At 39.5% G+C, this 72,089-nt stretch overlaps 1 protein-coding gene across 4 annotated transcripts; it reads left to right on the forward strand.

Annotated features, from left to right (window-relative positions):
• Positions 1-281: 281 nt before the first annotated feature.
• Positions 282-46,239, forward strand: tgfb1a (transforming growth factor, beta 1a). 4 transcript variants are annotated; one of them, XM_079885615.1, is made up of 9 exons: positions 282-708; positions 1,574-1,647; positions 1,785-2,195; positions 15,379-15,645; positions 17,794-17,880; positions 17,991-18,138; positions 26,191-26,341; positions 39,648-39,758; positions 45,627-46,239. In XM_079885615.1, the coding sequence occupies exons 3-9, from the start codon at positions 1,871-1,873 to the stop codon at positions 45,672-45,674; spliced, it is 1,137 nt and encodes a 378-aa protein (XP_079741741.1). In that variant the 5' UTR covers positions 282-708; positions 1,574-1,647; positions 1,785-1,870; the 3' UTR covers positions 45,675-46,239. The 4 variants fall into 4 exon arrangements, with proteins under 4 accessions (XP_079741741.1, XP_079741739.1, XP_079741738.1 ...); XM_079885613.1 differs by having other exon boundaries at positions 282-665; XM_079885612.1 differs by having other exon boundaries at positions 1,574-2,195.
• The last annotated feature ends 25,850 nt before the right edge of the window (positions 46,240-72,089 follow it).

A 72,089-nucleotide genomic window follows, 5' to 3' on the forward strand; every position in this document is an offset into this window, starting at 1 on the left:
TTTGTATAATAGAGAGCATTCCAGTGTGCCTGTCATCATCTTACCTTGGCACTCATTTAATAAGGTGTGTGGTTAGTTTGGCCAGACATTAGTGTCATGCCTATGTTATTTAACTGTCTGTCCTTTCACTGTGTATTTTTGTGTATGTGTGTCCCCCAAAAGCTGCAAAGGGCTTCCTGGCCAGTATAAGAGAAGTGCTGTGTGAGGAGCAGATTTCAGAGAGTCTGTTAGCCTCATTTCCTGGGCGGAGAGTTCTCGGCTCTATAGTGAAGCAACAGCAACCCGAAAACAGAGTGAGTGAGTGAGTGAGTGAGCATGAGTGGGAGAGAGAAGTTATTGGAACGTAAAGCTCTCACAATTAATTTTGTCACCAGCAAGCTCTGACAAGCGAAGAGAGGGAGTGTGTTAAAAGAGGGAGATGATAAAAAGAGTGCTGTACGAGAGAGAAGGAGTGTCTGAAGGACTTTTTTACTGAAGCCAAAAGACATTAAAGTGGACAAACAGAAGAAAAGAAGGTCGAGAAGAGAAGGAACATTTGCACTACATTTACTGCTGTCACTGCTGTGGTTCACGTGCTTTTACTGCCTGGGCACCCATGGACGGTTCATTTGTTTCGCTCTTTTTGTTTACTCCATCTGTCACTCGAAGCTCGTGGGTTGGACGTGGTTAGTTTGATTTTCCTGACATCATCAGAGCCAAAACGTCAGGGTATTTTCCAAGAGGATCTGTTTTCCTTTCATTTCCTCTCAGTGAAATGAGATGTGTATGAGAGCAGTGTGTTTGGTTAGCCATGTAAATGAATCTTTCCACTCGCCTTTGTAGTGGGAAAATCTTGTTTGGAGAGAAAACGTGGTTGTAGTCTTTAAAGAGCCATGTTAAACATCTAAAAAACACTGTTACTTATTTTTACTGATGGATTGTGAAGCCTTTGCTCTGCATAGAGTAATTAAACTTGCTTAAACTTCTTTACTATGTTTTGAATGGTTTACAGCCAGAGCTCTAAAAGCAGCTTTTTTCCTAACATGATGTTTGCATGTTAAATGAATTACTGTTATCTGATTATCTGGATGCTTCCCGAAAATCAATCTAAGATTTCTTAAGTGGACACAGCCTTTTGTCTTGTTACGAATGCAGGATGCAACAAGATGAGGTTGTCTGGTTTAATGAAATAGTTAAACAAGACTTATTTAGAGGTTTTTGTGTGAGATGACAAAACATCAACTAAAGCATCAAGACCAGAGAAGCTTGGAGAGGTAAAAATAAAACTGAGTAAAGAGGAAAGTTAGTGAGAAAACAAGGTTACAGACGTGCCATTATATCCGGACCTCTTCATGTTTTCACAGTGGGAAACTAGAAGAGAGACTAGAGGAGAGAAAAATAGTCAGTCCAGACACATGGATTTGAACAAGCATTTCTGTGTTGCACTGCTAGCAGTGAGTCTGTGATAAAGTTGTGCCGAAAGGAAAAACGTTTCTGTTTATGTGTGTATATGTTTTCTTTGTTTTTACAGATTTATGCTTACATATGTTCATTGTGTAGCCTACTAATTGCATGGTCTTTGTGTGTCTCTAAGTTTGTTTATATGGGAGAGCGGTTGCTCCAGTTGGCTAAACTGCACTGTGCTGTCTGGATGGAGCTCTGAAACAGGTGATGTGTCAGGAATTTCCCATATTAGACAGACATCAGCTGTTCTGTTGGCTATTATTCAAGGTGCTTTCCAGAATCATCATCAGGTAGCATCACCTCCATAACCTGCAACACTACTGTGTTTGTTTGATCCAAAGGCTCTACGTCAATAACAGATTCTTGGTGAGCCTCTCTCCTTACTTAAAACTGTTCCAATAGACAGTTTGGGCACAGATTTGGCACCATGAGGTTCGTTTGCTTGGTACTGACGGCCCTGTGCATGGTGGCTGGAACGGGCAGTATGTCCACCTGCAAGACTCTGGACCTGGAGGTGGTGAAGAAGAAACGCATAGAGGCTATCCGTGGTCAGATCCTCAGCAAACTGCGCATGGCCAAAGAGCCAGAATCTGAGATAGACGACGATGGACAGAAGATCCCAGATTCCTTGCTTTCTTTGTACAACAGCACTGTTGAACTGAGCGAAGAAATTAAGCTGAACACTATCCCTCTGCAGGCTGAAGATGAGGACTACTTTGGCAAAGAGGTGCACAAGTTCGTCATCAGGCAAGGTAAGAACTTGGAGGTGTCCTCTTTCTGACTTCTTTAAAGAATAATCTAAAATCATGTCCTATTCATTCATGACAGTGTAGAATGATTTTTTTTTTTTTTTTTTTGTTGCACAATAATCACTGTCTAACTGTATAATTCCTACATAATGACTGTCCACAACAGTATAATCTATTTCCCTTGCAACCGATTTTTGGTAGTCTCACTTTTTTTGTGTTCAAAATTGACTAAATTTATATAATAAGCGAGTACATCATGAATTCATTTTTCAAACCATGTTTTTGTCTTATCCTGAATCACTACGGTTCACCTATAATAAGTGTTTATATTGGGACTATTTTAGACTGGTTCAGGTCGTACCACTGCGGAATAGCCCAGTACCTGCGTTACTCGTCATAGACATAAACAAAGAGAAGTAGCTCCAGCTACATTGCTCATCCTCAAGACAAATATAGTTCTGTTTATTAACTAGAGTGCCAAACATTTAAAATCAGCTTTAAACTCACACTAATATAAAATGTCTATTTATTTACTCAAAACAAAAACATTCTTTATACCAGACCTGTACAGTGTATGTAAACACTCACAAAAAATGGTTTCATCATGCAGTTGTAACTTTTAACTTTAATGTGCCATTTCTATGTTATTTGACCCTTGATGTAACTTAGTGGTATTAAATCGTATTTTTGAAAACAAGCAATTAAGTTAATTAAGAAGTCACTAAATGAAGCACATTTTAGGTTACCAGAGAATTTTATACCAGATTCGAGTACCAGTCTTTACCAAGAAATTCTATTAAAAAATCATTTACAAAATCTCCTGCTGGGCAGTTCAATTCTTTACGTAATATAATATAGTATGACAAAAAATTAAGCAATTACACTCACATGGTTTGGGACAACAATTAAGTGTTTTGTACAGTAAATTATAGGCTACTTGCAGCATTAAACCAAATTAAATGATTGTAAATTGCTTATGAATTTCCAATATTTTCTTTATCAGGGGTTTTCAAACTTTTTACTGGCAAGGAGCCTTAAACAATCCCCTTGTGACATCAATTCTGTATTAGGCTAATAATATAGGCCAAATAAAATATAATTTTAGAGAAGTATTTAAAGTGATATATCAGTTTACATGCTTCATTTTGTTTTAATATTATATTATTTAAATAGACCTAATAGCTAAATATTTCCAATAAAATTTCCAATATTTTCCAATAAAAAAATTAAATTTCCAATGAAAAATTAATATGTGAGCTCTCTTTTATAGTAATCTAAACATCCCTGAAACCCCTGCTACACCTGTGGTGGATGTGTAATTGTAAATATCTCAGAGATTTGTTACCGTTCTGTGCCCGTCACCCGTTATTTCCACCACTTAATCAAGCCAATCTTCTTATCACATGCCTTTCGCATTTTTCTTTGTTGATCCTGGAACAACATTCCAGGCCGAAAATGTAGTCCTAACCCTATCCCTATCCCTAACCCTAACCCTAACCCTAACCCTAACCCTAACCCTACCCATAAGTTATCCCTAAATGACAACACTGATGTAGAAGCATCTAACCCTGATTGTAAACCTAAACTTGACAAACTGTAATCTTGTCCCTCAAATCTGATTCGTTGATTGGAATGTTGTTCCAGGATCAACACAGATGTTGATCCAGGAACATGTTGCACTTGGTGAAATCAGTTTCTGTGGTATTTTTATAGCCTAGTTGTTATTGCTGTTGGCTTCATCCATTAGATTGTTAAACTCAAAGTTTTAACAAGAAGTTCTTGCTGGGGGGTTGAACATTTTGAGGATACTTTTTGGTCTGTTTGTTCTGAACAGTTAGGTTGTTTGAACACTCTGACAGCTGTTTGTTCACTTTTTTGTCTTAGACCTGTTGTTAATTCAAATTATTTGCCATTTGATCACTCACTTGCTTTCATCCCCCATCATCTCCACCCGCTGTTCCTCTTTTACTCCTTTAACCACTTCAAACTCGTCAGACATAAACATCAGGCCTATGATCTTATGCACACGTCATGAATAAAGCTCTAAAAAAAAGATGGGGCTTTTTTGAAGATGAAAACCAAGGACAAAGAAACAGAAATACATGAGAGAAAATGGTGATAAGGATAGACGAGTCAGATTCGCTGTCCTACTCACTAATTCTGTTTTCTTTTTGTGTGTTCTTCTGGAGTTAGGGGCTTTCCTGTAACTTGAGCTTTCTCTCTCTGTTCTGTGTTTTGTATTTTCTCTCATTTCTTTCCCTCCTTTATCAGTCTGACAGTCCCATTTGACAGGAAAGAGGGTTGCTTGTTTCTGAGGTGTGATTGCGAGGAAATATTCCTCTATAGCAACCTTGAATTCCTGCTCTTACAATTCTCCGTGTGGTACAAAACTTTTTCTTATGTTTTGTGTTTGCATAAAGCTTTTTACATTTGTTTAAGGTGGAATACACTGATGCAATTGGAAGGCCTCCCACGCACAGTATTTACAACCATCACTACTGTAGTAATTGCTTCCTTTTGCAAGGCAACATTACATTTGTTAGAGCCACAATTGTTAGTGAATAACTAGGTTTTTACATTTACTGAAGAAAATTGTGCTTGAACCAACGAAAAGTCACTGCCACACTTCTAGGTGGTTGCCAGGGTGTTGCACTGCAGTTGCTAAGATTTTGATAAGTGTTTTAATAGCATTGCCATGTGGTTGCTAGGATATTCTGCGATGTTGCTGGGTGGTTACAAGCAACACTGCATAATTTGAGGTATAATACACATCTGTTGTGTAAACAGTGTGGGGTGAGTTATGTAGAAATTTAATTTTATTTAGGGTTAGAGGTTGTTCTGATAGCAGAAATAGTGTGCTTGCCTTACAAAAAACAATAATAATTTATATTGTTTCAATACATTTAAATACATTCAAGAAAGCAGTGAAATCTTTTTGACCTTTTGAACATGAATAGAAAAACATCTTGTTGTCCATTTTAAAATAGGTCTTTCCATTTTTTCACTCCTGACTTAAACACTAACCTTAGCAATTAATATATGTTAACATATTTCTTTAGGATTACAGATTTGCTTTTACAGGAATACCGATTGCTGTCATCAAATTATGTTCATATACTTCTCCATTAAGATTATTATTTTTTTTTTTTTCAGTATCATAGCTGTTTGGCTTGACAAAGAGCTACATTGTAGATTTTGTCACATACCCAGGTCAGACCAAAAACTGGTTGCCGTTTTGTTGTTGGCAAAAACATGTTACCAACAAGTGTGTATGTCTTGAGTGTACAGTCCATGGCTAAAACAGAATAAAAAAGTACTTTTGAAACTTATAGTTTCATAGAAACTGTAGTTTCATTTGGAACCTTTATTTTTCCTTATGGATTGCTACACTTGATATCTTTTAGTTGAAGGTATAAATGTTTTGTCCGAAGTATACAGACCATACAATTGTGTAATCATAAATTATGCTGTCACATAGAGAGCACTCAATTTACACCCATGTCCTGCAGGCGTGCTTAATGTTCCATTTCTTTTTATTTTTTATAATAATTATTATTGTGCTGCATGTATCATAGCATAGCATCTCATGTTATCACATGTCAAAGATTGTGCTGACTGCACAGCTCATCTGCCAGTAAAGTGTGCCATGGCTTAATGTGATGGGAACAGGATAGTTGGGGAAAGAGAGAGTTGTGATTCTTTGGAAGGCGACAGTAAGAGGACAGGAAGGGTTAAACATGTGTTGGAGAGGCAGATTTTTAAGTCTGCTGGAATCTGGTTGCACCCACTACTAATGATAGGTCTGTCTCAGTGCCTGTTAGGACAGCTGTCCTGAGCTTACCTGAGCACCAGCCTATGTAAACACACACACACAAATCCCACTCCACCCTCATCTTATCCACCATACACCGTCAACAAAGAGCAGTTCATTTAGTCATGGACACTTTTTATGCGTGACCACAGGTGTTGATACATGGGACCCATTCTGAATATTCAATACATGAAATCCCTTAACAGTTGATGGTGAATAGTACATGCCCTTAATGTGTTGTACCAAGCATATTAGAAATGATTAATTGTATTTCCCATTGCTTTAGAGACAGATCTAAACATCATATGAAAGCATGTACAGGTCACATTTCACCCCAAAGCCAAAAGAAAACAAAATAAATTATATTAAGGCATATACTGGCTTATCAGCCAATTAAAGGCCTTTTAAACCATTCAAGAGCGATAAGACCTAAAAGAGAACTCAATTTGGTATTGGTGCACTGTCTGTGAAGCGGCTGTCTGTGAAGCGGCTGTCTATGCACACACCCAAAATGCGCGCACAGAAAGCAGCTTCACAGACAGCGTGGCAGTACCAAATTGAGATCTCTTTTCTAGCATCTTGAACAGATAAAAACATACAAAATAATGGCAAAATGCCCAGTCTTAAATGAGTTAAAAAATCTTAAATGAACGTAAACAGCTGAGAGAAAATCGGATATGATATGCATTGTGTGCATAAGGTCTTTTAAATTGACAGCAGCCTAACATACCAGATGCATTCTGAGTAATTAATGTTAATCAAAGAACAAAAGACAAAGAGAAAATCACTAACTGCTCTTGACTGAATAACTTTGCAGCTTTAAAGGGCACCTATTATGCCCCTTTTTAGAAGATGTAATATTGGTCTTGGGTGTCCCCAGAATGCATTTGTGAAGTTTCAGCACAAAATACCCCACAGTTCATTTATTATAAGCATTTGAAAATGTCATTTTTGGGGCCTGTTTTAAAAAGAGCTGTTTTGGTCTGTACCACCTTAAATGTAAATGAGCTGCATATCCCCGCCCTGCTGCTGGACCCAGATAATGAAGAGACTCCGGCACAGAATAAACACGAATGAGAATGGACTAAACGTCTCGGAATGGTTATTTGATACATTTATACAAAGTTTTAATCGCGTCCCCTTTGCCATTATGGATGTGCAACACACACACACACACACACGAACTGTGATAACGTTCGCGCAATTTTTTGAAACTACACACACACACACACACACACACACTACTGTGAAGTACAAACGAATTTTTTTTTTTTTTTTCTTAAGGGGAGGGAGATAGACGTTTATATAGCCTACTGTCTATGGAGATAGAGCAGACGCAGACGCAGACCTTAATTTATTTACATTTGTAAATGCTGCAAAAATGCCTATGTGACATAAAACTGTCTGACGTTGTTTGTTGAGACATCCTATGACGACGACAATAAATAGCTTTAGACGCATTTGTTGTTGAACTGGCTGACATCGATTGAAATGACTATTTGCTCATAAATCATAAAATACACTTACTTCTTCTGGAGGTGACGTTGGATCGCAAATTAGGCAACGATCCACACTTGAGGATTAACTTTAACCCTCGTTCACTATAAACAGTCAGTCAGAAAATGAATCTCGTATTTAGGAAGTTTAAGTGGTGCCTTTTCTTCATAAATAAAATCCATCCGCTGCGTTTTCAGTGGCTCTGATGTCAGTGAAGACTAGTATGTCCATTCTTACATCCCACAACAGAACACCTACACTTCTTAGGAGACATTACCGGCTGTCGTTGAAACAATGGAGGATGCAGATCACCGAGGGCGGGGTCTATGCCAAAACCAGATGTCAATCAAACCACGTCGGTGGGGCTTAGCTCATTTCTACGTCACAGTGAGGAAAATCTAGAACAGGGTGTTCTGAGACAGTGCTTATGATTTATTGAGATAGTAAAAAAACTACTGGGTGAATTTTTATCATTCTAGGGTGGTTTTGCTCACACACTGCCAACACACATTTATGTTCAAACACCATGTAAAAGTGAATTTTGCATAATAGGTGCCCTTTAATAATTATTAATCTATATACTTTATACAGTGAAGACAATGGAGTGTTACTTTAAGTCAAGTCAAGTCAAGTCAAGTCAAGTATATTTGTATAGCGCTTTTCACAATACAGATTGTATCAAAGCAGCTTCACAGTATTAAATTAAAATAATACAACAAGGTTTGTTTCTAGTGGAATTTATTGATTGATAAAATAAAATTAAATATCCCCAAAATATCCCCAACTGAGCAAGCCAAAGGCAACAGTGGCAAGGAACCGAAAAACTCCATCAAGTGACCTAATGGTGTCCTTAAACTCCATCAGGTGACCTAATGGAGAAAAAAAAACCTTGGGAGAACCCAGGCTCAGTCGGGGGCCAGTTCTCCTCTGGCATTTATGAACTAGAGGCCGGATTGTAGTTTGAACTGTAAGATTAAAAATATTATATGAATGCCTGGCCGAAAAGATGCGTCTTTAATCTAGTTTTAAACTGGGAGAGCGAGTCTGAGCAACGAACAGTATCAGGAAGGCTATTCCAGAGTTTTGGAGCTAAATGTGAAAATGCTCTCCCTCCTTTGGTTGATCTGGATATCCTACATGTGACTTTACATGTACTTTACATGTGATTACTTAAATTAAATTTCTGAGATCTTTCTTACCTGAATACTAATGTTCGGCCTACCTGAAAATCTGAAAGCGCTGTTTATTAAATTTGCATCTTTGTGCATAAATAAACAACCAGTTAAACATCCAGACACAGTGTCTGGATGTTTTACTGTTTTTTTTTTGTTTTTTTTTTAAAGCAGTACAACAAATACTTCATTGACTTTTTTTTAATCAGTATTATTATTAGTAATATAATTTTATCATCTGTCAAGGTTTGACATGGATAGAGGAATTGACCACTGCGAGTATTCCACCCCCCATCCTCCTATCCTCATAGCAGATGACCAGCATTCTCTGATGGATCTCAATCATGTCAGCATCTGCTCTCAGAGTGACAACACTGAGCTTTCAGCAAAGGAAGTCCCCTATCTGACAAACAAGTCCTGCCTTTAAAGTGGACCTATTATGCAAAATTCACTTTTACATGGTGTTTGAACATAAATGTATTGGCAGTGTGTGTACACAACCATCCTATAATGATATAAAATCCACCCACTCCTTTTTTAAATATCCATAAATCATAAGCAGTGCCTCGGAGTTGGAAGTTGGAATAAACCGTTCGCAGATTCTGGGCAAAGTGACGTGACCTTTGTGAATGAGGGTCAATACAAAGGGACAATACAAAACACAGGTTTTGTTAAAAAGTTGTTACTTAAGGATGGATCAGTACTGTACCACCTATCGTGATCCAGCTAAGTCTCCAGAGTGATACTGGCGACAGCAGTAATGGAAGGGAGACCACGCACTTTATTACAGTTCATCTGAGTTGTTTTACAGCAGGGGTGTCAAACTCAGTTCCTGGAGGGCCACAGCCCTGCAGAGTTTAGCTTCATCCCTAATTAAACACACCGGATCAGCTAATCAAGTCCTTCAGGCTTATTTGAAAACTGCAGGTGTGCGTGTGTTGAAGAAGGGTTGGAACAAAACTCTGTAGGGCTGTGGCCCTCCAGGAACTGAGTTTGACACCTGTGTTTTACGGATATAAAGTTTACCAGTTTATTAAGCACCCCCCTGAAGAGGCAAAAGGTCTGAATATATTTGTTTACTATTAGTTGTAACGAGTGGTTTTGTGTAATTCTCTGTGTATGTTGATGATAATGCAAGGCAGAGAGAGAGTTAATGAAAAAGACTTTAATGCGCACTTCTTGTACTGTTTTATTCAGCTCCATACTCAACTGTGATTATCTAGAGTGAAATCGGATGCCTCATCTTTTGTGTGAAGTACAAATAAAATAATTTCATAAAACTCATCAGTAAAGTTTTGGCCATCATGTGGACGGGGTCCGCTACAACAGGCTTGTACTGTTACGAACCCCTGTTTTTAAGATGCTCGTTGAGAAAGGGGTCAGCAACATAAAAGGAGACGCGAGGCCAAGAGCAATTTAACCATTTATTATAAGACTAATAAATGATTGCACAAACTCACATCTCTCATTCATCACTCTTCACATGTAACAATAACACTTAAACTATACCAAAGTCAACATATATTTAACAGACACTAACAAATAGATCAAACCAAAAGAACATCAAATAGAACACAGCTTGTCTTTCAACGGCTGGCTGGGCATCATGACGCGCACGGGATTCACCGCTGCGTGTCTCATTCAGATTCACACTTCTCTTATATACTCTAGCAGAAGCCATTAGAGCAACATGACACAGGTGTGCAGGGGGGGAGCCTAACACTCAGAAGAGAAAAGACTAATCAGATCACAAACAAATACACACAAAATACAAATACAACACTCATAAGGCTTAGGTCGTTACAGTACTAATAGTGGATAAAAGCAAGATGCCAACATAAGTTTTAACTGTAGTTAAACTAAACTATACCTGTTCTATCTCCAGCATATATTCTCTGGATCTGTAGGCATCATGGTGGTGATTGAGGAGTTCCCCCCTTCTATGTAAACAACTCTGAGTGCCGAGAAAGCACTATATAAATGTAATGAATTATTATTATTGTCAGACTCCGGTTCGAACATATAAGGCTGAACATCGCTACTGACATTTTCAGTGTGTGAGATTGTCCTGTTTTGTTGTTGCATGAGTTCTTGAAGCTACACCCTCTTCTAGAAAGCGAATGTTACTGTAAAAATGCACTAAATTGAAACTCAAGTTAACTAATTTCACTTGCAGAAACCGACTGCCTTAAACTGACCAACTGTCATTTAAATGTATTAACTAAAATTTATAATGCACTAATAATGTGAGCAAAGTATTACTGTGAACTTATTTCATTTGAGACCACTAAAAAAATATTTTAAATAAAGAGACTTCCACTGGACCAGCAACTGCATAGTCACCGCGCGTTAAATAAAGCAACATGCAGCAAATCATCAATGTATCTAGATCTTCTCCTGGACTGAAGCACAGGCTCTACTTTTCAGTACAATGATGACCCAAAAAAAACTAAATTTTACAGTACTGGCAACATATTTTACTGGCAACATTTTACTGGCAACATATACCTGTATTATAACTTACAGCTTATTACTGTTAAAATACATTTTGTGGGTGTGTATTTTTATCTTACACTGTTAACCCTTTCAACCCCACAGAAAAATCCATACTACAAAGATAAAAAAAGTAAAAGCAATGAGATAATTAAGGGAATATGTAAGTGATTGTTGAGCATTAGTGATGAACACCTGCTGTTAACAAGCAGATTCACTGAAGGAAAGAGGAACACATGAACAGAAAATAGAGAAACACAAGAACTACAACTGCCTTCCAGCCATTACACATTATTACACTTATTATTAACAGTATGACCTTATTTCTGTCATACATCTACAGAAGTTGCTATTGAAATGTTTAATTGAAAATGTTTGGTTTGAAGTTACCATTATAGAGATCAGTGTTTTCTTTTGTTGGGTTCTGGACTTGTGACTTTTTAATATTAGATTTAGTCTGGCTGCTTGACTGTGTTTTTGCAAGCCACACTTGTGCACACATGGTTTGTGAATGCAGTTTGTTATATTGATTATGATGAAAAAATCATCATATAGCCTGTTCATTCACTGATCTCATTCAGAGTTTAATCCTGTATCAGAAGTGTAACATTACCATCACTGTAAAACTACAGCAATGTTACAATGACAAATTTTCATGCACAACCAAAAAAACAGAGCTACACTATCTTGTAGAAACACAAAGATATAAAAAATCAGCACATTTCTCTCAACAATGGAGTCAATAATTTATTTATTTATTTATTTATTCATGCAGCAATGCATGCTGAGAGTTTTATACTGGAACCCAGCATGCATTGCGACATTAATCTTTTGATTGTCACCATTGTTGATATTTCTATTCTGATTGTTGATGTCTGTGTGTGTCTAAGGCATGCAGGGGTTCTAATGTTTTAATGCACTATATGATTTCAGTATCCTTCAGAATAACTGATTACAGAAACATTGCTGAAATTCATGTTGTAGACTCACAGATAAATATTAAATACCCATAAATTCAAGGCTTATACACAGGAAGAGAACTGTGAAACAAACATGTCCAGGATGATCATGACATCATATCAACAGCCACAAACACCTGATCATCTTCCTCTTGGCTTTTTCTTGCCATGACAAATGTGTTTTATAAATTCACAGTTACAGCAGCCAAAGAAAAACTAATGTTCAAAAGTCAAGTGTCAAGAGACCAACTAAAGCAAATACTGATTTCCATCATGATGACTAAAACTTTATTATATTCAATAAAACATCAACAACTAAATATCTGTTAATTCTCAACAAGAACTTTTGTACATGTATGGAAGAAATAATTTTAAACTGGTTTGTAAACTGTTTTCACACTTGTGTGGCTAGAAGTCAGTTGTAGTTCTTATGTTTCTCTTTTTTTCTTTTTTCCTTCAGTGATTTTGCTTATCAGGTGTTCATCAGTGTCTCAATTCACTCACTTCTTTTCATTCAAGTGGACTATATAAGTGAACTAATGTTGGGGATAGTGATTGAGGGTATAGGGTGTGATTTGGAACACAGTCTCTGAGTGTCGACTTTGAGCACTGTTAAGCCACAGTATATTCCTGTAGGCTACTTTCTCCAAAATGACAAATATTACCCATAATGCATTGTTTTCGACGGTATATTATTGTTTTAATGGAAAATGGTAGGATACTGTCAGAATTCTGCCTTTTTTTACAGCAAGGGTTAAGAGTGTAAGGAATTTTCTAACTTATTAAATGCCTTTGATTTGGCTCTTCAAGTCAATGTTCCCACTCATCATCTTGGACATACACTTGACTTAGTGTTATCTCATGATTTTTCCCTCTGCAATCTTGAGGTGTGTGAAAATGTTTTTTCTGATCATAAGTCCAGTTTGTTTTCTTTTCCTTTTGCATTTAATGCTCCAAAATCTATTACTACCAGAAATGCCTTTTCTTTAGCATTTCATGACGTTACTCTATCAATGGAAGACTGTCATTGTGATCTGAGTGCTGAAGAGCTTCTGTCTACACTGTTAACCCTTGCTGTAAAAAAAGGCCAAATTCTTACAATATCATACAATTTTCCACAAAGAAATAGCCTACAGGAATATACTGTGAATAAACAGCGCTCAAAATACTGGCAACAGTGTTGCCAGTATTTTACTGTAAAAAAACCTGGTAAGGTCTAACAGTGTAGGTAACACCTTTTTTCTGTGAAAACATTTTTCCATAAGCCTGTTTGGCCATAAGCCTGTTTGACTGATGTAAAGATCTGGTTGTCTTTAAACTTTCTGAATTTTAACGAGAGTAAAATGGAAATTATTATATTTGGACCCTCCGATTCCTCTATCACTCCTAAACTAAATTTAGGTGGTTTGTTCTCTTTTGTGAAGCCCTGTGTGAAAAGATCAATTTAGTAGTGAAATCCTGCTTTTTCCAGCTCCGACTGCAATCAAAAGTAAAGACATTTCTTTTTTTTTAAATTTCGAAAAATAATCCAGGCATTTATTTCTTCAAGGCTGGATTACTGCAATTCTCTTTACGTTGGGATTAGTCGTTCAGCTATGTTCCGATTACAATTAGTCCAAAATGCGGCAGCTATGGGTGCACAAAAAGGGGATCATATCACTCCTATTTTACGTTCCTTACACTGGTTGCCAGTGCGCTACAGAGTGGATTTTAAACTTTTACTTCTCGTGTACAAATCTTTAAATGGTATGGCTCCACCGTACCTGTCTGTCCTATTGACTGAGCACCATCCAATTAGATCACTCCGGTCATCCAATCAGAGACTCCTGACTTTCCCTAAGTCAAGATTGAAGTGTAGGGGGGACCGTGCCTTTTCTGTAGTTGCCCCCAGACTCTGGAATGACTTGCCCATTTCGATTATTTAATTGTGCTGTATAAATAAATTGCCATTGCCATTGTCTTCGGCTCGTTGGTCAGTCAGCTCCACCTTGGCTCCTCCCTCCCTTGACTCCACCTGGGACCATCCTCCTTATGGCTCCACCGGGCTACCTTGTCCTTCCGGCTCTGCCTTGGTCAGTCGTTACTCTGCCTGTGCCTTGGACTTCCGGACTTCAGCTGCTCTTCATCCCTCCACCCCTTTGGCTCCATCAGGCTCCGCCTTCCCTCTGACTCCGCCTTGGTCCACAGTCTAACCGGATCTGCATCAGTCTTCTGGCACCTTGGCTCCACCTCGGCCACTTGTCACAGATCCATCTGTGTCGCATGGTCTCGTTGACTCTTCGGCTATGCCTTGGTCTCCACTTCCATCAGCTTCATCTTAGTCTGTTGTCTCCCTGGATCTACCAGCCAAGTCTCCACCATGGCTCCTCCCTCCTTTGACTCCGCTGTGGGCCTTCATCATGGCTGTGTTCTGGGTCCCTGCCTGTCTCCTCCTGCTCTCGTCTCCTCCCTGGCTCCTCCCTCCACTATCGCCGCCTTGATTTCTTCCGCTTCCATCTCCTCTTGTTTCCTGTCCTTTGCCAGCACCTTGTCCTTCCCCCAGATCCCCCGCCCTCCCTCCCTCCCTCCCTCCCTCCCTCCCTCCCTCAGTTTGGACAATCATTAGCACGAGGATACTCCTTCTGGGAGTGGGTAGTTATGGTAATGTTTATGTTGTAGGGGTTCTTCTGTTTAATGAGTTTGATTCCTGTATGTTTCCAAGTAAAGACATTGTTATTGAATAATAATAACCAATAATGTGACACAATTAGGATTAGGAGTTTATTCAAATGAAATAAGTAAGTATAAAACTATGGTGTGTAACTCATCCAACACCATGGGCCTCCTTCCCATGTTAAACATCAGCAAAAACTGTTAGACCAAGAATCACCTATTGAGACAGAAAGAGTCCATCTGACCGACATGAAAAGTGACCAATCACAGTTTTTTTTTTCGTTTTTTTTGGGTGCCATTGAGGGGCAGGTTTATCGGAAAAAGTAGATACTATCCACAATAATTTTAGAATTTCTGTCCATCCAATAAATATTTATAATTTCACAAAAAAAAAAAAAATCTGAATATACAATTCTGCTCATAGATACCTAGTTTACTTAGTCCTTCAAACAAAACTCTTAATATCTATTAAAGATTTGATGCCATTAACCTGGCAAATCTGGGGCTTATTTTTTCAGTGCTTTGGCGGTTTATCTGACAAAAGAGTGGTCTGTTGTCTGAGCTATAAAAAAAACCATGAACTTTTCTTACTTTCTCTCTAGCTCAGAATGGCACAAAGCATCAGATGTTTTTTAACGTATCAGAGATGAGACAGAGTATTCCAGACTACCGGCTGCTGTCTCAAGCCGAGTTACGGCTTCGGATTAAGATTAAGGTCACCATGGACCAAGAGCAGAGGCTGGAACTGTATCATGGAGTAGGCGATCAGGCTCGATATCTGGGTACCCGGTTTGTCTCCAAGGATTGGTCCAATCGCTGGCTCTCGTTCGACGTGAAACAGACGATGACAGAATGGCTGCAGAGTTCAGGTAAGGTCATGGCTGCATTCAGCTAACATCAGTTGCAGTTTCCCAATAGCAGTTGATGACTACATTCAAAATTACCATCCTTAATTTGTGCTCACATAATGTTTGGTTAAAACGGTCTACCTTTTCTTGACTATCTATCATATTGTGATAACTCAAAACCTCAATAAGACAACAATGCAGGATACTGTTATTAATGCTGACATTAGAAGAAACAAGCTAGAACAACTTATAGTATTGCTACAGTTGTGGAACTTGTTCTCTGGGGCCAGTTTGCATAATCATAGCCATTATGTTATGATTGTGCCTTAAGAACTTTTATGACCAACAAGCAGTTAGTCAAGGGGCAATCAGTCTTACGTTTCGGTACCAAAATAGACCAACCTACATTTTTCTGTAACTGACTTATAACAGTCTTAAAAAAAAAAAAAAAAAAAAGACTAACTTGTAAGACTAGTCTTAGCTACTGTAGCAGTCTATGCAACTAGTCCCTGGAAGACTGTTCTGGAACACAGATTTGTTTCTTGGCAGACTAAAGATATAAAGATTGATAGATAGATTTAAAGAATAAAAATAGATGCACACTAGTCTCCTGGAAATCCTGTTGAGGTCAGCCAATATAATTCAGAGCTATCAGTTTAATTACTACAGTTTTGCTGGAAAGTTTTAACTCTGGTCACTAGGGGTGTAACAGATTGTTGTTGATCTGTGATCCAACTGTTGCTGTTGACCCCTCCCAGATTATTAGGGAGTTAAAATTCAAAAACCTGTCCCATGGTTCGGAACGCTTGTGATTCGTGGATTATTTGCAAAGTATAACCATCATAGAGTGAAAGTTGATCATTTTGCACGTGTTTTTAAGTCTGTCAATACTTTAAATCGCGATTCATTCAAGCGCAAGAAGATTCAAAAGAGAACTCAATTCAGCACTTGTGCACTATTTCTGTGCGCACACACAGAGTCGTGAGACAGCACATGAATTGAGTTCTTATTCGCATCTTTTTGTGCTTACATGTCCAAACACCATGTAAAAGTGAATTTTGCATAATAGATGCCCTTTAATTTACTGCTTGCTATTAATATTGCTAAGGTGAAAATTTTTTGGACTCAGAAGTGGTTACTGTTTGGGTGATGACAATGACAAACTCCATATTTTTATACACTGGAACTCTACTTTACCATGGTAATTTTTAAACAACGATCACATCGGTGTGATTAGCATGGTGTGTAATACATGTAATCATACTGCTCAATTCAATTCTGCTTTCACGCTTTGGCCAGAGAGAGACTCACTTAGCAGCACTTGTCATCCTATCACAACTGATCAGTGTTTTCAACACAAATAATGTTTATTTTCAATCACACTTTGTTTGGGTCAGTATAAAGATTGCCCAGTTTTTCTCCAACGTCACTAGCAACTCAATTTCATGTCTTTAGAGAAAATGTCGTATTATGAATATGATTAAGTCGAGGGCCGAGGTGATTGAAGAGGATGCACAGGATATTATGCTTCAGCTGGCATTACAATCAGCCTTCAAATTTTAAATAATTTAAATAATGTAAATAACTTTCAATAATGAAAGCCTATTTTCAGACATATCTACTGTATATACCTTTTTTCAGGAATTTTTTTACTGGGGCACAACAAAACTTTACTGGGGCTTGTGCCCCACTGCGTTACAATGTGCCCCAGAACTATGCTATTCTATTCTATACTTTTATGAATTCTATTGAGAAACCATGAGAAAAAGGTGAATAAAGACTGAAAGTCAATGTTTGGAAATTATTAATTATTATTATGTTTTGAACTATGCTGCATAGCTGTGTTTTGCTGTGTGTTTGTTGTCAAACTCTAAAATTACTCCTTTAATTGTGCCCTGCTCTCCCCTGTATTTCTGTACTTTTGTCGTGGTATCGAATAATTAAAGTGTTATTTAAATAATAAATGGAAAACAAAGTTATATTTGTAAACCCTACATAATTCATCTTGAATAGACTTTATTAGTATGGAGTGACTCATTTTTATTTACCCATTTTTTTTCTTTCTTTGATGTTAGTGCACACTAGCAGTTGTAGTTGTATTATGTGTAACATGGTTTATACAGTGGACTCCAAAATCCAAATAATCTTGTGTGTGTGTTTGTTTAACAGAAGATGAAGAAAGTTTAGAAGTGAGGTTATACTGTGGCTGTAAGACAGACCAGCAGAGTACAGATAAGTTCCTCTTCACTATATCAGGTAAGATAATCTCAATAATCTGAAACATAGCGTTGGAAATGTATGCCAAAAGAATCCAAAACGGACATAATCTTCAATCTTTTTCTGTGTGTATGTGTGTGTATTTGTAGGACTAGACAAACAGAGAGGTGACACTGCCAGTCTGGCAGAGATGATGGTAAAGCCTTATATTTTGGCTTTATCCTTGCCGTCTAATGGCAACTCCCTTGCATCCGCTCGCAGGAAACGAGATGTTGGCACTGATGTAACTTGTGATGAGTAAGTCTCTTTGCTCTCTTTCACCTTTTATGCTTTGCTATGTTTAGATACAGAACAAGAAAATAAATAGCAAATACCTAAACACTTTTACTCTCCTGATGTTGACCAAATGTCGGAATATCCTTTATATTGTAACATTGTTGAATTCCTTATTCTGATTGGTTGATAAACATTCCAAGGGTCTTAATTTATTTTATTTTATTATTTTATTCATTTGAATTAATTAGTTAATGAGGTAATAATAATAATAATAATAATAATAATAATAAACTTTATTTTATATAGTCCCTTTAAAGTAGCTTCTCAAGGCACTTTACACAATAAAAAATACAAGGGGAATAATATATATATAACAAAAAAACACACTGTAATAGAAAATAGTTAAAACCATAAAAAAAATAAAAAAAAGTTTTTAGGTTAGATTTAAAAATGCTTACATTTTGTGCATCTCTAATGTGAGAGGGGAGTGCGTTCCAGAGTCTAGCATAGGATGACAAAGCCCTGTCACCTACAGATTGCAAACGTGTCTGTGGAACAGTCAGTAAACCAGCTTGAGAGGAGCGCAAATGAGGCTTATTAATATATAACGTTAAAAGCGCAGACAGATACTGAGGGGGCAGACCATGCAGTGCCTTATATGTGAGCATAAGGATTTTAAAATCAACGCAGACCCTGACTGGGAGCCAGTGGAAGGACTTCAATATTGCAGTGATGTGTTCATTTCTCCTGACACCAGTCAGGATCCTAGCAGCAGAATTTTGCACATTGCAATTTGTTAAGTGTGGTTTTAGGAACCCCAGCAAGAAGTGCATTGCACTAGTCAATGATGGAAAAATCTAAAGTATTGATAAGCCTTTCGGTCACAGGAAAAGATAGCATAGGGCGAAGTCTAGCAATATTTCTGAGATGAAAAAAGGAATTCTTAACAGTATATTGCACATGTACTGTAGGTCAAAAGACAAACTCAGAAAAGAAACATCCACGTTTTGACCAGGCTTAGAGCGAATATAAATCTGAGTATCATCTGCATAGAAGTGATAATTAATCTTGAGTGATCTTAAGAGCAATCCAAGTGGAAATATATAAATGCTAAAAAGCAAGGGGCCTAAATTGAACACTGAGGGACACCAGTAGCAACAGAGCCAATCACAGACCTGAAACCACTCAAAAACACTAATATAGTGGCAATCAGAGAGATTAGATCTAAACCAGGTTAAAGAAAACACCAAAGACAGTTTCAAGTCTGTTGAGTAAGAGGTTGTGATTGATAGTATGTGGCACTAAGATCAATAAGGATAAGGACGGAGAGAGAATCAGAATCTGAAGCTATTAACAGATCATTGGTGACCTTGACCAAAGCTGTCTCTGTGCTATGGAGTTTATGAAAACCAGACTGAAGGCTTGAAAAGATTATTAACAGTAAGGTGATTGTGTAGCTGCAAAGCCACAACACATTCTAGAGTTTTTTCCAGAAAGGGAACCCACATAGCAACATTGTGACGTCCCAGATCCGGCCCTGATCTGGCAAATGTGGAAAGATGATCTGGCCCACATGCAACAATGACTGCCCTTGGGTGGCTCACTCCTGTTTGCCAGATCTGGGCCACAAGCAGGCCATGTCAATGCCACATGTCAGCCAAGAGCAAAGAAATAAACCGGAACTGGACCTTATCTGAGCCACAAAATCTGTGTATATTAAATATGGAGTCATCTCAGCCTTAGGCTACGTCTACATTAATCCGGATACATTTGAAAACGGCGTTTTTGTTTATAGACACTCTCCGTATTATAGAAACTCTAGTGTTTTCAGGCGTTTTCGGACGTTTCAGTGTGGATGAGAAACGTTTGAAAAATGCCTGAAACGCTAAATTCACCTTACTGCGCATGCGTAAAACCCCACAAAAGATCACTGATATGATTCAGATGGGGGAAAAAAAAAATAATGAAGTTATCACGCAATTTTTCTGACAGGATAATTTTATTTAGTAATATATCTCACCATTCACTGATGCACTGTAAAACCTAACAGTAATATGTACTAAATAGAATTGAGTTCACAGCACTCAAATATTACCGAAACTTGAATGACTGAAACAGAACTCAAACTGAATGAATTATAGAACATTTCTAGATCCCAGCATGATAATTGTATAATTAATTGATTAATTAAGTGATGATTGAGCATTAGTGATGAGCACCTGCTGTTAACAAGCAGAATCACTGAAGGAAAGAGAAACACAAGAACTACAACTGACTTCCAGCCACAGCAAAATCAACTGGAGATAAAAGAAGACATTAAATATCTCAAGATCTCAGCAGAGGAGGATTAAACAACTCCACGAACAGCATTACAAGCTTCACTTATTATTAACCACTTTGACTTCATTACTGCCATTCGTCTACAGAAGTTCTTATTAGAATTAACAAAGGTTGAGAAGTTGATGATTTGAGTTTCATTTAAGGTCACCATGATGGAGATCAGCGTTTGCTTTAGTTGGGCTCTTGGCCCTTGACTTTTGCACTTAAGATTTTCTTTGGCTGCTATAATTGAGCGTTTATAAAACATATTTGTTATGGCACAAAAGGCAAGAAAATGTCTGATCGGGTGTTGATGGTGAAGGATTGATGATGACAATCATCATTTAGTGACTTGATTCACTGATTTCATTCAGACTCTTATCTCTGATTAAAAGGGCATCATATTAGTTTTACTCAAAACTGTGATTCTAGCCATATTGTGACCATCAGATAATGTGAAGGATTTTACAAATAGTTGTGCACAAAAAGTTTCACAGAAAAGGTATTGCATTACTAAGACTCATACAGACATGTGACCATTAAAAAAACGATTCATGCTGCAATGCATGCTGGATACTAGCATAATACAAAAGTTATCCATGGCTCCCAGCATGCATTGCGGCATAAATCAGTTTTTAATGGTCACCATTGTTGAGATTCATATGCTGATTCTTGATTACTGTGTAAGTCAGCATGATACCATAGAGGTTTTTAAAATCTGATTGTCACAACAATGGGCCTTACAGCAGAATCAGTTCTATTATAATGAGTAATACAAGTAATACATCACCTGTCTAATCAGAGATTAGGCTCTGGAAAAGATCAGAGAATCAAGTCACTAAATGATGATTTTTATCATCTAAACACAACCACATGCTCATATTTTTTTTTGGCGTATGTGCCATAACAAATATGTTTTATAAATACTCAGTTACAGCAGCCAGAGGAAAAACTGGTGTTATAAAGTCAAGGGTCAAGAGCCCAACTAAAGCAAACACTGATCTATATCATGGTGTCTTTAAATGAAACTCAATAAATCATTCGCATCTAACCCTCTGTTCATTCTCAATAACAACTTCTGTAGACGCATGACAAAAGTCAAACTGTTTAGAAATAAGTGAAGATGGTAATGCTGTTTGTGTAGTGGTTTAATCCTCCTCTGCTGAGATCTTTAGAGATTTAAACGTCTTTTATCTTGAGTTGATTTCATCTAAGGCTGTGGTTGGAAGTCAGTTGTAGTTCTTTTGTTTCTCTTTCCTTCATTGATTCTGCTTGTTAACAGCAGATGTTAATCACTAATGCTCAATAATCACTTAATTAATCACTTAATTTATTGACTGCAATGTACAGTATATCTACTTTAGTAAACTCAACTGAAATAAGTTCAGAGTACTCATAACTATTGTTTTTATAAACTTAATTGAATTGAGGCAATCGGTTTCCTCAAATGAAATGAGTTAGCTTAACTTGTTGGGTTTTACAGTGAATTAAGGCAATCGGTGTCCTCAAATGTAATAAGTTAGCTTAACTTATTGAATTTGACTTTGTGTGTGACATTGTGAGCTAACAGTAACAGAGTTCATTTAAAGTTTGTCATTTCACTGTTTTTACTCAATAAAGTGAAGTTTCAGCTATATAAAGTATTTAAATGCAGTGTAAAGTTTAATTGTGTATTAACCCACTAAGCAAAATGATGTCCGAAAGACGTCTTTTCAACGTCTTTGTCACAAAAATCGGACGTTGAAAAGACGTCCACTGAGGGTCTAGAATGAAAGTTGATATGACGTCTTTTTTCGACGTGTTCTGCACGTCCGATATAGACGTTCATCGAACCTTCGTACAAGGTTAAACACTAGTTCATATGTGGGCATTGTGGACATATTTCAACATCATTTATTGTCTTATTTAGACATTATTACTTTGACTATTGCTGTCAGATGATCTTAGTGAGAATAAACAGAGGTTTAGATGTTGATATTTGTTTAATTTGAAGTGTCACCATTGTGGTGATCAATGTTTGCTTTAGTTGGGCTCTTGGTCCCCTTTCTTTATACTTTAATTTTCCTTTGACTGCTGTAACAGTGTGTTTGTGTAACACAATTGTTGTGGCAGAGAAAGCCTAGAAAAAGTTTGAGTGTTATCAGTTCAATGTTGATGACGACATAATCATCACAAAATGGGCATCTAATATTGTTTAAAGTTTTGTATTTATATTTGGGATTAATAACCACCATCCTTGTGGAACTGCAATATTGGTGCCAAAAGCATTAAAATTATAACTTATTTGGTGGATAAAAATCATGTGCACATGTTTTGAGCAAGAGTATTATATAGTCACACACAGACATCAAGATTTTGGATATGAATCACAACAACGGTGACAATCAAAACAAAAAAGCTTGAGAATCAAGAATGAGTTTTGTACTATGAAAGCTACCCATCATGCATTGCAGGATGAAGCTTTTTTTTTTTTTTTTTTTTGTCACCGTTGTTGTGATTCATATCCAAAATCTTGATGTCTGTGTGTGACTATTTGATACATTTGCTCAAAACATCATGTGCACATGATTTTTATCCACCTTCAAATAAGTGATAATTTTAATGCTTTTGGCACCAATATTGCAGTTCCACAAGGTTGGTGGTTATTAATCCCAAATATAAACACAAAACTTTAAACAATATTAGATGCCCATTTTGTGATGATTATGTCATCATCAACATTGAGCTGATAACACTCAAACTTTTTATAGACATCCTCTGCCACAACAATTGTGATACACAAACACACTGTTACAGCAGTCAAAGGAAAATTAAAGTATAAAGAAAGGGGACCAAGAGCCCAACTAAAGCAATCACTGATCACCACAATGGTGACACTTCAAATGAAATAAATATCAACATCTAAACCTCTGTTAATTCTCACTAAGATCATCTGACAGCAATAGTCAAAGTAATAATGTCTAAATGAGACAATAAATGATGTTGAAATATGTCCACAATGCCCACATATGAACTAGTGTTTAACCTTGTACGAAGGTTCGATGAACGTCTATATCGGACGTGCAGAACACGTCGAAAAAAGACGTCATATCAACTTTCATTCTAGACCCTCAGTGGACGTCTTTTCAACGTCCGATTTTTGTGACAAAGACGTTGAAAAGACGTCTTTCGGACATCATTTTGCTTAGTGGGAAGAAATATTATTGTTTTAGTGGACTCGATTAAAATAAGTTCAGAGTACTCATAACTATTGTTTTTATAAACTTAATTGAATTGAGGCAATCGGTTTCCTCAAATGCAATGAGTTAGCTTAACTTGTTGGGTTTTACAGTGTGCGGTCCAGGTCGCACGCAGTCACATGTTTGGTCTAAAACGCAACTGCTCTCATGTATTGCCACAGGACAGCAAATGTGAGTAAATTCTGTCATCTTTGCAGGACTGTGATATGAAGAGTGTGCAATGTAGAATATTTTTAGCAACAGTGTGAAAGTGAATAGCACATAACAGGCACAATACTGGTATAAACATGAATATCTATTGGTACAAAATGCATCACATGACTAAATTTACGTCACCGTTTTTAAATACCACCGGTTTCACAGTCCACACTACAACGTGAAAACAGCGTTTTCAAATGTATCCACTTTGGAGTGTGTTTTCAAAAAAGCTTCGTTTTCATTAATAAAAACGCCGTCTCAGTGTGGACGGAAGGCCAAAACGGAGAGAAAAATATACGTTTTCAAACGAAAACGTATTAGTGTGGACATGGCCTTAATAAGCCTGTTAACAAGCAGAATCACTGAAGGAAAGAAGAGAACAGAAAAAGAGATGAGCAGAAACACAAGAACTACAACTGACTTCCAGCCACAGTCTAAGATGAAATCAACTGAAGAGAAAAGAAGGCATTAAATCTCTCAAGATCTCAGCAGAGGAGGATTAAACAACTCCACAAACAGCATTACCAGCTTCACTTATTACAAACCAGATTGACTTTATTTCTGTCAGGTGTCTACAGAAGTTATTGAGGTTTAACACTGTTTCATTTGAAGTCACCATAATGGTGATTAGTGTTTCCAGTAGTTGGGCTCTTAACTAGGGTTGTTAACCGATGACCGTTTGACCGATGGTTGACCGTATCAACGTTAACCGATCAAAGTTGTAGGTAGTCGGTTAAAAAAAAAAAGTGATCTCTAAATTAGGCTGTTATAGACAGTGGACTAAACGCTACTACAGTTAGCCATCTCATTCCAAGATCTTTTTGTGTGAAGTGAACAAATCCCTCACACTCAGTTTTTCATAACTCGCCTGTTTGTACTTAACAAACCAATAAAAACATTTGGCGCGAGGTCACAGCGTTTGGGTTCGCGCGCTCACAAGGTTTGCGAAAAGTAAAGGCTACAGGCTAAAAACACTCGAGGTTAGAGCCAGGGCAGACGACAGGAATCATCATCTTTCTTTATTATTGTTAGAACTACCTCAAACTAAAGCGGCGTCTCTTCGGAGCTTCCAAGCTTATCACCTTGTACCCAAACCATTTCGAAACAAAGGAGCCATTTGTCCTCCGATTTGTCCGCCGCGTTTGCGGGACTCATGTTTCGCGCTGTAGGGAATTTTTAAAAAAGTGACGTGAGTGGAAGGGCGACGCCGGGGCAGTGTGTGTGTGAACAGGAGGCAGAGCGGCAGAGAGAAACGACAGAGTTGCGAAATTGCAGGCGCGGCTCGAAATGGCTGTTATTTCAAATAGCGTAGCATATTTTAAACTAATCGGTTAACCGGTTTCAACCAGCTAATGAAGCTCGGTGGTCGGTCAAGAAAATTTTTAGTTTTCGCCATCCCTACTCTTAACTCTTCTTAGATCTTTTGTCTTTTTTAGCCGTTGTGACAGTGTGTTTCTCAAACACATTTGCAGCAGCTAAGAAAGATAAAGTCAAATGAGATCAGGGGATGATGGTTATCTTTTGAAGGTTTTAAAATCATCATGAAATAGCCTGATGTCATTTGAATCTAACAACTGTGTTCAATTCAAATATAAATTAGCCAATAAAATGATTTTTCTGCTGTGTTACACAGCCAATGGCAGTAGAAAATAGCAACCTGCCACTACACATTACCAGAGGTAGACAGTTAAAGTGCTACCTGATAGAATTGCAGGTAAAGTAACATTCCCTGATTCTTGAAACATAAGACAAAATGTCCCACTTTACCAGTCACTGTTTTTTAAAATAAACAACATTTCCTCTATCAAACTTGTTCTTAACATAGATTTCATTTCATCTGAGTTTCTCTTTATTGAGTGGTTACTGAGTGGTAGCCTATGTTAGTTCTCTCACTTCCTCTAAAACCACATGTCCTCAGATAGTAACTCAATACTTCATATAGTTTGAGCTGAAATATAACAGAAATAGTTCATTTTAATTTAAACAATATATTTATTTTATAAGCTTGCACAGCTGTGTCCCTACATAATACATTTTTACTTAAATACATTTTTAACAGGACTTCAAAGAGTCACACAGACCACAAAATAGAACTACTGTTCAAACAACTGGATAAAAATGAAAAAACAATGGCACAAAATTATACATCGCAATTCCAGCCTGGGGCGAAAAGCTGAATAGGGTGACTAATTCAATAACTCAACTCCCTGTCAATTATTTCTATTTAATAATGAGGTGTATAAATCTGACTCAAGCAAGAGCCACTGAACACACAACAAAATAATCAAACCCCCTCCTTCCCAATATTCTCTGACAGAAAAACTGAGACCTGCTGTATGCGTAAGCTTTACATTGACTTTCGGAATGATCTGGGCTGGAAGTGGATCCACAAGCCTAAAGGATACTTTGCTAACTACTGCATGGGCTCCTGCACCTACATCTGGAATGCTGAGAACAAATACTCTCAGGTAGGGCGTGTTTTTTCCACCCCTGTCCCATTTGACAAGTGATACAATATAATTTATATTATATAATATCATTTCAATTAATTTAATTACTTTATAAAGCACAAAAAAAAAAAACAAAAAAAAAACACAATAGTTGACCACTGTGCTGTGCAGAAAATGAATCTAATTTATATAGAGAGAACAATGCATATAAAAGTGTGCACAGTACTTCGCCAGTAAGTGTTTAGCAAAAGTGACAGAAAGTCAGTATCTGCACATAGCATGGCCCAAGTGAATTTGGCTTTTTGAAGTTTTCTGCACTGACATTTTTTTGTGGAAAATCTACAAAGTGCAAATTATGCAGATCTAAACATTATTACTGAACTTTACATTTATACCAGTGGCAACTGCAGCTTCATACTAAGTTTTCTTTACCTGGACAAGTTGAAAGAAATCCTTTAACTCATGAATAACATTCTCTGGTGATGTTCAAGACTTCAAAGTGTTCAAAGTGTCAATATTAGCCTAAAATAGTGTACAGGCACACAATGAAAATACACCAGAAAAGTATGTCATACCAGTTACTTGATAGGATTAATATTTGCAACATGATTTGGTATGCACTATTTCTAATCTTTAATACTATTTAAAAACAGAAAACAGCATGTTTCGTTTTCCTGTCTGAAACATTTCATTGCTCTGCTTCTTGCAAATTTTAGAGCAAGAATACACAACACCACTTTAAAAAAGAGTTGCAGTTGTGGCTATGTACAGTATGTTAGTTCATTTACAATGCACAGATACAGTAGTATCCTGAGGTACATTTGAGGTCAAGAGTTGGCAATGTAGAGAAAACAAGTTTTAAATGACTAGTTACCCCAAGGGCTGAAATACCATACACTTTACTTCATTACATCTTAAAATTATAACTGTAATGTTCTTTCTTTTTTAGCTTTTAAGTTTTGCCTACGCGAGCTTCAAATTTCACCAGGTTTTATTATGAAACTTGTTGTCTTTGTTAGAAGACAAAACAGATCATACCTGAAGATCCTGACTGTTTTTAATGTTTGAGCTGCCTGAGATAATGTCCTTAAGGGGGTAGTTCACCTAAAAATGAGTTTTGCAGAACAACTGGTTTTGTTCAAAAGAACTGTTAAAAACGACATTGGAACTCACTGACTTTCATTGTACAGACAGAAAACAATTTTTTAACTCTTTCCCCGCCATTGATGGAATTTTCAGGCAATCCATGTTTTTACTGTTATAAGGTAGGTGGTGCTATTATGCATCTTCTGAAAGAGTACAGAATCTCTGGATCAAAATACAGCCGAAAAAGGAGGGTGAATTGTGAGCATGGCACGCTCTATATAATGATGTGCTGAGCAGCATTGCCTCAGAATCCTCTGACTGAACAAACAAAGACACGAAAGACCTGAGTATAGGTAACATGGTAAAACTTAAGGTAAAGGTAAAACTTAAAACGCTGTGTTACAGCAAATGGTGCTCAGCATAAGCAGAGACATACTGTAACAAGCATAGGGGCATATAAGCAACAACGGCTTGCACATGTATAGGCAAAGGATAGAAAGTGGTGAATACAGCGCTTATAACTATCATATCATAACCCCACAGCCTGAAAGAAAGGGGGCGGGGTTTTCCGTGTATTGCACACATCAATGAAAAAAGAGACTTGATGAAGTCATCAATGAAAAAAGAAAAAACTCAAGCGAGTTTAAAAACGGACTTACTGTACCTTAAGCTAGCTGTCTTGTATTGACAAGAACCAAGAAGCTATCAAAGAAACATTAATAAAACCTGGCAAATGTGTTCTGCGAAGTCGAACAAGCTGCTTAGCATATGTCCTCAATAAACATCCCCTTCGCCTATGCCCATGACGAGGCAATACCTGTCGTAGAGTGGTACACCTAAAGGACCAAACTGGTGGTGCTGCGAAGCTCTCTGAAGATCTCTGGGTCAGGGCCATCCTTGTCGAGATGCTTCAGCATCTTTGCTTGGAAAACCTGCAGGACAGCTATCGAGTGGAGGCCTGACACTGCCTGGCCCGACACTGCATACACTTTCCAAGTGATGCTAGCAGTGGTGCAACATGGCTTGTTTGGGTGCACGACAGCGGACTTCACTTTGAGTGATGCAGAGGGGCAGAGGTGAGTGGCAATAGCTTCCTCGACTGGGGGAATCTTGGAGTACCCCAGCAGGTCTCCGTCATCCACTGCCGTGAGAAGCAGCAAACCCGATATGTGAGCATGAGCCGAGTCATGCCACATCTTGGGAACCTTGTTGTGCACTTCGGGGATTTAGCCTGCTGTGCTCTGGATCAGCAGGAGGAGACCATTCCAAGTCGAGCTCCTCAACTGCCTTGGAGATTATGCGAATAAACTCGTCATCAATATGGCCAGAGGACTCAAAATGGCTGGCCAACCAGTCCTCTGACTCAGAAGCCGCTGTTGACATGGGCATTATCATGCTCCTCTTCTGGTGCAGCGAATGAGATGAGGTTGTGAGCCCTGGATGGTACCATTGGTGCAAAAGTTCGCTGCTTCTTCTCTGCGGCTCTGTTGAAGCGGCAGAGGGGAGCTATCCTTCTCCGGAGAGTCTTAAGCTCATCACATCGCAATGAGGGCAGCTTGGCACCTCAGTGGCCACCTTCTTGTGCATGCGACACAGGCACACGATGCACATATAGTGATCGTCTGGGAGCTCTATGGGTCCCGCACAGGTGATGCAAAATTTGAAGCTCATCTTCTTTGAATTCTGCTGGAACACTCAAGGGGATTCTTGAAGTAATCCACTTTTTCCGAAGACTCAATGACAAAGGAGAGGCTTCTGTCTTGCGTCTGAAGGAATAAGTTCATTCAGCACAGCATTGTTATAGCATGCCACGCCCTCCATTTGTGCGCTTGAGCGCCATCGGCCATTGCAGGGCAATGGCTTTGAGCAAACCAGGCTTCAGTATTCAGAGGAGAAAGGTGTTTCCCCATAGAGTCAGAAAAGCTGTGTACAATGTCGAGAGACCATCTTGAAAGGGAACTGAACCTTATGCCCACACACACACGCCCACACACACACACACACACACACACACACACACACACACACACACACACACACACACACACACACACACACACACACACACACACACACACACACACACACACACACACACACACGCCCACACACACACACACACACACACACTTTTACACCACTTCCCTATAATAATCAAGTGTAGCGTCAGTTCTGGCAGGTCACGTTAGTCAAGCTCGCATCAGCTGACTCTCAGCTGATCCACGTCTACCTATAGGAATACAATGCCTATCACTGTATTCATATATAAGCTATATATGCAGCTATCGTGTTTCTCAGGAGCTAATTACCCTCCTCCCTCCCCAGCTCCTCCTCTCGTCAGTCAGGATTTGGCATTCTGATTTCCTTGAATCAGAAAAAATTCTCGAATTTTTTTGTACTTTAAAATCTTGAATTAATGATATCTGCAATACATTCATGTTGGTTCTGTTCTGTTTACCCTAAGGGGGATTATTGCTGCTCTCCCTGCGCAGGGAGTTCTTGCCCAGAACAGAACCATACCGCTAATCCAAACTGTATGCTAATTGTCAATCTTTTTCGGCGATAGTGGTCCTGACAGAAATAAAAAATTAGTAGGTATGTTCAGACTTTTTTACTAATGTACCTTTGTGCCATTAGCTAGAGACCAGTAAGATATTACAATGATACTCACAGCTAGTTATTCTTTTAAATGCTTTAAAATACTGGTTGTATCAATAAGGATTAAATTAAGCAGTTAGATTAAGTTTAGACTTAATCGAGTATTTTTGAGTTAGATTTCATTTTTTATTTGAGTTTTCACTGTGCAATCTTTTTACATTTTCATTTTTAAATATTCTAACAATTATACAACTTTACATAATGGCATTTTGATAATCAAATAATGCATGGGCGTAGATTACGCGGGGGACGCGGGGGACGTGTCCCCCCGCACTTTTTCATAGGGCAAGTGTGTCCACGACAAGCTGAGGTTTTCGCGGGTGTGTATCCTACATCGAGATTTAAAATCCAAAGAGTCAAGGATAGTCTATCTACGTATACGTGACTTTCACGTTTCCATGGTAATCAGTCACTCGCGCATCACGACACGCCTATCCGCGCCCAATCCATTTTTTTTCATAGAGGTCGTCGCAATGAGTTCAAAACGGCAAAAAAACTCTTCACTCCTTTTTCACGAAAAAGTCAAGCACTGTAAGTAAGTTGTCATGTGATATCCGAATTGGGTTGCACAATGATGAATAACTCTGTCTATTTCTCTTGTTGAATAATTAACAAGTTTACTACTAAAAATATTCACTACCCGCGAAACGTGCTCTTATTTTCAATCTTTTTTTATTCGTAATGTCTTTTATTTTCACAGATTTTATTATTATTAATTCTTTATTTCAGACCCATGGGTCCATATAAATAACTTACAACATCCATAGACAAAAACAACATACATAGTTTAAAATACATACAAGCTTTCTCTCCAATGCTTCCAGAAACAAGAAAAATACCTTGTTTCACTCAACACAATATTGTTTAAGTCTCTTATGATACTATTTTTTTAATCATTCATCCGACATATGAAACTATACATATACTTCCTCAAGACAGCATTCAACGTGAGTATATTATTAGACACAAACATTTGACTTGCACTTGACCACCTTGGGACCTTAAGTAAAATTCTAAGAGCATCATTATATGCCACCTGTAACTTTCTCATCTTTGCTTTAGAATATTTGCACCACAGGTGGGCTGTATAGAAAGAAGCACAGTATGCTCTAAATAGAGTTATTTTCGCATCGTCTGAACACATAGAAAACTTACGAGCCAGCATATTGGCTTGCCCATACAATTTACAGCACTGGCGCTGCACATCATCATCATCATTTAAATCATCTTTAATGATGTGGCCTAGGTACTTTACTTTAGTTACTACATTTAAAACTTTATCATCTAAATATAAAGAAGGAAAGTTAAACTTTTGGTCCTCTTGGGTTTTAACAATCATGATTACACTCTTTTTAATATTAAATTTTATGTCATGCTGCTTACCATAATTTGAGCAAATTCGAAGCAATTGTTGTAGGCCTACACTATACGGAGACATAATGACAACATCATCCGCATACATCAAATGATTAAAAATGCTATCACCTATCAGACATCCAGTCTTACAGTCATTTAGCTCCACAGAAAGACCATCCATGTAGAGATTAAAAAGAAGGGGTGACAATAACCCACCCTGCCGAACCCCATTTGTCATATAGAACGGTTCCGAAACGGAATTACCCCATTGTACTTTTAAGGTTTGATGTATATACCAAAAGAGTAAAATTCTTATAATATAAGGGGGAACTCCTCTTTCTTGTAATTTTAAAAAAAGCTTAGAATGATTTATTCGATCAAACGCCTTGGAAGCATCTAAAAAACACATGAAAACTGTGGAATTATGAGTATTATACTTACTAACTACTTCTTTTAATGAATATATGCATAGATCAGTGCCAAGCTTACTTTTAAAACCAAATTGGTTATCCGTAGTTATTAAATATTCTTTGATCCTATCCATGAGGATTTGCTCAAATATTTTAGAAAGCACACTTGCCAATGCAATTGGCCTGTAGTTTTCTGTCGCAGTTATTTTACCAGTTTTATCCTTAATAACAGGCAATAGTAATACTGTTATCATGGAATCAGGTAACACAGCATGAAATAAAAAACCTGAAAAACACAAAGCAAGTAATACAGTAACCCTTGAACTAGCGTGTTTCAAATGTTCAGCTGTTATTCGATCAGGACCACATGCTTTATTCACAGCAAGTTTATCAATTGCGAACTTAACCTCATCAGTAGGGCTGGGTATCGATTCAGATTTTTTTACAAATCGATTCGATTTCGATTCTCAAGCTCTCAATTCGATTCGATTTCGATTCTCGATTTGATTTTCGATTTTGATTCTAAATTCGATTTCGATTCCACTCAATGAATAGCCTATATATTTAATACAAATCCTATATTTATAAAAAAAAAAAAGAAAAAAAGAAAGTAAAGTGAACATAAGTTTGGAAGTGGTTAATTAATAAAAAGAAATTAAGAGCTACCAACCTGTATATTAAACTATTTATTTTAGGTACACTTGGGTACATTAAAACAGAACCCAACTCTATATTTCAAATGCATACAATAAATAGACAGGATTTTGATGCAAGATGAAAAATTGATGCTGAAAATTGGACAAGTCAGAACAGTCGCATGCCTTGATCAAACAGGTTAAAAATCCTCATATAAACCCATAAAAAAAAAACTTGCATATATTTTATCTGTCTAGGACATATAGGCCTACAGAAATTGATAAAGTTATCAAACAGTCTGCGATGCATTAATTCTACAGTATATATAGACTAATCCTTATTAAAGTTACAAAAGTTATTTAGTCAAGAGCAGTGAGTGTTTTTATCTGTTCCCTTTGTTCTTTGATTAACTTTAACGACAGAGATAATTAGTGGCTACTGTGTACTGTCCCTTTAAGAGACCAACCGCTGCTAACAGAGACGCGGATCTCACACGCGCCTCATCATTCACGTTCATCATAAGACTGCTCTTATGTTATTAAGATACTCGACAAAAAGACATTTTGGCATAATTGACACGATATCAGCGCGAGTCTTTCTGTGTGTCACAGGACATTCACGTCATTGCGTAGGCTTGACAACGCGATTGCGATATGATTAATTGTGCAGCACTAGTTGAGGTTATTTTATGATTAGGATAAAACAAACATAAAATCTCACAGCATTAGCTATAAAATGGAGTTTGCAAGCCTATGAACAGTGGAGGAAAACTAATACTGGCTTTTGGGTAATAGATAAATAAATATGGAAAAAAATCGATTCGTGGCGTTTGAGAATCGATTTTGAATCGACCACATTTTAAAAAACGATTAATCGAAAAATCGATTTTTTTGCCCAGCCCTACTCATCAGGTGTAATAATCATATCTTCTTCATTCGACACATGACCAACTTCAAATTCTTTCCTCGCAACACAATTAAAAAGAGCTTCATAATGTTTTCTCCACAGGTTAACAATATTCTCGGCTCCAACAGCCCCATCAATACAAGTCGGCAGTGGTATTTTTCTGTTGTTGATAGCCTTAACTTCTTTCCAAAAGTCATAGCCATTATTTTGCTGCAGGTTCTTAGCCATTGAGTTTGCTCTCATGGTCATCTCATTCCTTTTTATGTATCGCAGAGCATATTTGAATTTAGCATTTGCCAGTTTCTTTTCCTCAAATTCTGGACCATACCTAGCTTTACCTGTTAAAACCCAGTTTTTAAAAGCAACTCTGGCCTTCAGATGTAATTCAGAAACAAATTCATTCCATCCGGCCCTAAGATTATATTTTTTAACCCTTTTTTGACAGAAAGGTCTACTAGCATAATTTAAGCAGTCCACTATTTCATCATACATCTTACATAGCTTGTCGTTATGCTTTGGATTCTTACAACCCGCATTAACACACACAATTGTCTCAGTAGGCACTTTTATATTGCTCAGCTTTTCCTCTGTCAATAATTTATATCTCCAAAGGTCATTTACTGTGAGTCTTGCCCAGTCTAATTTGCCACTTTTTATAGAGTTTTCACATTTAGTCATCTCAGGTAAACTTTCAACATTTAACATAATTGAAATTGGTATGTGATCTGTTGTAGCTAAGTCATATAATATTTCAAGTTTATCAAGGGAATCGTGAGCATCTGCTGTACATATACAGTGATCCAGCCAAGATGTTGTATTCCATGCCTCACTGATATATGTATAGCTTTCTGCTGGCAATAGTAATTGACTGGAAAGAGCCAACTTGCTATCCTGGCAGAACCTGATTAGCTGTTGGCCAAACAAAGAATTATTATCAGATATATCAGCGTTTAGATCCCCCATTATAAATATACTTGTACATACATTGTCTTTGATAAAAGCACTTATAAAAGCAAGCCTATTCATATATTCATCTTCATTTTGGCTGCATTCATATGGAGTATACACATTCAGAATCACAAAAACCTTTTCATTATGCTCCACTTTGATTGCGATACACCAGTCTACCTCTAGCCTAATCACAGTGATCAGAGGATCGTATTTCTTATGCCAAAAAATGGCCACACCCCCAGGTATTCTGCCACGCAATATTCTCATACTTAAGTCAGTTGTGGATTCACCAACTCCATGGAAATCATCATGCAAGGAATTAAGTTTATCTAGATCTTGTTTAGATAAAAACGTCTCTTGTAAACATAGAATGTCCGCTTTCTCCAAGAGTTTGTCAATAACAATCCGTTGTGCTTTATCACTCATATTCCGACCCAAGCGCAGCCCTCTGGAGTTATATGACAGAACTCTAAGATACATCGTTCATTCTCATGACTTCAAAGCCGTAGACGCAAGCGCCTCAGATGCCGACATCCTTCTTAAGGATGATAACAGATGTTATCAAAGCTCTTCAAATTAGAATAAACATGGTGATTGTTAATGCTGAATTTGTATTTTCATGCATTAACAGCCTGCTTGAATCAAGCAGCGTTGTAGGCTAGCATGTTGATGACAAACTTTAAGTTCTCTTGAAAAAGCCTAACCAGAAAGTTTGAAGTAGTTTTAAAAGCTTTAAGTTTGAAGGTTTTCAATTGGAAAGTTTTAGTTTAGTAATACAGACAGATAGATAGATAGATAGATAATAATAAATAGTATTATATTAATAATATTAATAATAAATAGGGAAATAACAGATAGCCTAATGCAAGGAAGATTCTGATTTAATTTAATTTAATGTTAAGTGGTGATTGATTGCCTGTAGTTGATAATACACTGACGGTAACAAAGCTTTGCTGTTTTAGTTTGAAATGAAAGATGGAGCATAGGCTACATTTATTAAAATTAAGGAAAAAATGCCCTTTATAAAGGTAAAAAATGTATTCTGATAAGAGTGTTTTCCAACAGTGATGTAATGAAACATTGACAATTTAAGTTTGAAGGGAGCTTCTGTTTAGTCTATAGGAAATGTAATTTTGCCAAAAGAAGAACTTTTATTTTAAATAAATGTTATTTTTAAAGCAGCTTACTTCAGTGTGACATTTTACCACACTCAAAAAAAAATTGTGTCTAAACATAAGATTTATGTATTTGAATTGCATGTAAAATTCCCATGCATTTGGATTACATAGTTGTAACATAAACCAATCAATAATCTGAATGTGATTCATATTTTTAAGTCATATATAAATGAAACAGATAAGATTTATGTAATTGTATTAATAAACTGAATGTGATTTATATTTGTCAGTCATATGTAAATGAAACAGGTAAGATTTATGTAATAGTACACAGAAAAACGCCCATGTTAAATTAACACTGCTCAGTGTTCATATGTGTGCACACTACAGAGTTAAAGCGGTGTTGAAGTTAATGAGATAATTAAAGGGACACCAGGCAACTCTTGAGTGTTTTTTCTCTACGAAGCTCCCCCTAGTGTCTGGTAGTAAATGCTTTCATACACTCTGTCGTAAAAACGAACTGTTGTCACCCCACCCCCTTCGCCACGAGCAACCCAGCTGAGCAGAGGAACCGGCTATTTCAAAACCAGTTATGTCTACCGAGGCAAGTAAAGCAATACTTTCTTTCCAACTGATGGCGATTTTTTTTTATTTTATTGTGTTGTCATGCATACTAGTATTTTTACCGGGAACGAACGATATGAACGAGGCGAACTACTGCTTTCGTGTTTGTTTGTTTTTGGGAGAGTGGGCATGAGCATAAAATATATATATATCGGAGGCTAATATTTGTCTAAAGTTATATTAGCAAGGTTCATCTAGTAGAATGACGGTTACCTTTGCCTGTCTAAGAAAACATCAGAACGTTTTTTCTAGCTCGATCATGATATGTGCAACATGTTTATTGCCTATTATCAGACGCGTTGACTTAGTGACATAAAATAAAAGTGTCAGTTACACAAATAAAACCGACAGAGGAACGGCCACACAACTACAGAAATCAAACGTGTTTGCTAATGACAATGCCTAACATCAAAGTTATAGTATCTAGCGTAACGTTACTAGTAAGCCCGTAACAGACAGCGATCATAATAAAAAAACTTTACAGACAATAGCAAACATCCTGAGGTCACAATTACTTGAAATTTAAATATTAAACACAGTTTATTCCAAAGATACTTACAAGTGCAACAGCAATAAGGCCAGGTCAGCATCCGTTTTGCAGGCTTCTGTTTCTCTCAGTTCTCACCATTCTGAAAAAGCCGGTCCGATATTTAACTTTACTCGAGTCTGACTTATTGCTCGGTCAGTCTCCCGTTTCCTCTTTCGTTGGTCCTCCGACAAAGATTTCCTAGCTTTCTGCTTCTTTTTACAGGCTCAGCCATAACTAAATCTATCGTTGCCCTTTGCTTAGCTAGCCGGTGCTTGAATGGGGGCGTGTAATTACGTGTGCAGTGCCGTCAAGCAATTCGTTACATCGCGAGACCTGATATCACGCGATACTTCCTGACACCGACCCGCGTCCCAAAGTTGCAAGTGAGTTTTTTCCGCTCTCGGGCACCAGGGGGGTGCGAAACCACCACCATTCAACCCGAAATAAGTAATATAACCATTCCACTGACTCCGAAGCTGTTCAGTTAAGGTTAAAAAGTTACCTAGAGCCCCTTTAAGTGATGATTGAGCATTAATTATGAACACCTGCTGTTAACAAGCAGAATCACTGAAGGAAAGAGAAACACAAGAACTACAACTGACTTCAGCCACAGCCTCAGATGAAATCAACTGAAGAGAAAAGAAGACATTAAATCTGTGAAGATCTCAGCAGAGGAGGATTAAACAACTCCACAAACAGAATTACCAGCTTCACTTATTACTAACCAGACTGACTTTATTTCATTTCCGTTTTAATGAAATCAATAGTTGTATTTTAAAGTCACCATGATGGTGGTTAGCGTTTGCTTTAGTTGGGCTCTTGACCCTTGACTCTTTAATATAACATTTTCTCTGGCTGCTATAATTATGTGTTTATAAAACACGTTTGTTGCAGCGAAAAAGCCAAGAGAAAAAGAGATCAGGTGATGTTGGCTGTTTATTGATGATGATGACGACAAAGTCATCATCATGTAATTGCCTCATTCGCTGATCTTGTTCAGTGTCTAATGCTTTTTAATATTGTTTTATTCATAATAGAAGCCATTTGATTTTACAGCATGAAATCTAACAGTGTTGTTTATCAAACAATATACTTTTTTTTTTTTTTAATAGTTAGTGCACAAAAACCTTTCATCTATGGCATTACTTAGACTCACACAGACATCAAGAAACAGCATATGAATCTCAACAATGGTGACAAAAGATACAAAAAATCCTGATGCATAATTTATTAATGCCGCAATGCATGCTGGGAGATATGGGTGAGTTTTGATTGGTGGTACCCAGCATGCACTGCAGTATGAAGCATTTCATTGATTGTCACCATTGTTGAGAGTCATACACTGATTCTTGATGTCTAAGTAATAATGTAGAAGAGAACGTTTAATGCACTAAATGTTTTTAAAATTCTTTATATTATTTGATTAACTGTTGGATCTAATGCTGTCAGGTCACACAGCTACTATAATAAATAAAACAAAATCAAACCCCCAATAATAACCCAATAACCCCAATAATAAAAACCCCAATAATCAAAGCATTAGACACTGAAAAAGATAAGTGATTCAGGCCACAATATGATGATTACACCTTCATCAATAAACAGCCAATATCACTTGATCTCATTTTCTCTTGGCTTTTTCGCTGCAACAAATGTGTTTTATAAACACATAATTATAGCAGCCAGAGAAAATTTTATATTAAAGAGTCAATGGTCAAGAGCCCAACTAAAGCAAACGCTAACCACCATCATGGTGACTTTAAAATACAACTATTGATTTCATTAAAACGGAAATGAAATAAAGTCAGTCTGGTTAGTAATAAGTGAGGCTGGTAATTCTGTTTGTGGAGTTGTTTAATCCTCCTCTGCTGAGATCTTCACAGATTTAATGTCTTCTTTTCTCTTCAGTTGATTTCATCTGAGGCTGTGGCTGAAGTCAGTTGTAGTTCTTGTGTTTCTCTTTCCTTCAGTGATTCTGCTTGTTAACAGCAGGTGTTCATAATTAATGCTCAATCATCACTTAATTATCTCATTAACTTCAACACCGCTTTAACTCTGTAGTGTGCACACATATGAACACTGAGCAGTGTTAATTTAACATGGGTTTTTTTCTGTGTACTATCACATAAATCTTACCTGTTTCATTTACGTATGACTGACAAATATAGATCACATTCAGTTTATTAATACAATTACATAAATCTTATCTGTTTCATTTATATATGACTTAAAAATATGAATCACATTCAGATTATTGATTGGTTTATGTTACAACTATGTAATCCAAATGCATGGGAATTTTACATGCAATTCAAATACATAAATCTTATGTTTAGACACAATTTTTTTTTTGAGTGCATATTATCATGCTTAACACTGAGAATTTGAATAATTGTAATTGTGATGATCAAATATCATAGGTTTGGGCGGATGGCGGGTGGATTATTTATTTTTAACAGCAGATTTGGGTGACTCAAAGTGCACCAGATTAATGAATTTATCTTTAAAATGTAAAAATTTTCTTACGGGGGGGCATGCCCCCGGACCCCCCTAGAGGTACCGAGCTCCACCCACAAACACAGTAGGCTATATAATGGTCTATGAAAAATACACATTTTATTATCTTATTATTAAAATACATGATATGGATTTTACCACCTCCGCCTAGTTTGGAGCCAGGAAAAACCCTGCATGTGCGATATAAAGTGCTGAACATATTTCTTTCTTTCGTTCTTTCTGTTTTATTGCTTTAAAAATAAATAGCATATTAAGCCAATTAAGCAAAAACCTGTCAACAAAAGTCTGAAAATAAAAATGGTATTACACTTGACATTCTGTCCCCCTCACTTATGAAATGATGGCTACGCCCCTGAGATAATGTAAACTTTACATATGAATAGGCTACTAATGAGACCATGTGAATGAGTGAACAGGTAACTGAAATAAAACATGTTTAAAGTCTCTCAGTTTAGTATAAATCACTTTCAGCTCACTACTGAGTTGCTTCTCTGTTTCATTGTAGTATTTGTATGTGTATTTGTTTCACACAGATATTAGCCTTGTACAAACACCACAACCCTGGTGCATCTGCTCAGCCATGCTGCGTACCTGCAGTCTTCGACCCTCTACCAATTCTTTACTATGTGGGAAGACAACACAAGGTAAATGCCTCTTTTGCCTTTTTTAATGGCTTATTTTGAATTCATGCAATGGAGGAACTCTTCATGGATACCATTACGAAACAAAAATATATGGAAATGCAAAATATAATGTGATATGTTACATAATTTCCATACATGGAAGTGGATATTTCCATATATTCCTTATATTTTTCAATATACTGCAATATATGCATTGACCATGTATGGCTATATTGATGCATATAAAATAGCATTACATGTAATATTCATAACATTTAATCCTTTATTGTGTACATACATTGCATATGCATGTTCCCATATTAATGTTAATGTTTGTACACACATATATACACATTCACAGAATGAGTTACAGCAGATATAGTCCAGGTGATATGTGAAAATTATGTTCACTTTTTCATAAAAGCATGGAACTTGGTACACATGTACAGTTTGCGGCCCTGGACATTTTCATAAATGGAGCCATCTCAAAAACACCTTGTGGCGGCCATGATGCTTTCCGCCATAACTGAATTATGTATTTTGCTTTTTAAACCAGAGACACAAGCCGGCGGTCGGCCATCGGCCAGTTTTCGAGCATCGGCCGACTTAGGTTTTCCAGTATGTTCCACACTGTTGGCTCTAGTCAACACAGTTGGCTTTCATCAGTGCTCGTTCTTTGGCGTGGGTTGGGTGTGTCTCTACCCTTACAGAAAAGTTGCGGGGGGAAAAAAAGAAAAAAGTTGTGCACATGAACTTTACATGTTACAGCAAGAGCTGGAGGTGAGTCTTCCGTCAACTCGCTTTCTGATTGAGTATTGTTTCGTTTCACATGATAATCTCCAGAGTGTTTGTCCTCGTGGTTCCCCCAACACAACAGGATTTCTGTTTTGATTCGAGATCAGGGCGGTTGTGACATTCTTCTGAGCAGATTCGGTCACTCTTAACTAGGGATGGGCACCGAAACCCGGTATTAAACGGGCCCCGGTGCTGAAATATGAAAGACTGCTAGATCGATAAGCTTGGACGTTATCGGTTCTGCTGTCGGTACTGGAGAAATTAAGAAAGTACACATGCTATTTATTATTGCTATTAAGAAATTATTATCTTGCAAATGTAATCTCGCCAGCCACTTCTATATATAAAATATTGAACCATTTGTCTGTGATGCATTTTTGCTAAAGAGAGAGAGTGTGTGTGTGTGTGTGTGTGAGAGAGAGAGAGAGAGCGATGTTTCACGTGGAGCCACGGCGCGCACAACACAACAGCCCTGCTTAATGAGTGACGATGAGGACAGAACTAAACATTAAAACGGTTACACTTTAGATCTTTGATATTAAACTAATTTTATTTTAGATTTAGATTTTGGCTTCCAATGATTATAAAAAAGAAGATATTTGAGGTATAACAATTAAAAACTAAAGCCGCATTCTGTCTAGCGCAACTTCCTTCACAGCGGTGCGCTGTCATTTCTCCCTAAAACCCAAACGTAACGTCAGAATCTGCACGATCGGTGACTGTTGTAAAATGTAGTCTATACTGTTGCTAAACTGCGGGACGTGTTTGATAATAAAAGGCTATTAAAAGTACCAAAATTGACGCAATAGACGCTGTTCCAAATGCAGCGCGCGCTCTGAAACACACCGCAACGAGACAAGCCACATATTTTGGGCTTCGTGTGCGCATCTAAACGATCAAATATACACAAAAATATGTCAAAATGGCTTGGAGATTCACTTAAACAATTTATTCACTTAAATACAGTTTATGTCTTAAATGGACGTAAATAGTTGGGAGAAAATATGATGCGTAATAATGATTAGATCTGCATTTGGTCTCAGTCTAATAAACCTGCTGACGATTGCTCCATTAATGTGAATCAAACAACAAAAGGCAAAGAGAAAATCAGTCGCAGCTCTTGAATGAATAATTTTGGCTTTAATCTATCTATGATAAACTATGCAGTGTTATTTTACATCTGACTTTATTAGATGTCTTTTTAGCCCATATTACTCCTAAACAGTAATGTCAGTAGACATCACTGAAATTAAAGCACTGGGTAAATAATTTGTATATTTGTTTTATTGTATACTTTTTTTTTTTTTTTTTTGACCATGTGTTTGTACTTGTTTTTGGTGTCCTATGTCTTCTGTATATAAAACACAAAAGCTTGCACCCTTCTGCATAACATACATGTTTTATTTGTTTTGTTAAAGCATTGCTTTTTCTTTTGCTATAGATATTTATTTTACATTTCAAAATATAAAGCAATATTAATTATGTTCTAAATATATATTTTTTAATATAACAAAAAGAACCGATAAGAATACCGTTAAAGTACCGGATCGGTAAGGACTGTTAAAACCTTAACGATACCCATCCCTACTCTTAACACACCTCACACCAGAGGAAAATCTGATTAGATAATTGGTAGAACCATCAAGATAATCGGGACTTTACCTGGCATTGTCGGAAGGGGATATTTGAATCACCTCAAATATCTTGTAGTGTGTACCAAGCATACCAAGTGATGAGTTTGAGAATGCCATGGAGTTCAGCATTAAGGGTGTCTCTGAAAACAGAAATCATGAACTGGCCAAAAGTGTCCAGCTGAAATTCAAGACATTTGAGTTGGTTGACGTGATTGAGGAAAAGGGAAACCCCTTTGCAGAGGACAGCAACGACCTTCTGAAGCTGAACTCAAGAGAATTAGTAGACCAAGCTGTTGTGGATGCTGTTCGAGTTGCAGAGGATGGGCCAAGACAAGAGCAGTACAAACTCTTTGTTGCAGAGAGGATGCAGGGCACAAAACGCATCACTGCCCATTTGAAGAGGAACAAGCTCCCTCTTTTTAAAACAGCTCTGATAAGAGGACAGTCCAAGACAAAAGTCGCTGAAAAATGACTGTGCACTGTTTTCCAGAGTCTACATTGCCTGTCAGACCCGTGATGGGAACCAAGAAAACGTCTTCAAAAACGGAAATCAGGCCTACCCTCCATCACTCAGGTGGTATACGTTTGGGAAACAAGGCTGATCTGCCTAGAAAACAGTATAAGCAGTGCCCCAGATAGTGAGGTCTAAATATTATATGGGTCAGCAGTCATCAACATGCTGAAACCAGGCGTAGCTAAAACCTTCAATGACTTTTCCAGCAAGATCTTCATAATTTATCTTAAAGAGAAACTTGAAATTGTCAACAGAGTGGATGTTGTATGGGACTGCTATGAAGTTACCAGCTTAAAGTCCCAGAAGCGGGGAAAGGGGACAAGAACAAGAGTGGATGGAAAAAGACAAGTTAACAAACCAACGGGAAAGGCTTCCTGAGAGTGAATAAAAACAAAAAAGAGCTCTTTTACCAGGAACTGGCTCTGGCGAGGAACCTTGTGGAAATATCGACTACCAAACAAGTTGTTTACACATGCGGACCCAATCATCTCACCCACAAGAATCAGATCAGATTACACCTTGCACATTCGAAGAGGCACATACAAGGATGCTACTCCATGCGGTGATTGCTGCAAGAAAAGGATTTAAAAAGATCACCCTGGGCACTGTTGACCAACTGTTGTGGTTCTAGCCATAGCACATGTGTCAGAGCTGGACATTGAGGAGTTGTGGGTGGCATAGGAATGGCAAGAACTTCAGATACATACCTGCCCATGAGATTGCCAAGTCTCTGGGTCCTGACAAATCCAAGGCCCTTCCTGTGTTCCATGCCTTCACTGGCTGTGGCACAGTCTCTGTATTTGCAACCAGGGGCAAGAAGACAGTATGGGATACCTGGAATGCAGATGGAATGGCAACATAGGCCTTCATGGCTCTGTCAAAGGCACCAAAAAGCATTCCAGAGGAGGTGGATTTAAGTATTTCCATTGTTGAGCTCTTCACAATTCTACTCTACAATCGCATCAGTAGCCAACTCAACATTGATCAAGCTCGTCTTGGAAGGAGGAAGAAAGGAAGGAGGAATGGAGCAAATCCCCCCCCTCCCCCTCCCTAAGGATGCACTGGTGCAGTCAAGTCAAGTCACCTTCATATATATTTTTACAATATAGATTGATTTAAAGCAGATTTACAGTGATAATAGGAAATTCATTCAACAAATTCATTCATTGTTTTGGCCACACAGCAGCTCTAGGAGAAAATCATTGTCCTGTTTTTTATTGATTCCTTTCCGTTGTAAAAATCATTAGGTATTAACTTAGGGGCTGCTTACACAACACCTTTCTCATCTGAAAACAGAAAGCCCTCAATGCACTCCAGCCATTCATCCACACAACAACGGCGCCCTGGTGGCCAGAGTACACAAACCCCGAAATAGGTTTCAAAGTGTAAGCTCTTGAAAACGAGTTTTGAAAATGGTACCGTTATCATTTCTGCGTAAACTTCAAAAATGTGAATCTGTGAAAACGTTGACGGTATGCACATGCGGATTATGTGTTTGGTCCACAGGCATGCAAGTTTAAATGCGTATTTGCGCGGATGCATAGTCTTTTATTGGAGCAATTGGAGACCATTGTAGTCAACTCTTCCACAGGCAAGCCAGTCCATCCTTAACTTTTAAGTTGTGGCTGCAAGAAAGGTTGTCGTTGGCATTGCAAATGCAAAAAAGCCTCCTTAAAGTGCACAGCTCTGTGTCAATGTGGAGGAGACTGTGAACAAGAGACATTGAAGAATAGGTTCAACAACAACAAAACAATCAAACAAACGTTTTTCTGAAATAGATTTTTTTTAAGTAAATCTTTGTGTTTGACACATTCTTTTTAAGCTATGTTGCTAAGGTCACATTGAATATTCTACTCTTTACAGTCACTGTATTGTCAAGGTTAATTAACAAAAGGATTAATCTTTTTACACAACATGCATGCAACAGACAGGATATTATAAAGTCTAGCCTAGGTACTCAGATACTGTGATTTCCTTCTCACAACCCTGAATTCACCATTAACTATTCACCTGAACATTTTATGATGTTGTATATGGTATCATTGTAATCCGTGACCATCAAAACATAGGGGTAGACATCATATTTTATGTGTTATCATGTTTGATTCAGGAGATATGATACAAAATACATAATTTGGCTATGGCGGAAAGTAAAATGGCTGCCACGAGGTGTTTTTGCGATGGCTCCATTTCTGAAAATGTTCAGGGCCCCAAACTGTACAAGAGTACCAAGTTTCATGCTTTTATGAAAAATGAACATAGCACCTCAAATTTTGCACATATCACCTGGACTAATATCTAATTCCCAGCATGCTTTGCTTCTGTGTGTTAAGAGTAAATGTTAAAATTAAATTGTTATTTCATGTATTTTTGGTCAATATTAATTTAGGGGAGATCTGTTAGTGTTTAATGTAATGTATAATATAAATAATTATAAAATATAATAAATATGTTATATTATATACTTCTATATGTGTGTATATACTGCATGAGTAAATATATGTGCAATATATTTATACACAAGCAGCACCATACCACATGTAGATCTATATGTTATGAAATATATTACTGAATATAAAATGACATACATTATGATATATATGGAATTTTTTGACATTTTCTGTGTTGACATTTTTTTCAATATATGAAAAGCGGCAATTCCTTAGGTATTGCCACAATATATTATTCTGTATATTTTCAATATAACCATTAAATCCATTAATATATTGAGCATTCATATATAAGGAAATATATTTTCTTTGTGTAAGGGTATATCCCAGATTTGTGTCATGGTAAGCAGTTTTTTGGAGTGAGAACAATTTGGTATAACTACTATCTAACAAAAATATGGACTTAAGAAGTACTTCACCTGACAAGGTTTTGTGCTAGAATATTCTACAAATTCATTAATGTGAATGATTCATTTTGTCTTGGCTGTGTTTCTAGGTGGAGCAGTTGTCCAACATGGTGGTGAGGAGCTGCAAGTGCAGTTAAAATATGACTATATAACATTATTTTATCTTCAGAAAGTGCTCCATTGCACTATCTCTCTCTGGATGATAAGTAAGCAAACACACAGGTAGATGGACAGATAAATTCTCACTGGGAAGGAAAATCAGGAGCTGAGTCAACTGACGAGGATGGGAAAAGGAGATAGGAGAGTGGAAAAAATGGAGTGAAAATGAAAGAGAAGGAAATAATATCTTTGAAAATGAGACTCTCAGCTATGCCCCTCTACAATGTCACAAGAGTACACAAAGACATTCCGTTAAAGCATTTCACAAAACAAGCTTAATATTAAACCAAATATATGCTTTGTTATCTTTTTTAAATGTTTATTTACATTACTCATACCCATTAATTTATTGTGGTTGTTAAGTTCATAATTCGATTGTACCATGAGGGCAGCCGTGTAGCATTGCATGCCAAATGTTCAATGACAATTTCTAATGGTGCTGTACTGATAAAGGTAATGTTGTCAAAGGAACATCTAATGTGTCAATGGTAATGGTAAATACACATTAAAGAGAAGTGTTTGCACTAAACAATGGAGGTGAAGGCTCATGACGTACAGCATGTGGCAAGAAAGCTATTGGCATTGGAGCATGCGTGATTTAAATGCTTTAATATTTGGGTGGTTTTCTTTTAATGTGTGGGATGGGTTTTACTGTTGTGCACAGCTGTGCTCTTGAACCCCCTGGATCTCACCTGAACAGGTGTTCCTGTAAACAAGATCTGAGTGTAGACCAGTTGAGGTCTCAGCTTTTGAAATCAAGAGGAACACTAGAGGGTTAGTAGGCCTACTGAATGGTAAACATTTCAAAGCTCTCATGTGCTCCCCAACTACACATTGCACACTATCAAGTGTCACAGGAAAATGTCTTTTATAACTTGCCTCTTCAGGTCCTCCTGTAGTCAGGGTCTTTTAGTTCTCAAAAAATATCCACAGCTTTGCAAAAGGAATGTGTTGGTCAATCTCAGCAAAACATGTCCGGGTCACATTTAAAAAAAAAGAAATATATTACTCACAAATGTGAATCTTCATTTTAGGACGATGAACATTGTACAACAGTACAACAAATACATAAATTATTTATTAATACATTAAACTAATAAATAATTTAAGTATTTTTTTATTACAGTAAAATAATGTACTTGTCATGAAAATAATGTCATAATACAAATAATCTAGTCCTAAAGACAGGCTTAATTTTCTTGCAAAATAATAAAAAACAAATTTCTCCTAGTTTTGAGGTGAAATTTGACAGATTTGATCAAATTCACCATGTATGTGCAAGTGTGTATCTTGATGTATTAGTGTTAATGAGGAATTTTGAGTTAGTAAAGAAATGATTGTGACTGTATCTATGTGTGTATGTGTGTTCAGTTGTTTAGGCCTTGAGCTGACAACTGTATGAGAAGCATTAGTGTGTATATTTATAGATGCTCCATGTTTTTGAGTGGTGAGAACTGTTTTCTGTGTGTTAGCTTGAATACAATGCGGCCGAGACTACACTGCTCGCAAACTCAAAGCACCCTTCATTGAAGTATATGGCTATTTGCAACATATTTCAACATGTACATACTGCCATATAACATGTATATTGCAAGTGTTTAAAATTGATATAGGTGTCAATTGACACACATTCAGTGTTTATTATATACTTACTTTTACTGTTTTGCACTTATTTTGTGCCATTGTGACCCATTAATTGTTTCAATAAACAAAATAAATAAAAAAGCTCTCAATCCAGTCCACAAAGTCTTAATGGAAAGACAGATTTTTCTCATAAATTCTCATTATTGTCATTCCCATAAAAAAATATTATTAATTCCTGTGATGTAGGGTAGAGTGGGGGAAAACACCCCCCTTAAGGACTGTGTAATTTTTTTCTGTGAAACAAAAGTTAAAAACCAAGTGTGAAAAATGTCCAGAGTTTTCATGTTATTATATTTTTATCTCTAGATTTTATTTTTAAGTCCAAATATTTTTATTCAACTGCCTAGTTAGATAACATTTGATGGAAAAACAAAGAATGTGATGTTCAGACCGTGGTAACTACAGTAATTACAGTGGGGAGAACAAGTATTTGATACACTGACAAAAATCCAGAAAATCACATTGTATGATTTTTAAGTAATTCATTTGCATTTTATTGCATGACATAAGTATTTGATACATCAGAAAAGCATAACTTAATATTTGGTACAGAAACCTTTGTTTGCAATTACAGAAATCATACGTTTCCTGTAGTTCTTGACCAGGTTTGCACACACTGCTGCAGGGATTTTAGCCCACTCCTCCATACAGACCTTCTCCAGATCCTTCAGGTTTCGGGCTGTCGCTGGGCAATATGGACTTTCAGCTCCCTCCAAAGATTTTCTATTGGGTTCAGGTCTGGAGACTGGCTAGGCCACTCCAGGACCTTGAGATGCTTCTTACGGAGCCACTCCTTAGTTGCCCTGGCTGTGTGTTTCGGGTCGTTGTCATGCTGGAAGACCCAGCCACGACCCATCTTCAATGCTCTAACTGAGGGAAGGAGGTTGTTGGCCAAGATCTTGCGATACATGGCCCCATCCATCCTCCCCTCAATACGGTGCAGTCGTCCTGTCCCCTTTGCAGAAAAGCATCCCCAAAGAATGATGTTTCCACCTCCATGCTTTACGGTTGGGATGGTGTTCTAGGGGTTGTACTCATCCTTCTTCTTCCTCCAAACACGGCAAGTGGAGTTTAGACCAAAAAGCTCTATTTTTGTTTCATCAGACCACATGTCCTTCTCCCATTCCTCCTCTGGATCATCCAGATGGTCATTGGCAAACTTCAGACGGGCCTGGACATGCGCTGGCTTGAGCAGGGGGACCTTGCGTGTGCTGCAGGATTTTAATCCATGACGGCGTAGTGTGTTACTAATGGTTTTCTTTGAGACTGTGGTCCCAGCTCTCTTAAGGTCATTGACCAGATCCTGCCGTGTAGTTCTGGGCTGATCCCTCACCTTCCTCATGATCATTGATGCCCCACGAGGTGAGATCTTGCATGGTGCCCCAGACCGAGGGAGATTGACCGTCATCTTGAACTTCTTCCATTTTCTAATAATTGCGCCAACAGTTGTTGCCTTCTCATCAAGCTGCTTGCCTATTGTCCTGTAGCCCATCCCAGCCTTGTGCAGGTCTACAATTTTATCCCTGATGTCCTTACACAGCTCTCTGGTCTTGGCCATTGTGGAGAGGTTGGAGTCTGTTTGATTGAGTGTGTGGACAGGTGTCTTTTATACAGGTAACGAGTTCAAACAGGTGTAGTTAATACAGGTAATGAGTGGAGAACAGGAGGGCTTCTTAAAGAAACTAACAGGTCTGTGAGAGCCGGAATTCTTACTGGTTGGAAGGTGATCAAATACTTATGTCATGCAATAAAATGCAAATTAATTATTTAAAAATCATACAATGTGATTTTCTGGATTTTTGTTTTAGATTCCATCTCTCACAGTTGAAGTTGTACCTATGATAAAAATTACAGACTTCTACATGCTTTGTAAGTAGGAAAACCTGCAAAATCGGCAGTGTAACTTGGTACTCTTGTACAGTTTGGGGCCCTGAACATTTTCAGAAATGGAGCCATCGCAAAAACACCTCGTGGCAGCCATTTTACTTTCCGCCATAGCCAATCGGCTCCCTAACTACAGGCCTTACTATTCTAATATCATAAATAACTGTGATGTTCTCCAAAACAACAAGCTTTAAAACACTTTTTTTTTCTTGCTGTTCAAAATTAGATCACATACCATGAAATCCATTTTCACTCATTGTAAGCTTCACAGTGAATACACATCACTCTTATCAACAGTCCATAACAACAACAACAAAACATATCTTGTCTTTATCTATTGGTTATCCTGTCCAGAAGATAGTGGGGAGACTATGGAGTGTTCTAACACATTTTGTTTCAATATTTTTTTTGTGTGTTACAAAAACTTTAAAGAAGTTTAGAAATCTTAATAAACTGTTTAAATTAGGGTCAAGTATTGGGTGGAGTAATAGAGTTACAGCTCCAGTCCTACAGAAAATTCTTTACAAACAATTGTATTTTACAAATATTTATAATGATTTATTTATACATACACATGTAAATAATAATAAATTCAGTTGTGAGAAAAAATACATAGCTCAACATGTTCTTCCCTAATAAACTTCCATAATAAATGTCTAATGTTTTAATCAATCTATTGTCCTTCTGTTTCTGTTTTCTTTTGCTGTTGATTCTTTTTTACTTTCTCCTTTCCCCACTTCCCTCAGGGAATTAATGACATGTGATTGCTCAGGCTTTGGAAACGACTGATGCATGTCCAGACCTGTTCTTAAAACTTACTGCTCTTAGTGATGACTCCATGGAAAAGTTAACAAATATACACAACTGGCAAGCAGCACACTATAACATCCACTCAAGCCATTATGCAAGACTGCAATGGGCAAAATTGTTGATCATCTACTGTACTCTTTTGTTCATAAACATACATTTTTGGAAACTCTTGTCCTCAAACTCTGGACCTGAGGCATCCTCACATTATATGCCTTCACAAGAGCCAAACAGCTTCTCTCCATACACCAGTATTGTTTAATTGCTATCCCTTGGGGTTTTTAACAAGCACACATTAACCAAACCATCAGTTTCTGTCTTTGCCAAGGCACAAAATGTGCTGACTATTGACTTGGCAGAGCCTGACAGAGCTTTGCATAACTTTAAAGTCAACATGAAATCGAAATTCCCTTTCAAAGTGGAACTCAACACTGCACGCTATGGGGAATGTCATCAGTGTTACAGGTGTTTAAAGCACGCGTAAACAAACTCCAGTTTCATTGGCTGGTGACAGCCCGTGATGTCATAAGTGGTGTGCCGTAAGTATAAGAGGGTCCCCTTGGTACATGTCATTAACCTTTTTTGTTTTCAGGAGACACTTGTACGCGCATGTAAGACAAACGTGTTCGTCTGGAATGTGTTCGACTCCTTGGGTCTTGAAGTACACTGTTAACCCTTGCTGTAAAAAAGGGCCAAATTCTGACAGTATCATACCATTTTCCATTAAAACAGTAATATACTGTAGAAAACAGTGCATTCTGGGTAATATCTGTAGTGTTTGAGAAAATAGCCTGTAAAACCCAACAAGTTCAACTAGCTCATTTATTTTGAGGACACCGATTACCTCAATTTAATTGATTTGATAAAAAACAATAGTTATGAGTACTCTGAACTTATTTTAATCGAGTCCACTAAAAAAAGGATATTTCTTAATTTTAAATGAACTCAATATCAATATCACACTCAAAGTCAAATACGATAAGTTAAAATAACTCATAACATTTGAGGACACTGATTACCTTGATTCATTTAATTTTAGAAACCAACAGTTATGAGTTCTCTGAAATTTTATCAGTTGAGTCAGCATTACCAGCTTCACTTATTAATAACCAGATTGACTTTATTTCTGTCAGACGTCTAAGTTAAATCTTCCTCTGTTTAATCTTCCTCTGCTGGGATCTTGAGAGATTTCATTTTTTAAATTCAGTTGATTTCATCTAAGGCTGTGGCTGGAAGTCAATTGTAGTTATTGTGTTTCTCTTTCCTTCAGTGATTCTGCTTGTTAACAGCACGTAATCATCACTAATGCTAAATCAGCACTTAATTAATCACTTAATTATACAATTATTATACAATTATTGTCCAATTATCATGCTGGGAACTAAAAATGTTCTATAACTCATTCACTTTGAGTTCTGTTTCAATCATTGTGTCCACATAACTTTCAGTAATATTTGAGTGCAATTTCCTAATTTTTATTTAGTACATATAACTGTTAGGTTTTACAGTGTGTGGAATACACTGTAAATTAACAGCTCAAAGTCGACACTCAGAGGCTGAGTTCCAAATCACACCCTATACCCTCATTCACTATTCCCTACATTAGTTCACTAATATAGTCCACTTGTGAGAGTGATTGAAAAGAAGTGAGTGAATTCAGACACTGATGAACACCTGGCAAGCAGAATCAATGAAGGAAAGAGAAACAAGAACAGAAAAAAGAGAAACACAAGAACTACAAATGACTTCCAGCCACAGTGTGAAAGCAGTTTACAAACCAGGTTAACATTATTTATTTCATACATGTACAAAAGCACTTGTTGAGAATTAACAGAGATTTAGTTGTTGATGTCTTATTGAAAATAATAATGTTTGTAGTCTCCATGATGGCGACCAGTGTTTGCTTTAGTTGTGCTCTTGACTCTTTACCATTAGTTTTTCTTTGGCTGCTGTAAATGTGAATTTATAAAGCACATTTGTTATAGCAAGAAAAGGCCAAGAAAATTTATGGGTATTTCATATTTATTAAATCCTATATCTGTGAAACTACAGCATGAGATCCAGCAATGTTTCTGTAATCAGTTATTCTGAAGGATATTGAAATCATATAGTGTATTATTGGCAGCACATCTCCAAAAAAGAGAGATTGCTGATCACTGGATCCTGTCTCACACGCTGATCGATTGCTCCTGTCTGCCTTGCTGCTGGTTTGCGTCTGTATGCTCCGTATAGCTTTCTGCTTTGAATCTCTATTTACGATCATTCCTTGTTGTTTATATTGCTAAATATAACTTACTCATCAGCATATATTAGATATTGTCTAATATTGCCTATCACATTAATCTGACATTGCTAGCTTTCTAAATCGTTATCGATAGCACAGTATCTCGCTAGTCTGTTAACTTGCCGTCCGTGCTTGCCGTCTCGTGCTCGCACCTTTTAAGAGTCGATCAAACAACTGTTTGTGAGTAGGATCAGTCAACAAACACGGTGAGTGATGTCTTCTCCAGTTATTGTCACTTGCACTTCGTGTCACATGTATTGTATAGCCTTCTCTGTCAGCGGTGAGGACTACACATGTGATAAATGCAGGGAGATAGTCAGGCTGACAGAGAAGATTTCAGAACTAGAGACACGCATCCAAACTTTAATCAAGGATAATAAGAATGCAAGGGCTTTAGATACTACTTTGGATGTGACTAGCTTAGTGAACTCTGTACATTGTTCGGTTCAGGCTGTAGTAGAGCCCGTGCAGCAGGGCAACTGGGTGACCGTGAGACGCTGTAGTCGTGGGACAAAACACCACTCTTCTGTTCCGATTATCATAACAAATAGATTCTCTCCACTCAGTGAAACACCCACTGTGAATCCTGCTGAATGTCCCCTAGTTATTGGCGATTCTATTACACGGAACGTGAAAATAGAGACACCAGCCACCATAGTCGCATGTTTGCCGGGAGCCAGAGTGCCTGACATCAAAGCAAATTTAAAAGTGCTGGCTAATGCTAATTGTAAATTCTCTAAGATTATTATTCCCGTTGGCACTAATGATGTTGGACTTCGCCAGTCGGAGATCACTAAAATTAACGTTAAAGAGGTGTGTGAACTCGCAACTACGATGTCAGGCACTGTAATTTGCTCTGGCCCCCTTCCTGTTCGCCGGAGTGATGAGATACTTAGTAGACTGTCCTCACTCAATGGCTGGCTGTCTAAGTGGTGTCCGCAAAATAATATAGGGTTCATAGACAAGAGGAAACGTTTTTTGGGCAGACCTGACCTGTTGAAAAGAGATGGTATTCATCCCTCCTGGGATGGTGCCGCTCTTCTCTCTAGTAATATGTCACATAGTCTTAGAGCTCAAACATGTATTGGAGTGAGGTGTTTTACTCCCTCCCCCACTGTCCTGGGTATTAAAGTAGGATCCCTTGCTCCCTGAGTTAAGTGTTCCTTCCCCAACCATTCATAAGTATCCTGCAGGGGAGGGAGGAAGGTTCTAGAGGCAGGGACTTCCCTTGCTATAAAGGCAAAGAAGCTAGAATATCTTCCAAGTTTTGTAGAATACATTGGCACATGTAGGAGACATTGGCATACCACAACACAACACAACTTATGTACATCTCTTATGGAGGCACCCAGGGTTGAGAGTCAAGGTATGCTATGCCCACCATGTCGGAATGGGTATTTGTTCCCCATAGTGTCGATCCAAGACACAATATTGACTTCCATGTCGAAAGGGAACATCTCAGGTTACGACTGTAACCATGGTTCCCTGAGAAGGGGGCAGAGACACTGCGTTTCGTTGCCATGCCAATGGGTCTGCCTGCACGTCTCCTACAGACAAAAAAGGTTAATGACGTGTACTACAGTTGCCCTCTTATACATCCAGACACTCCACTTATGACATCAGGGGCTGTCACCATCAGGGTGTGTTTACACATGCTTCAGACACTGATGCCGTTCCATAGTTACAGTTGTAACCTGAGACATTTACACTATTGCAATACACTCTCAAATTAAATAAAAAAAATCTACTAATTTTTATACTGCAATTTTACTTTTTCTAAGTGAACTTATCATCATACTTCTATTTATATATTATTTTTTATATATTATTTTACATATACTGCTAGAACTTACAGTAGGCTTTTTTACAGTAAAATACTGGCAACACTGTTGCCAGCAATTTACTGTTAATTGTACAGTTTTTAACTGTAATCTACAGTATGTTACTGTAAAAATGCACTAAATTAAAACTGCCTTTCAGCCATTACACATTATTACACTTATTATTAACCAGTATGACTTTATTTCTGTCATAACTCTACAGAAGTTGTTATTGAGATGTTTAATTGAAAATGTTTGGTTTGAAGTTACCATTATAGAGATCAGTGTTTTCTTTAGTTGGGTTCTGGACTCTTGACTTTTTAACATTACTTTCTCTCTTGCTGCTTGAACTGTGTTTTTGCAGATCACACTTGTGCACACACACATGGTTAGTGAATGATTGCAGTTATATTGATTATGATGCCAAAATCATCTCCATCATGGTGACAACAAACTTTATTATTTTCAATAAAATATCAACAACTAAATATCTGTTAATTCTCAACAAGAACTTTTGTACATGTATGAAAGAAATAATTGTAAACTGGTTTGTAAACTGGTTTCACACTCGGTGACTGGAAGTCAGTTGTAGTTCTTGTGTTTCTCTTTTCTCTGTCCTTCAGTGATTCTGCTTATCAGGTGTTCATCAGTGTCTCAATTCACTCACTTCTTTTCATTCACTCTGTCAAGGGGACTATATTAGTGAACTAATGTAGGGAATAGTGAATGAGGGTATAGGGTGTGATTGGGAAAACAGCCACTGAGTGTTGACTTTGAGCACTGTTAATTTACAGTATATTCCTGTAGGCTATTTTTGTTTTCTACGGTATATTACTGTTTTAATGGAAAATGGTATGATATTGTCAGAATTTGGCCTTTTTTTACAACAAGGGTTAACAGTCAGTGTATACTACTAGGTTCCTACTTTGGTATTAATTTTTATACTTGATACCTTTAACTGTACTTTAAGTCAGTGGTGTCCAAACCTGCTCCTGAATGGCCACTATCCTGGAGAGTTTGGCTCCAACTTGCCTTAACACACCTGCCTAGAAGCATGCCTTCTCCCCTAAATCTGAAATCGTATCGCACCAAACTATTTTCTGAAACTGGCTGCAATTTGACGTTTTACCTGTGGCAGTAGTGATGAAAAGAGTCATTTAGTGTGCCATAACCGTTTAAACTCTGCGAAGAAAAAATTACTCGATGACCAATGCAGAGAAGCGAATCCACATGAAGAGGCTGTGGGGAGATGGCCGTTCATAAGTGATTCGTCACTCTGTCTGTATTCGCTCAAAGAGTTTTAAAACACACTTGATTATACATAAATAAACAGTCTTTATACAAGTTGTGCTTACCCGCAGCAGTGATGGATCAGCTCATTTTACTGACTTGATTTGATGACTTTGAATTTTGTTCAGCAAAATTAAATAATAATTTATATAATAATAATAATTAAGTCGTTCATTTGAGCAGAGTTAAAATGTAACTTCTCAATAGCTAATTTCTCCGAATACATTTACAAACGCAATCTTTGATCATAATCCAAATTAGGAAGCAATTATAATACAGCCAAAGATAAATTATGACCAATGCAGTGAGCGAACAGTTCATAAGTGACCCATCACTATCACAGAGACAGTGTTTCACATCTTCAGCATACCACAGAGATACCCGAGAAAAGATACAGGTAAAAGAAAATATTTAATTTCAGTTATGTTCACATATAGTGAGAAATTATAGGTTAATCTATCCAGTTGTCCGTGTTGCTTAATGCTAACACAGTATTACCTCAGAGAACAGATAGGCTTCAAAATAACATGTATGCCTAAAATAAATAGTTTAATTTTGCTTTTATAAATTGAGTATGGATTATAATATTACAAATAAATGATTTTTTTAAAGTTGATTTGTGTTAGGTCCATCTGTAAAATTATGCAGCACTTTTTTATTTTATTTTTGTTATCAGTTTGTTTTGTGTTAGTATGTCAAGTTTACAGATGCAAGATGTTACTGTATGTCCACACATGTTATGTTATGTTATGTTATGTTATGTTATGTTATGTTATGTTATGTTATGTCATCACTGCTCATTATCACACAATACAAGATTACTTGAAATCATTTTAGTTCACGTATATTGTTCACCCAAAAATGAAAATTCTGTCATCATTTACTCATTCTCATGTTGTTCCGAAGTTCAGAGTTTTTTTCTTCTGTTGAACATAAAAAAAATACATTTTGAAGAATGTTGGTAATCAACAATGTTGGTTTCGGTGCTCATTGACTTCAATTGTATGGATGAAAAATAAACAATGAGACATTTCTCAAAATATCTTTTTATGTTCAACAGAGGAAAGTCATATTTGGACACTTATCTTTTTGAAAGATGTTACCCTTATTAGACTATCCTGCTCTATTTACTTTATTAATATATGTTACTGGTCTTACTGTGAATGATTAATAGGTGCACAAACAAATTCGACCTTACATTTGTTAAATATTATTTTTCCCTCGGAAATGTGTCACATTACAGAAGTGCACGTTCTCTTCCGTGGTCTCACTGATGATAAAATAGTGTGGCGTGGTTGTTAAATGTCATGTAAATCTTTCAGGATGCTAATATAAGAGCCCCAGTGGGCTGATAAAGCCGACACATTGTGTTCTCAAACAAGCTTCACTCAACAGTTGCATTGTAGTCAACAGCTTCAGGGGAGTTTGAACACAGTGAATTTTCCTCAAGGTCTAAGCCCTTGTTCCTGTGAAGTGGTTACGCTCAATGTTTCTGTTTGTATAACAAACATGAGGTCTTTAATCTGAAACGCAGGTGTTTTATGTAATCAGTTTCTTAATAAAAAAAATAAATAAAAATATATATATATCTACATCTATATATAAGATCAATATAATCATTGTTATCATCTGATTTGTCTTAATTTAAATGCCCCCATCTTCATTTTCCATTTTCATGTTTCCATTTCTCATTTCCATAAAGACCCTATAAAATGGTTGAATGACCTATTTAATGATTCTATCTGGTGTTGATGTATTTCCCATTGAACCCGGAAGTTGGGGTGGGAGATTGAGCAGTTAGTGCTTTTTAAATACCTAATAAGATTACACCACAGCTTCAACCCATGATATGTTATTGCTAGTCAGAGGCAGGAATGGTGTCAAAGTTTGTCTAGTTATCCAGCTACAGACCCGCAATGCCAAGCAGGGGAGCATAACTATGTTCCCAGGGTTCTATGTTCCACAGATTTATATGGCACATAATGAACACATGAAAAGCGTCCTATATTCCCAGGATCATATGTTCCCCAGATCAAATGTAAACTGTATTTACCGTTTACTGTATCAACACAAACTGTATTTGTAGTGAGTAATCAGGTGGTGACAGGTGTGACTGGTTAGTATTCTGGTGATTGTGAATGGATGGGTCGACCTGGTGCTGAGGACGTGTTGGTGGAATCCTCGACATTAACACACCTTTACACGGCGATCTACTGCACATTTACACGTCGATCTACTGCACATTTACACGCCGATCTACTGCGCATGTGTGGAAGTTTACACGCCGATCTACTGTGCATGTGTGGAAGTTTACACGCCGATCTACTGCGTATGTGTGGAAGTTTACACGGCGATCTACTGCACATTTACACAGCGATCTACTGTGCATGTGTGGAAGTTTACACGCCGATCTACTGCGCATGTGTGGAAGTTTACACACCGATCTACTGCGCATGTGTGGAAGTTTATACACCGATCTACTGCACATGTATGGAAGTTTACACGCCGATCTACTCTGCATGTGTGGAAGTTTACACGCCGATCTACTGCGTATGTGTGGAAGTTTACACGGCGATCTACTGCACATTTACACAGCGATCTACTGTGAATGTGTGGAAGTTTACACGCCGATCTACTGCGCATGTGTGGAAGTTTACACACCGATCTACTGCGCATGTGTGGAAGTTTATACACCGATCTACTGCACATGTATGGAAGTTTACACGCCGATCTACTGCGCATGTGTTGAAGTTTACACGCCGATCTACTGCACATTTACACGTCGATCTACTGTGCATGTGTGGAAGTTTACACGCCGATCTACTGCGCATGTATGGAAGTTTACACGCTGATCTACTGCGCATGTGTGGAAGTTTACACGCCGATCTACTGTGCATGTGTGGAAGTTTACACACCGATCTACTGTGCATGTGTGGAAGTTTACATGCCGATCTACTGTGCATGTGTGGAAGTTTACACACCGATCTACTGCGCATTTACACGCCGGTCTACTGAGCATGTGTGGAAGTTTACATGCCGATCTACTGTGCATGTGTGGAAGTTTACACACCGATCTACTACGCATTTACACGCCGATCTACTGCGCATGTGTGGAAGTTTACACACCGATCTACTGTGCATGTGTGGAAGTTTACATGCCGATCTACTGTGCATGTGTGGAAGTTTACACACCGATCTACTGCGCATTTACACGCCGGTCTACTGAGCATGTGTGGAAGTTTACATGCCGATCTACTGCACATTTCACGCCGATCTACTGCGCATGTGTGGAAGTTTACACGCCGATCTACTGTGCATGTGTGGAAGTTTACACGCCGATCTACTGCGCATGTGTGGAAGTTTAAATGCCGATCTACTGCGCATGTGTGGAAGTTTACACGCCGATCTACTGCACATGTATGGAAGTTTACACGCCGATCTACTGCGTATGTGTGGAAGTTTACACGGCGATCTTCTGCGTATGTGTGGAAGTTTACACGCCGATCTACTGTGCATGTGTGGAAGTTTACACGCCGATCTACTGCGCATGTGTGGAAGTTTACACGCCGATCTACTGTGCATGTGTGGAAGTTTACACGCCGATCTACTGTGCATGTGTGGAAGTTTACACGCCGATCTACTGCGCATGTGTGGAAGTTTAAATGCCGATCTACTGCGCATGTGTGGAAGTTTACACGCCGATCTACTGCGCATGTGTGGAAGTTTACACACCGATCTACTGCACATGTATGGAAGTTTACACGCCGATCTACTGCGTATGTGTGGAAGTTTACACGGCGATCTACTAGGGCTGTCGCGATAACCGCAATATCGCAGTACCGCGCTACTGACAAGCCAACCGCAGAGGAATTCAAGTAACTGCAGCAACCGCGATATTCGCGTGTTTTCTTTTTTCATAAGGCTATACCCTTCTTGTTTTGAACTTCGTGCATGTATTGAATGTTAAACAAGTTAATAATGATAATAAGACGCGGCGATCATGGTTTTATCATGGTGATTTGTACAGAGGCTTCGTGGATTTGCACTTAAGCCTAAACATAACAGACAGTGAATGAGAGCGATCGACTGAGCGAGTGCGATTACCTGCGTCTGTCTTTGAGGTCAAGTCATATATTCGTGAAAAGGTTGCCGTGTCCAAATATTTGTCCTGTCATCCTTTTAACGTTTAAAATAAAGGTTATTTACCATGAATGGCATCAGCGACAGTGCTGGTCAGCATCCACAGCGCGAGGAACTCGCGGTTGCGGGAATCAAAACTCAGTGAGTCACGCATTGAATCAAAGCCATTTGTCTCCTTTAAGTGAAGCTTCAGTCAGAGAATGTCTAATAAGACGGGCTCTGCTTCAGTGTTACCCGTGCGACGCATTGCTGGTCAGCTGAGCCTTGAAAAGTGGAGCTCAAAGTTAAAAAATAATTAACCTTGTTTCATTACTATCTTTTAATGAATCAATCAGCGTTTTTGAACGTGTTGTTTAATGAATAGTTTAATGACTCACTCAAAGACAGTCCATTGCCGTAACAACTGCGCGCTGAGTGACAGGCTTTCAATGCGGAGAGACGCTATTTAGTTTCGGTTTATTGGTTACTGAAAATGTACTCGTTTTTGTGCATGCTGATTATTTATATAGCAACAAATAAATATAAATAAATGAAAATAAATTAATAAATGCGGTAAAACCGCATATCGCGCTATTGAGCCACTCAAAATTACCGCAAGGGAAAATCCTTCACCGCGACAGCCCTACGATCTACTACACATTTGCACACCGATCTACTGCGCATGTGTGGAAGTTTACACGCCGATCTACTGTGTATGTGTGGAAGTTTACACGGCGATCTACTGCACATTTACACGGCGATCTACTGCGCATGTGTGGAAGTTTACACACCAATCTACTGCGCATGTGTGGAAGTTTACACGCCGATCTACTGCGCATTTACACGCCGATCTACTGCGTATGTGTGGAAGTTTACACACCGATCTACTGTGCATGTGTGGAAGTTTACACGCCGATCTACTGTGCATGTGTGGAAGTTTACACTCCGATCTACTGCGCATTTACACGCCGGTCTACTGCGCATGTGTGGAAGTTTACACTCCGATCTACTGTGCATGTGTGGAAGTTTACATGCCGATCTACTGCACATTTACACGGCAATCTACTGTGCATGTGTGGAAGTTTACACTCCGATCTAATGTGCATGTGTGGAAGTTTACACGCCGATCTACTGTGCATGTGTGGAAGTTTACATGCCGATCTACTGCACATTTACACGGCAATCTACTGTGCATGTGTGGAAGTTTACACTCCGATCTAATGTGCATGTGTGGAAGTTTACACTCCGATCTACTGTGCATGTGTGGAAGTTTACATGCCGATCTACTGCACATTTACACGGCAATCTACTGTGCATGTGTGGAAGTTTACACTCCGATCTAATGTGCATGTGTGGAAGTTTACACGCCGATCTACTGTGCATGTGTGGAAGTTTACATGACGATCTACTGCACATTTACACGGCAATCTACTGTGCATGTGTGGAAGTTTACACTCCGATCTAATGTGCATGTGTGGAAGTTTACACTCCGATCTACTGTGCATGTGTGGAAGTTTACATGCCGATCTAATGTGCATGTGTGGAAGTTTACGTGCCGATCTACTGTGCATGTGTGGATGTTTACATAACGATCTACTGCACATTTACATGCCGGTCTACTGCGCATGTGTGGAAGTTTACACGCCGATCTACTGCACATGTGTGGAAGTTTACACGCCTATCTACTGCACATGTATGGAAGTTTACACGCCGATCTACTGTGTATGTGTGGACGTTTACACACCGATCTACTGCGTATGTGTGGAAGTTTACACGGCGATCTACTGCACATTTACACAGCGATCTACTGTGCATGTATGGAAGTTTACATGCCGATCTACTGCACATTTACATGCCGATCTACTGCGCATATGTGGAAGTTTACACGCCGATCTACTGCGCATGTGTGGAAGTTTACACGCCGATCTACTGTGCATTTACACGCCGATCTACTGCGCATATGTGGAAGTTTACACACCGAACTACTGCGCATGTGTGGAAGTTTACACGCCGATCTACTGCGCATGTGTGGAAGTTTACATGCCGATCTACTGCGCATGTGTGCAAGTTTACACACTGATCTACTGCGCATGTGGAAGTTTACACACCGATCTACTGTGCATGTGTGGAAGTTTACACACCGATCTACTGCACATGTATGGAAGTTTACACACCGATCTACTGTGTATGTGTGGAAGTTTACACGCCGATCTACTGCGCATGTATGGAAGTTTACACGCCGATCTACTTCGTATGTGTGGAAGTTTACAGACCGATCTACTGTGCATGTGTGGAAGTTTACACACCGATCTACTGTGCATGTGTGGAAGTTTACACACCGATCTACTGCACATGTATGGAAGTTTACACACCGATCTACTGTGTATGTGTGGAAGTTTACAGACCGATCAACTGCGCATGTATGGAAGTTTACATACCGATCTACTGCGCATGTATGGAAGTTTACACGCCGATCTACTGCGTATGTGTGGAAGTTTACACGGCGATCTACTGCACATATACACGCCAATCTACTGCGCACGTGTGGAAGTTTACACGCCGATCTACTGCGCATGTATGGAAGTTTACACGCCGATCTACTGCGCATGTATGGAAGTTTACACGCCGATCTACTGCGCATGTGTGGAAGTTTACACGCCGATCTACTGTGCATGTATGGAAGTTTACATGCCATCTACTGCGCATTTACACGCCGATCTACTGCACATGTGTGGAAGTTTACACGCCGATCTACTGCACATGTGTGGAAGTTTACACGGCGATCTACTGCACATTTACACGCCAATCTACTGCGCATGTGTGGAAGTTTACACGCCGATCTACTGCGCATGTATGGAAGTTTACATGCCGATCTACTGCGCATGTGTGGAAGTTTACATGCTGATCTACTGCGCATTTACATGCCGGTCTACTGTGCATGTGTGGAAGTTTACACTCCGATCTACTGCACATGTGTGGAAGTTTACACGCCGATCTACTGCACATGTGTGGAAGTTGTGGAAGTTTACACGCCGATCTACTGCGCATGTGTGAAAGTTTACACGCTGATCTACTGCGCATGTGTGGAAGTTTACACGCCGATCTACTGCGCATGTGTGGAAGTTGTGGAAGTGTACACACCGATCTACTGCGCATGTGTGAAAGTTTACACGCCGATCTACTGCGAATGTGTGGAAGTTTACATACTGATCTACTGCACATGTATGGAAGTTTACACGGCGATCTACTACACATTTACATGCCGATCTACTGCTTATGTGTGGAAGTTTACACGCCGATCTACTGCGCATGTGTGGAAGTTTACATGCCGATCTACTGCGCATGTGTGGAAGTTTACACACCGATCTACTGCGCATGTGTGGATGTTTACATGCCAATCTACTGCGTATTTGTGGAAGTTTACACGCTGATCTACTGTGTATGTGTGGAAGTTTACACGCCGATCTACTGTGTATGTGTGGAACACGTCCGCCAAGCAGACCCCAGCATATACTTTAAGTAGTTTAAATACAAGTAGTCCACGTTTGTGCTCTCCACAGCTTTCCATGTACACATCCGAACTGGAGTATAATCGAGGCTTTAGTGTAATATGGGTGTCGAACTGAAAACGCACAAGCTCACACAGTAGTGTGAATCTGGCGATAGATTGCACATTCACGCAGGAAAAAAAAAAATTCAAACAAAACATTTGTTCTGATGAAAGGGTAGCTATAGGCCATGGCTAGAAAGATGTTTGAGAATGCATTGCTTGTCTTAATGGCCCAATTGCCCATATGGTTAATCCACCTATGTGTAGAAGTATTCACTGTGAAGCTTACACTGGCGACATACCTGAGAGAAAATGGATTTCATGGTGAGTAATCTCTTTTTTTTCCTGCTTTGCAGAACATCATAGTTATATATGATATGAGAATAGTAAGGCCTGTAGTTAGGGAGTACATGTTATTTAAGGAAAGTAGAATTTTTTTCTTAGAATGACATCTTTGTTTTTCACACCTAGTCTGTGGGTTAAAACGTACTCGGTTACTAATGTAACCTCGGTTCTCTCTAGAAGAGGGAACGAGTATTGCGTAAGGTTAGCTTACGCATCGGGAAAGTCTTCTTTCTTCGAGATCTGAAGCCAAAAAATTATCCTTAATTTTGTATACATTGTCAACGCAGTGCAGCAGCCGACAGACCTAGGCAGGCTGTATAAGCGTGCTCATTGGCTGCTCGGCGGCAACTGCTTAAGCCTATCGGTGAGCGCTCTGAACGCGGCAACCAATGAGGGCGCTTCGCGCCCTCCACACCCTTCTAACCGTCAGAATGGGTGTGGCCAGCGTGTATATATTCAGCGCTCATAGGCTAAAATTCTGGTTTTCGCAGTCTGAAGCGCAAAAGCTCGTGGCGCGACACGGCAGGTTACGCAATACTCGTTCCCTCTTCTAGAGAGAACCGAGGTTACATTAGTAACCGAGTACGTTCTCTTACGAGAGGTCTCTTACGCGGTCTTAAGGTTAGCTTACGCATCGGGAACCCTTTGTCAACGCCGTGTGCGCCGAGCATCCAGCCCATGAATCCCAGGGAAACCGGGGAAAACACTCTGCTGGGAAATGTGGCCGGTCGGAGAGACGGGCCAGCGCAGTACAGGCACTTCATGCAGCATATGAAATAGAGCGGCGCGGCCGGTCTATAAACATATAACAGTACAAACAGTAGGGCCGGCAGAGCGAGCCCATACAGTACATAAGCACTCATAAGGGTAGGAGAAAAACGACATAGTCGGTCTCACATGAAGGGAAAAATTCCCGCGCGACAGAGAATAATACGGGCGGCCAGCAGCGCGGGCCAGCACCGACAACAGCGCGTAACGGGAAATAGGAAACAGAGCGGATCAGCCGGTCTGAGTCAAACACTTCACCCTGAGTATAGTACCAGAATAGCGCCAGCATATGAACGTAGTCAGGAACTTCCAGGTTATAAAACCTCACGAATGTTGACGGGGAGGCCCAGCCCGCCGCCATACAAATACCGTGATTAGAAATTCCGCTGGACCAGGCCCACGACGAGGCCATGCCTCTAGTGGAGTGGGCTCTGATGCCCAGAGGGCACTGCAGGTGTCTGGAGGCATAAGCTGCTGCTATCGCGTCCACTATCCACCTGGACAAGCTCTGTTTCGAGGCGGCAAGACCCTTGGTGCATCCGCCGAAGGAAACAAAGAGCTGCTCTGAACGCCTGAAAGCGGCGGAGCGCGTGATGTAAACTCTCAGCGCCTGGACAGGGCATAGGAGGTTATCACTGTCCCCACTGTCGGATGCTGGCAGAGCCGAGAGGGACATAACTTGTGCCCTAAACGGGGTTCCAATCGCTTTGGGGATGTAACCGTGTCTCGGTCTGAGAATGACTTTCGAGTCATTCGGCCCGAACTCAAGACATGCAGGGCTAACAGATAGCTAATCACCCACTCGTTTGACTGAAGACAGAGCTATCAGAAAAACGGTTTTAAGCGACAGATACTTTAGATCCGCGGATTCAAGCGGTTCAAAGGGAAAAGCCTCTAGGGCCGCTAGGACCAAGGACAGATCCCACGAGGGAACCGAGGGGGGCCGCGGGGGATTCATCCGTCTAGCTCCTCTGAGGAAGCGGATAATGAGCTCATTCCTTCCCATTGCCCGGCCGCGCATCGTCTCAGCGAACGCTGCAATAGCGGCCACATATACTTTGAGCGTGGAAGGGGATCTGCCCTTTTCCAACAGCTCTTGTAAGAAGGAGAGCACCCGCAGGACCCCGCATGCGCGCGGATCCAAGTTTTTAGTAGCGCACCATTTAGAAAACACCGACCATTTAGACGCGTAGAGCCGTCTCGTGGAGGGGGCTCTCGACTGTGTGATCGTGTTCACGACCCCTTCTGACAGGTCAACGGGTATCCGTTGATCACCCATGCATGCAATGACCAGCGCTCTGGATGGGGATGCCAGATCGATCCACCGGCTTGGGAGAGGAGATCCTTTCTCACCGGGATCGGCCATGGGGGTGAGTGCGACAGCCTCACTAGCTCTGGGTACCAAGTTTGGTTTTCCCATCGCGGGGCTATAAGCAGCACTGAGTGGTGCGTTTCTCTGATCCTCGAAATGACCTGTGGCAACAGGGAGATCGGAGGAAAAGCATACAGCGGGAGGCTGGGCCATGTCTGGGACAGCGCGTCCTCGCTCTTCGAATAAAACTTCGGGCATTGAGCATTGTCTTTCGATGCAAAGAGGTCGATTTCCGCTCTGCCGAATAGGCACCAGAGAAACTGGACTGTCTGGGGGTGCAGAGACCATTCTCCCGGGGGAATGTTGTCCCTGGACAGTCTGTCTGGACCGACATTCAGGTGGCCCGGCACGTGCGCGGCTCTCAGCGAGCGCAGCGAGCGGTAAGCCCACACGAGAAGGCGTTCTATCAGCCTGCACAGATTCCTGGATCTGACACCGCCCTGTCGGTTCACATAGGATACCACGGACGTGTTGTCCGAGCGGACTAGCACATGGTGATCCCGTATGAATGGGAGGAAGCGCCTGAGCGCGTTCTCGACCGCTATCATCTCCAAACAGTTTATGTGGAGGCATTTTTCCCGGTCTGACCACAGGCCAAAAGCCGGTTTGCCCTCGAACAGAGCGCCCCAGCCTGAGGTGGAAGCGTCCGTCGAGATAACTTTGCGGTGTGAGATAGCTCCCATTGTCACTCCCCGCTGGTACCAGTCGGCCGCTAACCAGGGCTTCAGAGCTGAAACGCAGCTCTGAGTCACTCTGATGCGGATACCGCCGGAAGCCCATGCTCAGTGAGGCACTCGGGCATTCAGCCAGCGTTGTAGCGGGCGCATTCGTAAAAGACCCAGCCGAAGCACTGCTGCGGCTGAGGCCATACAACCCAGTAACCTCTGAAATGTTTTGAGAGGTACGGTGCTGCCCGGCCGGAGGGACGCGGCCAGGCGTCGAATGCAGCGCGCTGTGTCGACAGGCGGGCCGTGTACTGATATACCTGACCGTCGAAGGCGAATCTCAAGAATGGCCTGTGACGGGGTATTATCAGGATCTGAAAAGCACGCGTCTTTTAGATCGAGAGATATAAACCAGTCCCTCGGGCGAATTTGCGCGAGAATTTGTCTGGTTGTGAGCATTTTGAACGGTCTTCTCATAAGAGCCTTGTTCAAACGTCTCAGATCCAAAATTGGTCTGAGAGCTCCGTCCTTCTTGGGAACGAGGAAATAACGGCTGTTAAAAGCCCGACTCGCTCATGGAAGGGGAAACCGGTTCTATAGCCCTTTTGCACAGAAGTGTAGCTATTTCTGCTTGAAGTAGATGTGCTACTTCCCCATTCACTCTGGTCTCGATACGCGCTTGAAAACGCGGAGGGCGGCGAGCGAACTGCAGAGTATAGCCCTGTTTTACTGTGCTTAGCACCCGTTCTGATGCGCCTGTTCTGATGCGCTTTTGCGTGTGCAGCCAGGGGCAGAATGGCCTCCGGGCTCCGATCGCCGCGCATCGCGGGCTCGAGAGCTCGAAACGGAGGGGCGGGCGCGGCGCGCGCGCTCTTGGTGCTTAGATACGGCGGATCGCACGCAGCGATAGCTGGCCGTTTTACACACAGTGTCCCGGTGGCTTTAGACGGGGAACATAAAGTGTGAGGCGCGACGCGCGATGGCGGCGTCGGGGGCGAAAATGTTCGTTAGTATGTGTGAGCGCTCGAGGGCGGGCACAGGACTTACATTAAGGGGCGGGCGCGGCGCGCGCGCTCTTGGTGGTTAGATACGGCGGATCGCACGTAGCGATAGCTGGCCGTTTTACACACAGTGTCCCGGTGGCTTTGGACGGGGAACATATAGTGTGAGGCGCGACGCGCGATGTCGGCGTCGGGGCGAAAATGTTAGTTAGTATGTGTGAGCGCTCGAGGGCGGGCACAGGACTTACATTTAAAACATGACCGGTCGTGCGAGGCCGTGTGACAGAGCGGGCAGTGAGTAGGTGTGGGCACGGAGAAGTGGACACGTGACCTACTTTTAACACTAAAGCGGCTTTTGCCTGCTTCATGAGAGTGGGCTCTGTGAGAGACACGGGATGTATAGTGCTTGTGTACAGGGGTGAGCACAGAACGTGGGCACATTCACTGTACTAGAAACACATACGGCGTCAGCCGTGCAACCAGACATTATGCTCTTTTGAAATTTTTCTGGGTTGCCGTGAGAACGGCGGATGCGCGCAGGCGAGCGGGTAGATACCGGCTCGTTGACTGCGGGGTAAACAGCTGCAGTAGCCGTGGCAACGGGGACTGACAGAGCGTTAAGCTTCGACGGTGGTCCAGCCGCAGGGCTGCGGGTCTTTTCTTCTCTCGTGTTAAACGCTCAAAAATACTCGAGCACCCTGAGAAGGTGTGGTGCGAGAGGCGGGTTCGCTTTCTGTAAGTAAGAAAGACTGTCCGCGAGCTCGGAGAAGCAAGCAGCATAAATTTTTATCTTCCCCGAGAGCTGGGATCGAACGCGGATCTCTCGCATGAAAGCGTATGATTCTGCCACTGAGCCACAGGGGAAAACACATAAGCTTTCAGTTAGCGCGAGCATATAAAAAGCGACCTCATGTGTCGCGTCGGCGTTTGTTTGCAGGCGTGCGTGTGTTTAAAACAGGCTCGTTTACTGCAATAGTAATATTTCCAGTCGCCTGAACTTAAGAGGGGACTGAGAAATGTGTGAGGATTGGCGGTTGTCCAGCCGTAGCGAGACTAACACACTCTCTTCTCTTTTCGCCGGTGAGTGAGGCGCGCACGCTGAACGCTGCTCGTGACCGTCCGCTTTGTCATCCCTTGAACGGCGCAATCTGCGCGGCCCAACGAGGGAGAGAGCGGGCTTGTTTTCTGTATGTAAGAAAAACTGGCCGCGAGCTCGGAGAAGCGAACAGCATAAACTTTAACTGCCGCGAGAGCCGAACCCCGGTCTCTAGCTTGACAATCTAGGATTCCGCCACTGAGCCACAGGGGAGAATACATTAGTACTCGGTTAGCGTCATCATGTCTTGTGACGGCGTTTGCTTGCAGGCGAGCGTGTATTTATAACAGGCTCGTACACTGCAATAGTAACAATTCCAGTCGCCTGAACTTAAGAGGGGACTGAGAAATGGAGGTTATAGTCCAGGCCACGGCGGGACGAAAACACTCTGTTCCCCTTTCACCGGTGAGTGACGCGCGAGGACGGAGTAGCTTTCTTGTAACGTAAAGAGAGCTCCAAGACCGTCCGCTCCTGCCATCCCTTGTGAGCGGCGCAGTTTGCGCGGCTCGAACAGAGGGAGAGGAAACTCGCTCCGAGACCGTCCGCTCCTGCCATCCCTCGTGAGCGGCTCAGTTTGCGCGGCTCGAACAGAGGGAGAGGAAACTCGCTCCGAGACCGTCCGCTTCTGCCATCCCTTGTGAGCGGCGTAGTTGCACGGCTCGAACAGAGGGAGAGTACGGGTATCTATCACATTCGCCTCATCTCCTGACGCGGCGGCGGCGCGGGCGAGAGCCGGCGGTTGAGCGGCCGGGAGGGAGAGGGCGGAGAGAGAGCTCGAGGGAGAGGTTCCGGCGAGCTCCTCAGTCACAACAGTCTCCGGTGGTCGCTGCGAGCGGCGCTTCTTATTGCGCGGCCCGGCAGGGACCGGCGGAGCGACAGCTTGGTCGAAAGCTTCAAGTCGAGCCCGCAGGGTCGACATTGAAAGCTCTTCACACTCGGAGAGTGCGGTGGCGGCGTGCCCGCGGCCCAGGCGGAGAGCGCAGAGAGGTGGCGGTCTCCGTTGCTGAGCGGGGCGGTTTTTACAAAAACGCCTCGTGCTCTTTTAGAATACACACAGAAACAGTAATAATGTAAAGGATATGTCGCCGGATAGCGTAGCAGGCACGGATGGCTGAAGGCGGCGAAGACGGCCGGCTTCCTAAGGCGCTGTCCTAAGCTTGCTGGTCGCTGGTTTCAACGGCGGCGGCTCTCAAGATCCAGCGATGCGAAGAGCGTCGCTGAAGACAAGAAAATCAGAATTTTAGCCTATGAGCGCTGAATATATACACGCTGGCCACACCCATTCTGACGGTTAGAAGGGTGTGGAGGGCGCGAAGCGCCCTCATTGGTTGCCTCGTTCAGAGCGCTCACCGATAGGCTTAAGCAGTTGCCGCCGAGCAGCCAATGAGCACGCTTATACAGCCTGCCTAGGTCTGTCGGCTGCTGCACTGCGTTGACAATGTATACAAAATTAAGGATAATTTTTTGGCTTCAGATCTCGAAGAAAGAAGACTTTCCCGATGCGTAAGCTAACCTTACGCAATACGAGAGACCTCTCGTAAGAGAACCACATCGCTTCCCACTTACCATGCCCCCCCGAGCATCACATTCTTTGTTTTTCTACCAAATGTAATCGAACTAGGTGGTTTAATAAAAATATTTGGACTTTATATTTAAAAAGTTAGCATCAGCTAGCTAGTTAGCTAGCCAGTTAGTATCAGCTAACAATATTTTTCAAATAGGCTGATTTTCATCATAGTTCATTAATAAATATTCATATTTATCTACTGTTATTTTGATTTATCTTTTTAATTTTGAGCTAAAACTGCTTGCACTCTGATTTCGCTGTAAATGTATAAAGCAAATTGCTTTTTTTCCAGAATGGGGGCATTTTACCTCCACCATGGTAATACACATGACACTAAAATAATGCAGTAAACATACAAATAATACAAGATGCAACATAAAACCGTAATAACAAAAATCTCTGAGACTTCTGGCCAGAAACTGCTGTCATGTATGGACTGCTTCTAGACATATCTCAGCTACGCCATGCTGCTAGATGCCATATAATTCCTTGTCAAAACAAAGCCCTGTATTCTATATGGCTTTTAAAAATTAAATGTTCTGAAAGCAAATTAATCATACATATTTTATTATGTTATAGTTTTATTTTCCCTGTTAAAGCTCACAACAGTCCATATAGTGAAAGGTTTCGTACTTTGCATGTTTTTTCTTTCATTCACATTTATGTATTTATTTATTTAGCTTCACAGTAATAAACAGGAAGTCCAGTCAAGTCAAGTCACCGTCATTTATATAGCGCTTTTAACAATATAGATTGTTTCAAAGCAGCTTTACAGTGATAATAGGAAATTAAAGTAACAGAAATTGTTTTGGCTTTACAGCAGCTCTAGAATAAAGTTATTGTCCAGCTAAAGTTAGTTTGATTGATTCACTTCCGTTGGAAAGATCATTAGTTATTAACTTGTTGCTAACACAACACTGTTCTAACAGAAAACCCTTAACGTGCTCTGGCCCGCTCATTTGCACAACAACAGTTACTTATGGCTCGAAAACGCAAACCTTGAAAATAACAGTATTGATGTAAAATTCATCAATTATAAAACAAACTCAGAGTCAATCCCAGAAGAGAGAGAAGCAGACAGTGGTTTAAGCCCCTTTATTCTCATCAGATTGCATAATTATTGGAAAATGAATAGAAATTATGATTTTATCCAAAGAAATATGAAGTGAATGTGTGAATACATCAATATTTCTTCATGGGTAGACACTTTTGGTCTAAAAGCCATAATGGACGTTGTTTACTGAAGCCCTGGATTAAAGCATTAATCCTGGATTTGCTTTAATAGACTAAACTAATTCCAACTGCTTTTGTACATATACAACCTATACAGCCTAAATCTGTTTGTATTGTTCATAATAGGCCAATCAAGTCCAACAAGCACTATTTTAAAGCTATTTGTATTGAGTAATATTCTCTTGTTAACACAGTACATGAACAGCGATCTGTTTTAAGGATTTACATCAAAACAAACAGTTAAAAATAATTAAGTTCCCATGTGGTCTTAAATCCACCCTTTCTGTTCTACAATTCATGTGCCTGTAAAAACTAACCTAAAAGACAAATTCATGTTTTACTGTTAAATACATTTGCACTGTGTTTTGGTTTTACAAGAAAACACAAAGTGAGCATGTGTTTGTCATGCTAAAAAGAAGTGATTGTTAGTTTTTCTTGGTTTTAAGTCATAAAAAAAACGACACCCACAATTCCATCATTCCAGATCACAGACCACAGAGAAAAATTAAAAGCACATTGGTGAGGACACTTCACTGGAACGGAAAGGGAGTATGCCATTTCAAAAACCCACCACATGAAAACTGACATACTGGAATAACATTGCTGCATTGAAAAAAAACAAAACACATAGATTCCTAGAAAAACACACACATGTATGTACACAATAATGGACAGCAGGCAAACAGGATGGCAACCCCTTTCTACGCAATGGTGTGAAAAAGTTTTACTTCAATGTGATCTGGATTTTGTTGACAACATAAACAGAAGATGCATTTAGCCTTTTAGGACAACACCACCTCTTGTGGAGAACAAACAGGGGGTTCAACATACACTGACCTCAATTACAGGAAATGTTTCTCCATCATTCTTATCTTAAAGGGCACCTATTATGCAAAATTCACTTTTACATGGTGTTTGAACATAAATGTGTGTTGGCAGTGTGTGAGC

The sequence above is a fragment of the Squalius cephalus genome, assembly GCF_949319135.1.
Source record: "Squalius cephalus genome assembly, chromosome: 11".
In the NCBI taxonomy this organism is placed as follows: domain Eukaryota; kingdom Metazoa; phylum Chordata; class Actinopteri; order Cypriniformes; family Leuciscidae; genus Squalius; species Squalius cephalus.

Bases quoted from the DNA above. Each gene is read 5' to 3' on its own strand.
- tgfb1a (XM_079885612.1), top strand. From the start codon at position 1,871: ATGAGGTTCGTTTGCTTGGTACTGACGGCCCTGTGCATGGTGGCTGGA. The intron at 2,196-15,378 runs GTAAGAACTTGG...CTTTCTCTCTAG, and splicing joins CAAGTTCGTCATCAGGCAAG to CTCAGAATGGCACAAAGCAT. The intron at 26,342-39,647 runs GTAGGGCGTGTT...TGTTTCACACAG, and splicing joins CTGAGAACAAATACTCTCAG to ATATTAGCCTTGTACAAACA.